Source organism: Oncorhynchus mykiss, chromosome 15 (genome assembly GCF_013265735.2).
Source record: "Oncorhynchus mykiss isolate Arlee chromosome 15, USDA_OmykA_1.1, whole genome shotgun sequence".
Taxonomy (NCBI): domain Eukaryota; kingdom Metazoa; phylum Chordata; class Actinopteri; order Salmoniformes; family Salmonidae; genus Oncorhynchus; species Oncorhynchus mykiss.
The window spans coordinates 78,857,563-78,919,152 of record NC_048579.1 but is presented as its reverse complement, the minus strand read 5'-3'; the positions used below and the strand labels follow the sequence as shown (position 1 = coordinate 78,919,152).

Below are 61,590 nucleotides of genomic sequence, written 5' to 3'. Positions count from 1 at the left end.
CCGTTGACAGTGATGTTCGGGAGAGGAGACAGTCTTCATCCCTCACCAATCCGTTGACAGTGATGTTCGGGAGAGGAGACAGTCTGCATCCCTCACCAATCCGTTGACAGTGATGTTCGGGAGAGGAGACAGTCTGCATCCCTCACCAATCCGTTGACAGTGATGTTCGGGAGAGGAGACAGTCTGCATCCCTCACCAATCCGTTGACAGTGATGTTCGGGAGAGGAGACAGTCTGCATCCCTCACCAATCCGTTGACAGTGATGTTCGGGAGAGGAGACAGCCTGCATCCCTCACCAATCCGTTGACAGTGATGTTCGGGAGAGGAGACAGTCTGCATCCCTCACCAATCCGTTGACAGTGATGTTCGGGAGAGGAGACAGTCTGCATCCCTCACCAATCCGTTGACAGTGATGTTCGGGAGAGGAGACAGTCTGCATCCCTCACCAATCCGTTGACAGTGATGTTCGGGAGAGGAGACAGTCTTCATCCCTCACCAATCCGTTGACAGTGATGTTCGGGAGAGGAGACAGTCTTCATCCCTCACCAATCCGTTGACAGTGATGTTCGGGAGAGGAGACAGTCTGCATCCCTCACCAATCCGTTGACAGTGATGTTCGGGAGAGGAGACAGTCTGCATCCCTCACCAATCCGTTGACAGTGATGTTCGGGAGAGGAGACAGTCTGCATCCCTCACCAATCCGTTGACAGTGATGTTCGGGAGAGGAGACAGTCTGCATCCCTCACCAATCCGTTGACAGTGATGTTCGGGAGAGGAGACAGTCTTCATCCCTCACCAATCCGTTGACAGTGATGTTCGGGAGAGGAGACAGTCTGCATCCCTCACCAATCCGTTGACAGTGATGTTCGGGAGAGGAGACAGTCTGCATCCCTCACCAATCCGTTGACAGTGATGTTCGGGAGAGGAGACAGATGATGACGGTGCTCGTCATCATCACCAGGGTCTTGACCTGACCGCAGTTCGGCGTTGTAACCAACTGCAGTGGGGAAATGCTCACCTTTGATGGCCACTGGCACGCTGGAGACCAGGCAGTATGGCACGCTGGAGACCAGGCAGTATGGCACGCTGGAGACCAGGCAGTATGGCACGCTGGAGACCAGGCAGTATGGCACGCTGGAGACCAGGCAGTATGGCATGATGGAGACCAGGCAGTATGGCATGCTGGAGACCAGGCAGTATGGCACGCTGGAGACCAGGCAGTATGGCACGCTGGAGACCAGGCAGTATGGCATTGTACCGGGCAGTATGGCATGCTGGAGACCAGGCAGTATGGCATGCTGGAGACCAGGCAGTATGGCATGCTGGAGACCAGGCAGTATGGCACACTGGAGACCTGGCAGTATGGCACGCTGGAGACCAGGCAGTATGGCACGCTGGAGACCAGGCAGTATGGCATGATGGAGACCAGGCAGTATGGCATGCTGGAGACCAGGCAGTATGGCACACTGGAGACCAGGCAGTATGGCACGCTGGAGACCAGGCAGTATGGCATGATGGAGACCAGGCAGTATGGCATGCTGGAGACCAGGCAGTATGGCACGATGGAGAGCAGGCAGTATGGCACGCTGGAGACCAGGCAGTATGGCATGCTGGAGACCAGGCAGTATGACACGCTGGAGACCAGGCAGTATGGCACGATGGAGACCAGGCAGTATGGCATGCTGGAGACCAGGCAGTATGGCATGCTGGAGACCAGGCAGTATGGCATGATGGAGACCATGCAGTATGGCATGCTGGAGACCATGCAGTATGGCACACTGGAGACCAGGCAGTATGGCACGCTGGAGACCAGGCAGTATGGCTTGATGGAGACCATGCAGTATGGCATGCTGGAGACCAGGCAGTATGGCATGCTGGAGACCATGCAGTATGGCACGCTGGAGACCAGGCAGTATGGCACGCTGGAGACCAGGCAGTATGGCACGATGGAGACCAGGCAGTATGGCATGCTGGAGACCAGGCAGTATGGCATGCTGGAGACCAGGCAGTATGGCATGATGGAGACCAGGCTGTATGGCATGCTGGAGACCAGGCAGTATGGCATTGTACCGGGCAGTATGGCGTTGTACCGGACAGTATGGCATTGTACCAGGCATTGTAACAGGCAGTATGGCATTGTACCAGGCAGTATGGCATTGTACCAGGCAGTATGGCATTGTACCAGGCAGTATGGCATTGTACCAGGCTGTATGGCATTGTACCAGTCAGTATGGCATTGTACCAGGCAGTATGGCATTGTACCAGGCATTGTACCAGGCATTGTACCAGGCAGGATGGCATTGTACCAGGCAGTATGGCATTGTACCAGGCAGTATGGCATTGTACCAGGCAGTATGGCATTGTACCAGTCAGTATGGCATTGTACCAGGCAGTATGGCATTGTACCAGGCATTGTACCAGGCAGTATGGCATTGTACCAGGCAGTATGGCATTGTACCAGGCAGTATGGCATTGTCCCAGGCATTGTACCAGGCAGTATGGCATTGTACCACGCATTGTACCAGGCAGTATGGCATTGTACCAGTCAGTATTGCATTGTACCAGGCAGTATGGCATTGTACCAGGCATTGTACCAGGCAGTATGGCATTGTACCAGGCAGTATGGCATTGTACCAGGCATTGTACCAGGCATTGTACCAGGCAGTGTGGCATTGTACCAGGGAGTATGGCATTGTGCCAGGCATTGTACCAGGCATTGTACCAGGCATTGTACCAGGCATTGTACCAGTCAGTATGGCGTTGTACCAGGCAGTATGGCGTTGTACCAGGCAGTATGGCATTGTACCAGGCAGTATGGCATTGTGTGGGTGAGCGGTTGGTTGATGTCAACGTTGTGAACAGAGTGCCCCATGATGGTAGTGGGGTTATGGTATGGGGGGCAGGCATAAACTACAGACAACGAACACCATTGCATTTTATCGAAGGCAATTTGACTGCACAGAGATTCCGTGACGAGATCCTGAGGTCCTTTGTCGTGCCATTAATCTGCCTCCATCACCTCAGTGTTTCAGCATGATAATGAACGGCCCCCATGTCACTAGGATCTGTACACACTTCCTGGAAGCTGAATATGTCCCAGGTCTTCCATGGCCTGCACACTCACCAGACATTCTCACCAGAATCCCTCTCGACCAACCAATCAACAACAGACAAGAGTCCATCTTGACCAACCGTTCAGCCACAGGAAGCAAAATCATACCACTTCATACCACTTCATTGTAAGGTATGTTGAAGGAACAAGCACTGAAAGGGTGTTCAGGGAGACGATTCCTTCCTTCCCATTCCACTGATGAATCGGAGTCTGTTATTGTGAGAGTGAACAACAACCAATCGAATCAAACTCTTCTCTTTTTCCCCCCATCTCTGTCTCCTTCAGCTATAGAACTCGAAGTCTCTGCTTCATCGCTCAGGGGAAACTGTGTTCTCGCAGGAAGGTGTAGATCATCAGTTTACCTGCTAGCTAAACAAGCCACAGGTAGACAAACCGCAGGACCAGAGTAGCCTGCTAGGGTAAAACACAGAGCAAATCACAGGCATTATCCTCAGCTCCAGTTGAGCTTTGTGTTACCAAACCAGATAACCAGAGTACTGTCTATATTACCAAACCAGATAACCAGAGTACTGTCTATATTACCAAACCAGATAACCAGAGTACTGTCTATATTACCAAACCAGATAACCAGAGTACTGTCTATATTACCAAACCAGATAACCAGAGTACTGTCTATATTACCAAACCAGATAACCAGAGTACTGTCTATATTACCAAACCAGATAACCAGAGTACTGTCTATATTACCAAACCAGACAGACAGACAGACAGACAGACAGACAGACAGACAGACAGACAGACAGATGATTATCTGACTAAGGCCTCACTCCACTTTGAGGGCTCTTAAAGACCGACTGACTGATCACAACTGTTCTCACAATGGAGGACAGACAGAAGAAAGAAGAAGGCCTCTGAAGGACTAACCATTCAGCAACAGAGTCCCTCTGGACCAACCAATCAACAACAGAGAGAGTCCCTCTCGACCAACAGGAAGCAAAACCATACCACTTCATACCTCTCTTGTAAGGTATGTTGATGTAACAAGCACTGAAAGGGTGTTCAGGGAGAATATTTCTTCCTTCCCATTCTACTGATGAATCGGAGTCTGTTATTGTGAGAGTGAACAACAACCAATCGAATCAAACTCTTCTCTTTTTCCCCATCTCTGTCTCCTTCAGCTATAGAACTCGAGGTCTCTGCTTCATCGCTCAGGGGAAACTGTAGATATGTTCTATGTGCTCTACTTCTAAGCTATTTCACAGCAGTTTAGCTGGCAGCAGGGGGCGGCAGGTAGCCTACTGGTTAGAGTGTTGGACTTGTAACCGAAAGGTTGAATCCCCGAGCCTGACATGGTAATAATCTGTCATTCTGCCCCTGAACGAGGCAGTTAACCTACTGTTCCTAGACCAGTTAACCCACTGTTCCTAGACCAGTTAACCCACTGTTCATAGACCAGTTAACCCACTGTTCCTAGACCAGTTAACCCACTGTTCATAGACCAGTTAACCCACTGTTCCTAGACCAGTTAACCCACTGTTCCTAGACCAGTTAACCCACTGTTCCTAGACCAGTTAACCCACTGTTCCTAGACCAGTTAACCCACTGTTCCTTGGCCACCATTAAAAATAAGAATTTGTTCTTAACTGACTTGTCTAGTTAAAATAAAGGTAAAATAAATAATTAGCACAATGATTCTCTACACTATACTTGCTTTTTTTTGTCACATAAACTGAAATTAGGCAAACTATTCGAGTTATAGCAACCAGGAAATGACAGAGCGATTTATGCACAGCGCAACTTTAAATATATAGAACAATCCACCAAAAGGCCCCACATCAGTCCATCCTGCCTCCATGAGACAACTGTCTTCTCTCTTCATCTGCACTGATTGGAGAAACCTGCAACTCAAAGAAATATGCTCAGTTCTTTCAGATCTGTGCAATAAGGTGCGACGATTTGAAATGAGGAAAGGGAATTTATACCGTACTGGCTACTTTAACCTGCTGTCAATTGGCAGCTTGCATCTATAAGAAGTGACATCGTTCATCAAACCTTTTCATGTCAAATCACACAGATCCAGTCTTTCGTCTATGTCAGACAAGAAGCCATTCCATCTGAAAGCCATTTCACTGAGAGGCCATTCAACACGCATTCACAGGAAGTCATTTCCTCTGTATAATCGTCCTCCTATTGGAATGATACCATCATTCATTTCCTGGTAAAGACTCAATGGTACCCAAAGGGTTCTTCTCAGTAATCATTACTGCTAAAGGGTCGATATCTTAAGAAGACAGATACTGAGATTGTCTTTATATATATATATATATATAGTATGATAGGTGGAGAATCATCATCTTTACATATAGTATGATAGAAATGGGCCCTCATAATGGGCCTCAGGATCTCATCATGTTTTTTTTTGCATTCAAATTGCCATCGATAAAATGTGATTGTGTTTGTTGTCTGTAGCTTATGCCTGCCCCATACCATAACCCCACCTCCACTATGGGGAACTCTGTTCACAATGTTGACATCAGCAAACCGCTCACCAACACAACGCCATGCACTTCAGTTGTGAGGCCGGTTGGACGTACTGCCAAATTCTCTAAAACAATGTTGGAGGCGGCATATGGTAGACAAATGAACATTCAATTCTATCTTTTAACAGCTTTGGTCGAAAATCCATGAAGTTAGCAAGCCAATACCACGCTCCCTCAAAAATTGAGGCATCTGTGGCATTGTGTTGTGTGACAAAACTGCACATTTTAGATCAGCCTTTTAATCGTCACCTTAATTCAGGCTCATCTGACAGTTGTAAATTCTTGGTTATCTGCACGAACCCTGGCTAACAAGTTGAATCAGCAATACGAAATTGGGTTTAATTATTTATTTACTAAATACCTAACTAATCACACAGAATTACACATACACATAATTAAATCATAACTTGATTACAAATTATCTCATGAAGGAAAACATCCCTAGCGGGCGGAACAGAAATGACAGCTTGTTACACAAAGGAAAAGGGGCTGGGTTTGAGTGAAAGAGCGGGAAGACTGAGGAACAAAGGGCGAAGCTGTGCTATCGTAAATACAGTATCTTATACATTCTAAATTACTGCCCATTTGGAAAAGGAAAATGCAATAAATATTTACTCTGAGCTGCGCTTCAGTAGGTTGGTGGTAGATGGAAAGCCGTGTTGCCCAACCAAGTCTTTTGTCATTTGAAGAATGTCTCTGCTGGTAATTGGATACGTTGTAGTAACGTTGTTGTGTGGTAGATGGGATACTCTGTCTGTTCCTTCCTAACCTGCGTTTGCAGCTGCTGTTGCTAACTCAACGGCTAGAAGACATCACTTCTGTGGTGAATAAGAGTTCAAAGTTCATACCATTCGCAACCAAAGCTCACGCTGATGTTGGCTTCGTTCTGTAGTTATTATCTGAACCATTCTGACATCGGACCGTCGTCTGTTGGGGAATAATCAGAATTAGTTGGGTAACGTAGATAAGATGTTTTATATTCATTATATGCTTGTGAGTTACTTCTCATCAGAATGTCTATTTTTGTATAATACTGTTGGCCGGTTGCAGTTATCTGTTCTCTGACATGTGGTCAGTTACTTGGGCCGCAGAGAGGGGAGAGGTCAAGATTGTCTTCATACGTAAACATATCTTTTAAACCAATTATCTCTTGGCTCCACAATGTCTGTGTGCCAGTCACTGTGTCTCTGTGATCTTGTCCAGGAGGGGTACATTTGATATATGCCTGTTGATAGGTTTTGTTTTATGGTCCTGAGAGCGAGATAAGAACATAGTTTAGGAGACAAAGCTGAACGATAATTTATAGCCAATGCTGTTGTGGCTATGTGTGTCTTTGCTATAAAGGATCTCAGTTGCAATGTGTAAGGGACTCTCATAGAATTCATTTATAGACACTGAATTGATCTGAGAGTCACAGGGTTGTGCATGAGCTCATATAATTAAAGATGGACTTTATGATAACTCTGACTTGTGTGTGGTTTGCTCTCATGATTTGGTAAATACAGGAAATTTCCACGACACATCCTCACATCCAGGATGTAATTTATATAGGAAGGGAGAGGAGGGCGTGTTTGAACATTCTTATAGCCCATGTCCCTTCACAGGGGCGGGCCACTGATTGAGCAGAGCCCTAAACTTATGAAAACCCAAATCTCACATTTTAGAAGCTAAAATCACATTTCATCCCATCTCGAATAATTTCATATACAAACATTTAAATTGAACCACAATTCCATGTGAATCCGATAACTCTGATGTGTAGACTTTCCACTGTAGAGTTTATGTCATCTTATCATTGATGAGAATGTCTCAGATGACAACCGAACTGACATCATATTCATTAAGTACCACCGCATATGTTCAATTGGTCGGATTACCAGAATATAGTTCATTTCCCCCACCTTCTGATGTTCCCAGAATCTCTGTGTTAACCAAGGGATTTAGTTGTAGAGAGAGAGGAAAAAGGGGGTAAGAGGTATTTATGACTGTCATAAACCTACCCCCAGGTCAACGTCATGACAGTATGTTAGGTGGAGTATCACCATATTTATATATAGTATGTTATGTGGAGAATCATCATATATATAGTGTGTTATGTGGAGAATCATCATATATATAGTGTGTTATGTGGAGAATCATCATATATATAGTATGTATGTGGGGAATCATCATATTTATATATATATAGTATGTATGTGGAGAATCATCATATATATAGTGTGTTATGTGGAGAATCATCATATTTATATATATAGTATGTTATGTGGAGAATCATCATATATATAGTGTGTTATGTGGAGAATCATCATATATATAGTATGTATGTGGGGAATCATCATATTTATAGTGTGTTATGTGGAGAATCATCATATATATAGTGTGTTATGTGGAGAATCATCATATATATAGTGTGTTATGTGGAGAATCATCATATATATAGTATGTATGTGGGGAATCATCATATTTATATATATATAGTATGTATGTGGAGAATCATCATATATATAGTGTGTTATGTGGAGAATCATCATATTTATATATATAGTGTGTTATGTGGAGAATCATCATATTTCTATATATAGTATGTTATGTGGAGAATCATCATATATATAGTATGTTAGGTGGAGAATCATCATATATATATAGTATGTTATGTGGAGAATCATCATATATATAGTATGTTAGGTGGAGAATCATCATATATATAGTATGTATGTGGGGAATCATCATATTTATATATATATAGTATGTATGTGGAGAATCATCATATATATAGTATGTTATGTGGAGAATCATCATATATATAGTATGTATGTGGGGAATCATCATATTTATAGTATGTTAGGTGGAGAATCATCATATTTATAGTATGTTATGTGGAGAATCATCATATATATAGTATGTTATGTGGAGAATCATCATATTTATATATATATAGTATGTTATGTGGAGAATCATCATATTTATGGTATGTTATGTGGAGAATCATCATACATATAGTATGTTATGTGGAGAATCATCATATTTATATATATAGTATGTTATGTGGAGAATCATCATATTTATAGTATGTTATGTGGAGAATCATCATATATATAGTATGTTATGTGGAGAATCATCATATATATAGTGTGTTATGTGGAGAATCATCATATTTATAGTATGTTAGGTGGAGAATCATCATATATATAGTATGTTATGTGGAGAATCATCATATATATAGTATGTTATGTGGAGAATCATCATATATATAGTATGTATGTGGGGAATCATCATATTTATATATATATAGTATGTATGTGGAGAATCATCATATTTATAGTATGTATGTGGAGAATCATCATATATATAGTGTGTTATGTGGAGAATCATCATATTTATATATATATAGTGTGTTATGTGGAGAAGCATCACGTTTCTATATATAGTATGTTATGTGGAGAATCATCATATATATAGTATGTTAGGTGGAGAATCATCATATATATATAGTATGTTATGTGGAGAATCATCATATATATAGTATGTATGTGGAGAATCATCATATATATAGTGTGTTATGTGGAGAATCATCATATTTATATATATAGTGTGTTATGTGGAGAATCATCATATTTCTATATATAGTATGTTATGTGGAGAATCATCATATATATAGTATGTTATGTGGAGAATCATCATATATATAGTATGTTAGGTGGAGAATCATCATATATATATAGTATGTTATGTGGAGAATCATCATATATATAGTATGTTAGGTGGAGAATCATCATATATATAGTATGTATGTGGGGAATCATCATATTTATATATATATAGTATGTATGTGGAGAATCATCATATATATAGTATGTTATGTGGAGAATCATCATATATATAGTATGTATGTGGGGAATCATCATATTTATAGTATGTTAGGTGGAGAATCATCATATTTATAGTATGTTATGTGGAGAATCATCATATATATAGTATGTTATGTGGAGAATCATCATATTTATATATATATAGTATGTTATGTGGAGAATCATCATATTTATGGTATGTTATGTGGAGAATCATCATACATATAGTATGTTATGTGGAGAATCATCATATTTATATATATAGTATGTTATGTGGAGAATCATCATATTTATAGTATGTTATGTGGAGAATCATCATATATATAGTATGTTATGTGGAGAATCATCATATATATAGTGTGTTATGTGGAGAATCATCATATTTATAGTATGTTAGGTGGAGAATCATCATATATATAGTATGTTATGTGGAGAATCATCATATATATAGTATGTTATGTGGAGAATCATCATATATATAGTATGTATGTGGGGAATCATCATATTTATATATATATAGTATGTATGTGGAGAATCATCATATTTATAGTATGTATGTGGAGAATCATCATATATATAGTGTGTTATGTGGAGAATCATCATATTTATATATATATAGTGTGTTATGTGGAGAAGCATCACGTTTCTATATATAGTATGTTATGTGGAGAATCATCATATATATAGTATGTTAGGTGGAGAATCATCATATATATATAGTATGTTATGTGGAGAATCATCATATATATAGTATGTTATGTGGAGAATCATCATATATATAGTATGTATGTGGGGAATCATCATATATATAGTATGTTAGGTGGAGAATCATCATATTTATAGTATGTTATGTGGAGAATCATCATATATAGTATGTTATGTGGAGAATCATCATATTTATAGTATGTTATGTGGAGAATCATCATATATATAGTATGTTATGTGGAGAATCATCATATTTATATATATAGTATGTTATGTGGAGAATCATCATATTTATAGTATGTTATGTGGAGAATCATCATATATATAGTATGTTATGTGGAGAATCATCATATATATAGTGTGTTATGTGGAGAATCATCATATTTATAGTATGTTAGGTGGAGAATCATCATATATATAGTATGTATGTGGGGAATCATCATATTTATATATATAGTGTGTTATGTGGGGAATCATCATATTTATATATAGTATGTTATGTGGAGAATCATCATATTTATATATAGTATGTTATGTGGAGAATCATCATATTTATATATAGTATGTTAGGTGGAGAATCATCATATTTATATATAGTATGTTAGGTGGAGAAACATCATATATATATATATATATAGTATGTTAGGTGGAGAATCATCATATTTATAGTATGTTAGGTGGAGAATCATCATATTTATATATATAGTGTGTTATGTGGAGAATCATCATATTTATAGTATGTTATGTGGAGAATCATCATATTTATATATATAGTGTGTTATGTGGAGAATCATCATATTTATAGTATGTTATGTGGAGAATCATCATATATATAGTATGTTATGTGGAGAATCATCATATTTATAGTATGTTATGTGGAGAATCATCATATTTATAGTATGTTATGTGGAGAATCATCATATATATAGTATGTTATGTGGAGAATCATCATATTTATATATATAGTATGTTATGTGGAGAATCATCATATTTATAGTATGTTATGTGGAGAATCATCATATATATAGTATGTTAGGTGGAGAATCATCATATATATAGTATGTATGTGGGGAATCATCATATTTATATATATATAGTATGTATGTGGAGAATCATCATATATATAGTATGTTATGTGGAGAATCATCATATATATAGTATGTTAGGTGGAGAATCATCATATATATATAGTATGTTATGTGGAGAATCATCATATATATAGTATGTTATGTGGAGAATCATCATATATATAGTATGTATGTGGGGAATCATCATATTTATAGTATGTTAGGTGGAGAATCATCATATTTATAGTATGTTATGTGGAGAATCATCATATATATAGTATGTTATGTGGAGAATCATCATATTTATGGTATGTTATGTGGAGAATCATCATACATATAGTATGTTATGTGGAGAATCATCATATTTATATATATAGTATGTTATGTGGAGAATCATCATATTTATAGTATGTTATGTGGAGAATCATCATATATATAGTATGTTATGTGGAGAATCATCATATATATAGTGTGTTATGTGGAGAATCATCATATTTATAGTATGTTAGGTGGAGAATCATCATATATATAGTATGTTATGTGGAGAATCATCATATATATAGTATGTTATGTGGAGAATCATCATATATATAGTATGTATGTGGGGAATCATCATATTTATATATATATAGTATGTATGTGGAGAATCATCATATATATAGTGTGTTATGTGGAGAATCATCATATTTATATATAGTATGTTATGTGGAGAATCATCATATTTATATATATATAGTGTGTTATGTGGAGAAGCATCACGTTTCTATATATAGTATGTTATGTGGAGAATCATCATATATATAGTATGTTAGGTGGAGAATCATCATATATATATAGTATGTTATGTGGAGAATCATCATATATATAGTATGTTATGTGGAGAATCATCATATATATAGTATGTATGTGGGGAATCATCATATATATAGTATGTTAGGTGGAGAATCATCATATTTATAGTATGTTATGTGGAGAATCATCATATATAGTATGTTATGTGGAGAATCATCATATTTATAGTATGTTATGTGGAGAATCATCATATATATAGTATGTTATGTGGAGAATCATCATATTTATATATATAGTATGTTATGTGGAGAATCATCATATTTATAGTATGTTATGTGGAGAATCATCATATATATAGTATGTTATGTGGAGAATCATCATATATATAGTGTGTTATGTGGAGAATCATCATATTTATAGTATGTTAGGTGGAGAATCATCATATATATAGTATGTATGTGGGGAATCATCATATTTATATATATAGTGTGTTATGTGGGGAATCATCATATTTATATATAGTATGTTATGTGGAGAATCATCATATTTATATATAGTATGTTATGTGGAGAATCATCATATTTATATATAGTATGTTAGGTGGAGAATCATCATATTTATATATAGTATGTTAGGTGGAGAAACATCATATATATATATATATATAGTATGTTAGGTGGAGAATCATCATATTTATAGTATGTTAGGTGGAGAATCATCATATTTATATATAGTATGTTAGGTGGAGAAACATCATATATATATATATATATAGTATGTTAGGTGGAGCATCATCATATATATAGTATGTTAGGTGGAGAATCATCATATTTATAGTATGTTATGTGGAGAATCATCATATATATAGTATGTTATGTGGAGAATCATCATATTTATAGTATGTTATGTGGAGAATCATCATATATATAGTGTGTTATGTGGAGAATCATCATATTCATAGTATGTTAGGTGGAGAATCATCATATATATAGTATGTATGTGGGGAATCATCATATTTATATATATAGTGTGTTATGTGGGGAATCATCATATTTATATATAGTATGTTATGTGGAGAATCATCATATTTATATATAGTATGTTATGTGGAGAATCATCATATTTATATATAGTATGTTAGGTGGAGAATCATCATATTTATATATAGTATGTTAGGTGGAGAAACATCATATATATATATATATATATAGTATGTTAGGTGGAGCATCATCATATATATATAGTATGTTAGGTGGAGAATCATCATATTTATGTATAGTATGTTATGTGGAGAATCACCATATTTATATATAGAAGGCAAGATGGCTCCGACAGAGCTGGTCGCCTCGCTTCGAGTTCTTAGGAAACTATGCAGTATTTCGTATTTTCGTGTATCATTTCTTGCAATGTTACGCCAGGAAATCTTAAGTCTTATTATATACACTCGGGAAAAACTTTTGGATATAACCAGGAATATGACTTTCCTGAAGCGGATCCTCTGTTCGGACCACCACCCAGGACAATGGATCTAATTCCAGTCAACCCAAAACAACGGAACCGGAGGAAGGGGCAGACGAAGCGACCACCTGGCCAGGCTCCGTAGATGTGCACATCGCCCACCACTCCCGAGTATACTACTCGCCAATGTCCAGTCTCTTGACAACAAGGTAGACGAAATTCGAGCAAGGGTTGCCTTCCAGAGATTGAAACATTCTCTGTTTCACAGAAACATGGCTCTCTCGGAATATGTTGTCGGAATCGGTTCAGTCACCGGGCTTCTCCATGCATCACATCGACAGAGATAAACACCTCTCAGGGAAGAGGAAGGGCGGGTGTGTATGCTTTATGATTTACGGCTCATGGTGTAATCATAACAACATACAGGAACTCAAGTCCTTCTGCTCACCCGATCTATTATTCCTCACAATAAAATGCCGGCCATTTTAACTACCAAGATAATTCTCGTCAGTTATAGTCACAGCTGTGTACGTTCCACCTCAAGTGGACACCAAGACGGCCCTGAAGGAACTTCACTGGACTCTATGTAAACTGGAAACCAAACATCCTGAGGCTGCATTTATTGTTACCTGAGGAGGGTCTTAATACCAAATTTGAGAACAAGGCTCACTAAATTCTACTAGCATATTGATTGCTCTCCGCTCATGCCCAATACCCTCGACCACTGCTACTCTAACTTCTGCGATGCATACCAAGCCCTCCCCTGCCCTCCCTTCGGGAAAAATCCGACCACGACGCCATCTTGCTCCTTCCGTCTTATAGGCAGAAACTCAAACAGGATGTACTAGTGACGAGGACTATTCAACGCTGGGCCGACCAATCCGGAAGCCACGCTTCAAGATTGTTTTGATCAGGCAGACTGGAATATGTTCCGGTCAGCCACAGAGAACAACATAGACCTATACGCTGACTCGGTGAGTGCATTTATAAAGATGTGCATAGGAGATGTTGTTCCCACTGTGACTATTAAAACCTACCCTAACCAGAAACCGTGGATGGATGGCAGCATTTGCGCAAAACTGAAAGCGCGATCCACCGCATTTAACCATGGAAAGTGGTCTGGAAATATGGCCAAATATCAAGTGTAGTTATTCCCTCCGCAAAGCAATCAAACAAGCGAAATGTCAGTACAAGGACAAAGTGGAGTTGCAATTCACTGGCTCAGACACGAGACGTATGTGGCAGGGTCTACAGGAAATCACAGACTACAAGAAGAAATCCAGCCACGTCACGGACACCGACGTCACGCTTCCAGACAAACTAAACACCTTCATTGCCCGCTTTGAGGATAATACAGTGCCACCGTCGCGGCCCGCTAACAAGGACTGCCCAGACCAGCTGGCGGGGGTATTTACTGACATATTCAATCTCTGCCGATCCCAGTCTGTTGTCCCATCTTTAAGATGGCTATCATTGTTCCACTACCCATAAAGGCAAAGATAACTGAACTAAATTACTTCCACCCCGTAGCACTCACTACTGTCATCATGAAGTGCTTTGAGAGGATCCTCATATCACCTCCACCTTACCTGACACCCTAGACCCACTTCAGTTTGCATACCGCCCCAACAGGTCCACAGGTGATGCAATCGCCATCACACTGCACACTGTCCTGTCCCATCTGGACAAGAGGAATACCTACACTACCGTTCAGAGGTTTGGGGTCCTTGTTTTTGAAGAAAATGTCTTTTAATAAACGGTCCATTAAAATAACATACAAATTGATCAGAAGTACAGTGTTGACATTGTTAATGTTGTAAATGACTTTTGTTGCTGGAAACGGCTGATTTTTAATGAAATATCTACATAGGTGTACAGAGGCCCATTATCAGAAACCATCACTCCTGCGTTCCAATGGCACATTGTTTTAGCTAATCCAAGTTTATCATTTTAAAATGTTAATTGATCATTAGAAAACCCTTTTGCAATTATGTGAGCACAGCTGAAAACTGTTGTTCTGATTATAGAAGCAATAAAACTGGCCTTCTTTAGACAAGTTGAGTATCTGGAGCATCAGCATTAGTGGGTTCGATAACAGGCTCAAAATAGCCAGAAACAAAGATATTTCTTCAGAAACTCGTCAGTCTATTCTAGTTCTGAGAAATGAAGGCTATTCCATGTGAGAAATTGCCAAGAAACTGAAGATCTCGTACAATGCTGTGTACTACTCCCTTCACAGAACAGCACAAACTGGCTCTAACCAGAATAGAAAGAGGAGTGGGAGGCCCCGGTGCACAACTGAGCAAGAGGACAAGTACATTAGAGTGTCTATTTTGAGAAACAGATGCCTAACAAGTCCTCAACTGATAGCTTCATTACATAGTCTCAATAGTCTCAATGTCAACAGTGAAGAGGCGACTCCGGGATGCTGGCCTTCTAGGCAGAGTTCCTCTGTCCAGTGTCTGTGTTCTTTTGCCCATCTTAATCTTTTATTTTTATTGGCCAGTCTGAGATATGGCTTTTTCTTTGCAACTCTGCCTAGAAGGACAGCATCCCAGAGTCGCCTCTTCACTGTTGATGTTGAGACTGGTGTTTTGCGGGGACTTTTTAATGGTATGTTAGGCGGAGAATAATTGTATAATTGTAAAATCAATAGGTGGTGTCAGCTACAGTGTTATGTTTTTTGTTAGTTGTTTGTGTTAGTACTGTGAATTAATTCTATGTGTTAGTTCTGTGAGTTAATTCTCTGTGTTATTTCTGTGAGTTAATTCTATGTGTTAGTTCTGTGAGTTTATTCTCTGTGTTAGTTCTGTGAGTTAACTCTATGTTTTAGTTCTGTGAGTTAATTATCTGTGTTGATTCTCTGTGTTAGTTCTGTGAGTTAATTATATGTGTTAGTTCTGTGTTACTGATCTGTGTTAGTTCTGTATTTCAGTTCTCTGTGTTAGCTCTGTGTTAGTCCTCTGTGTGTTAGTTCTCTGTGTGTTAGTCCTCTGTGTGTTAGTCCTCTGTGTGTTAGTCCTCTGTGTGTTAGTTCTGTGTGTTCCTCTCCAGAGACAGTCCAAACAGCAGAATGAGAGAGCTGCTCCTTTCTGCCTCCCTTCCTTACCAGCCTCCTCTAGTCCTGACAACCAGAAATGATCCAATCCTGGAGCGTCACTCTGTCCCCCCTCCTCTCTCCATTCCCCTCCTCACTGCCTCTCACTGGGGGGCTGGAAGGAAACCGTGGCTACCAGGACTCCAGTGGAATGGATTTAGACAGTAGAGTAAACTAGAGAGAAACAGATTACATCACAGGCACACTGGTCCTCTTCTTCCTCTCTCTGTCTGCCTGTCTCTCTCTCTCTTTCTCTTCTTCCTCTCTCTGTCTGCCTGTCTCCCTCTCTCTCTCTCTGTCTGCCGTCTCCCTCTCTCTTCTACCTCTCTATCTTTCTCTCTCAGTCTGCCTGTCTCCCTCTCTCTTATTCCTCTATCTCTGACTGTCTCTGTCTGCCTAACTCCCTCTCTCTATCTTTCTCTTTCTGTCTGCCTGTCTCCCTCTCTCTTCTTCCTCTCTATCTTCCTGTCTCCCTCTCTCTCTCTCTGTCTGCCTGTCTCCCTCTCTCTTCTTCCTCTCTCTCTATCTCTCTCTCTCTCTGTCTACCTGTCCCCCTCTCTCTCTTTCTCTCTCTGTCAATTCAATTCAATTCAAGGGGCTTTATTGGCATGGGAAACATGTGTTAACATTGCCAAAGCAAGTGAGGTAGATAATATACAAAAGTGAAATAAACAATAAAAATGAACAGTAAACATTACACATACAGATGTTTCAAAACAATAAAGACATTACAAATGTCATATTATATAAATATATACACAGTGTTGTAATAATGTACAAATGGTTAAAGTACACAAGGGAAAATAAATAAGCATAAATATGGGTTGTATTTACAATGGTGTTTGTTCTTCACTGGTTGCCCTTTTCTCGTGGCAACAGGTCACAAATCTCTCTCTTTCTGCCGGTCTCCCTCTCTCTTATCCCTCTCTCTCTCTCTCTTTCTCTCTCAGTCAATTCAATTCAATTGTCTTTATCGGCATGACGTACCAATGTCCATATTGCCAAAGTTTATTTTGGATATTTACAATATGAAAATAATAAGAATCTAAATGGTCAACGGGACAACAGTAACAACAATAACCAAGGGGTCAAAATATCCTTATATTGACCAATAACAATAAGCATAGAGGACATGTGCAGGTTGATTGGTCTGTCAGACACTGGGTCTCATCTTATGTCAGGCAGCAATGTAGTGCTCTGCCAACCCACAGCTCTCTATGTCCTCCCCCAACAGGACGGGTAGCCTGTCCTCATCAGAGAGGTCTTCAATGTAGTGCTCTGCCAACCCACAGCTCTCTGCATCCTCCCCCAACAGGACGGGTAGCCTGTCCTCATCAGAGAGGTCTTTGGAACGTGGAATAAGGGTTTCACATTTGGGGAATTGACCCTCTGTAATTGTTTTATATTTTTGACATTTTGTCAGGAAATGCAGCACCGTCTCAGGTTCTGCTGTTGTGCAGTGGTTGCACAGCCTTTCCTCTACAGGGAGCCAGGTTCTGCTGTGGTGCAGTGGTTGCACAGCCTTTCCTCTACAGGGAGCCAGGTTCTGCTGTGGTGCAGTGGTTGCACAGCCTTTCCTCTACGGGGAACCAGGTTCTGCTGTGGTGCAGTGGTTGCACAGCCTTTCCTCTACAGGGAGCCAGGTTCTGCTGTGGTGCAGTGGTTGCACAGCCTTTCCTCTACAGGGAGCCAGGTTCTGCTGTGGTACAGTGGTTGCACAGCCTTTCCTCTACAGGGAGCCAGGTTCTGCTGTGGTGCAGTGGTTGCACAGCCTTTCCTCTACAGGGAGCCAGGTTCTGCTGTGGTGCAGTGGTTGCACAGCCTTTCTTCTACAGGGAGCCAGGTTCTGCTGTGGTGCAGTGGTTGCACAGCCTTTCCTCTACAGGGAGCCAGGTTCTGCTGTGGTGCAGTGGTTGCACAGCCTTTCCTCTACAGGGAGCCAGGTTATGCTGTGGTTGCACAGCGTTTCCTCTACAGGGAGCCAGGTTCTGCTGTGGTGCAGTGGTTGCACAGTCGTTCCTCTACAGGGAGCCAGGTTCTGCTGTGGTTGCTAAGCCTTTCCTCTACAGGGAGCCAAGTTTTCCTGTGTCTACCCTTCTCAATGGCAAGGCTGTGCTCACTGAGCCTGTACTGTGTCACGGTATTTCTAAGGTTTTAATCAGTAACCATGGTCATATAGTTAGCCACAGTGTACTGTTGTGTACTGTTGGTTTAGGGCCAGAAAACACTGCATTTTGCAGTGAACAGGTTAGTGAACTCAGCCCCAGGACCAGCTGGATGAGGGGACTGAGGCTTCAGTGTGTTAGTAGAACAGGTTAGTGAACTCAGCCCCAGGACCAGCTGGATGAGGGGACTGAGGCTTCAGTGTGTTAGTAGAACAGGTTAGTGAACTCAGCCCCAGGACCAGCTGGATGAGGGGACTGAGGCTTCAGTGTGTTAGTAGAACAGGTTAGTGAACTCAGGACCAGCTGGATGAGGGGACTGAGGCTTCAGTGTGTTAGTAGAACAGGTTTGTGAACTCAGCCCCAGGACCAGCTGGATGAGGGGACTGAGGCTTCAGTGTGTTAGTAGAACAGGTTAGTGAACTCAGCCCCAGGACCAGCTGGATGAGGGGACTGAGGCTTCAGTGTGTTAGTAGAACAGGTTAGTGAACTCAGTCCCAGGACCAGCTGGATGAGGGGACTGAGGCTTCAGTGTGTTAGTAGAACAGGTTAGTGAACTCAGCCCCAGGACCAGCTGGATGAGGGGACTGAGGCTTCAGTGTGTTAGTAGAACAGGTTAGTGAACTCAGGACCAGCTGGATGAGGGAACTGAGGCTTCAGTGTGTTAGTAGAACAGGTTAGTGAACTCAGCACCAGGACCAGCTGGATGAGGGGACTGAGGCTTCAGTGTGTTAGTAGAACAGGTTAGTGAACTCAGGACCAGCTGGATGAGGGGACTGAGGCTTCAGTGTGTTAGTAGAACAGGTTAGTGAACTCAGGACCAGCTGGATGAGGGGACTGAGGCTTCAGTGTGTTAGTAGAACAGGTTAGTGAACTCAGGAACATCTGGATGAGGGGACTGAGGCTTTAGTGTGTTAGTAGAACAGGTTAGTGAACTCAGGACCAGCTGGATGAGGGGACTGAGGCTTCAGTGTGTTAGTAGAACAGGTTAGTGAACTCAGCCCCAGGACCAGCTGGATGAGGGGACTGAGGCTTCAGTGTGTTAGTAGAACAGGTTAGTGAACTCAGGACCAGCTGGATGAGGGAACTGAGGCTTCAGTGTGTTAGTAGAACAGGTTAGTGAACGCAGGACCAGCTGGATGAGGGGACTGAGGCTTCAGTGTGTTAGTAGAACAGGTTAGTGAACTCAGCCCCAGGACCAGCTGGATGAGGGGACTGAGGCTTCAGTGTGTTAGTAGAACAGGTTAGTGAACTCAGGACCAGCTGGATGAGGGGACTGAGGCTTCAGTGTGTTAGTAGAACAGGTTAGTGAACTCAGGAACATCTGGATGAGGGGACTGAGGCTTTAGTGTGTTAGTAGAACAGGTTAGTGAACTCAGGACCAGCTGGATGAGGGGACTGAGGCTTCAGTGTGTTAGTAGAACAGGTTAGTGAACTCAGCCCCAGGACCAGCTGGATGAGGGGACTGAGGCTTCAGTGTGTTAGTAGAACAGGTTAGTGAACTCAGGACCAGCTGGATGAGGGGACTGAGGCTTCAGTGTGTTAGTAGAACAGGTTAGTGAACTCAGGAACATCTGGATGAGGGGACTGAGGCTTTAGTGTGTTAGTAGAACAGGTTAGTGAACTCAGGACCAGCTGGATGAGGGGACTGAGGCTTCAGTGTGTTAGTAGAACAGGTTAGTGAACTCAGCCCCAGGACCAGCTGGATGAGGGGACTGAGGCTTCAGTGTGTTAGTAGAACAGGTTAGTGAACTCAGGACCAGCTGGATGAGGGAACTGAGGCTTCAATGTGTTAGTAGAACAGGTTAGTAAACTCAGGACCAGCTGGATGAGGGGACTGAGGCTTCAGTGTGTTAGTAGAACAGGTTAGTGAACTCAGCCACAGGACCAGCTGGATGAGGGGACTGAGGCTTCAGTGTGTTAGTAGAACAGGTTAGTGAACTCAGGACCAGCTGGATGAGGGGACTGAGGCTTCAGTGTGTCAGTAGAACAGGTTAGTGAACTCAGCCCCAGGACCAGCTGGATGAGGGGACTGAGGCTTCAGTGTGTTAGTAGAACAGGTTAGTGAACTCAGGACCAGCTGGATGAGGGGACTGAGGCTTCAGTGTGTTAGTAGAACAGGTTAGTGAACTCAGGACCAGCTGGATGAGGGGACTGAGGCTTCAGTGTGTTAGTAGAACAGGTTAGTGAACTCAGCCCCAGGACCAGCTGGATGAGGGGACTGAGGCTTCAGTGTGTTAGTAGAACAGGTTAGTGAACTCAGGACCAGCTGGATGAGGGGACTCTTTTCTTTGCTCAGCTCTTGGCATTGCAGGGCTTGGTAATGATATGAGAGGGGGTCGCTGTATTTTAGATGTTTCCAAAACTGAATAGCTCTTTTTTGAGTTTTTATTATTAGTGGATTTTGGCCTAATTCTGCCCTGCATGCATTGTTTGTAGTTTTCCTCTGGACATGTAGGAGAATCTTACAGAACTCTGCATGCAGGGTTTCAATGGGGTGTTTGTCCCATTTGAGGAAATCTTGTTTTGCAAGTGGACCCCACACCTCACTGCCATAAAGTGCAATTGGTTCAATGACACATTCAATTAGTTTTAGACACATTTTAATAGGTATTTCAATTAGAATTAGTTTTGTAATGGTGTAGAATGCCCTGCGTGCTTTCTCTCTCAGTTCATTCACTGCCTCATTAAGGTGTCCAGTTGAGCTTATTTTTAAACCTAAGTAATTGTAGTCTCTCTGTTAGTCTGTCTCCCTGTCTCTCATTCCTCTCTCTCTGTCTGCCTGTCTCTCAGACTGTCTCTCTCTGTCTGCCTGTCTCCCTCTCATTCCTCTCTCTCTATCTTTCTCTCTCAGACTGTCTCATTCCTCTCTCTCAGACTGTCTCTCTCATTCCTCTCTCTCTATCTTTCTCTCTCAGACTGTCTCTCTCTCATTCCTCTCGTTCTCTCTCAGATTGTGCCTCTGTCTCTGTCACTCTCTCTCCCCTCTTTCTCCCTCCCTTTCTCTGACACTCTCTCCATCGCCTCAGTGAGAACAGGTTAATTATTTTAGAAGGATAACCTAGATATGCCTGGAGATTCATCAGAAAGCCTTCTGCTAACACAATATCTCTAGAGAAGCTTCTGCTAACACAATATCTCTAGAGAGCCTTCTGCTAACACAATATCTCTAGAGAAGCTTCTGCTAACACAATATCTCTAGAGAAGCTTCTGATAAATCTATTCAGCCAGGTAATCAGTCAGTATAGCTATGGGTCCTTAGATCAACACAGATCTCCCCATTCATTCACTCACCTATTCATTCACTCACTTATTCATTCATTCATTCACTCACTCACTCACTTATTCTTTCATTCACTCACTCACTTATTCATTCATTCACTCACTCAATTATTCATTCGTTCATTAATTCCCTCACTCGCTTATTCATTCGTTCATTCATTCACTCATTCACTTATTCATTCATACACTCACTCAATTATTCATTCGTTCATTAATTCCCTCACTCACTTATTCATTCGTTCATTCATTCACTCACTCACTTATTCATTCATTCGTTCATTCATTCACTCACTCACTTATTCATTCATACACTCACTCACCTATTCATTAATTCCCTCACTCACTTATTCATTCGTTCATTCATTCACTCACTCACTTATTCATTCGTTCATTCATTCACTCACTCACTTATTCATTCGTTCATTAATTCCCTCACTCACTTATTCATTCGTTCATTCATTCACTCACTCACTTATTCATTCATTCGTTCATTCATTCACTCACTCACTTATTCATTCATACACTCACTCACCTATTCATTAATTCCCTCACTCAATTATTCATTCGTTCATTAATTCCCTCACTCACTTATTCATTCATTTGTTCATTCGTTAGTTCATTCCCGATGATCATGTATCAGCGTAAGAGGACAGGCCTAGTCTATCAGACCACTGTCTAATCTCTCCCACGCTAACATACATTGAGTGAAATCGTTTTTTACTTTCCTTGAAATGAATTGATCTGGTCTCTCAGAAGTGTGACCCTCTCCAAAGTGAACCGGCGTAGCGTCTATTGCCACTTAGAGAAGGAGTGTAAACAGAACAGACAAGACGAGAGACGAGGTGCCATCCATCACACTGCACAGATCAGGTTATCAGTATTGAGCACGATGTACGTTTGTCCTCTGGTACAGAGTGGTTTGTTCCTGATGCTTTGATGCTTGTCTAGATGGACTGGTCACAACAGTCAGACATGATGCATGACTAGTGTCTCTCCTCTCCTCCTCGCTCTGTCCTCAACCCTCCCTCTGTCCTCTCCTCCTCTCTCTGTCCTCTCCTCCTCCGCTCCTCCCTCTGTCCTCTCCTCTTCCCTCTCCTCCTCTCTCTGTGCTCTCCTCTTCCTCTCCTCCTCCCTCTGTCCTCTCATCCTCTCTCTGTGCTCTCCTCCTCCTCTCCTCCTCTCTCTGTCCTTTCCTCCTCCCTCTGTCCTCTCCTCCTCCTCTCTCTGTGCTCTCCTCCTCTCTCTGTGCTCTCCTCCTCCTCTCCTCCTCTCTCTGTGCTCTCCTCTTCTCTCACAGTCCTCTCCTCCTCTCTCTGTCTTCTCCTTGTTCACCCTAATAACAATCCACAGGCCAAACATTCATTCAAACAACATTCCTTCGCTCCAATCCTCTTAATTTCAACTGATTGATCTAGCGTCTTCTCAGGTAACAGACTGGTATTAAGACCCTCCTCAGGTAACAGACTGCTAACAGACTGGTATTAAGACCCTCCTCAGGTAACAGACTGGTATTAAGACCCTCCTCAGGTAACAGACTGGTAACAGACTGGTAACAGACTGGTAACAGACTGGTATTAAGACCCTCCTCGGGTAACAGACTGGTATTAAGACCCTCCTCAGGTAACAGACTGGTAACAGACTGGTATTAAGACCCTCTTCAGGTAACAGACTGGTATTAAGACCCTCCTCACGTAACAGACTGGTAACAGACTGGTATTAAGACCCTCCTCATGTAACAGACAGGTAACATACTGGTATTAAGACCCTCCTCAGGTAACAGACTGGTAACAGACTGGTATTAAGACCCTCCTCAGGTAACAGACTGGTAACAGACTGGTATTAAGTCCCTCCTCAGGTAACAGACTGGTATTAAGACCCTCCTCAGGTAACAGACTGGCATTAAGACCCTCCTCAGGTAACAGACTGGTATTAAGACCCTCCTCAGGTAACAGACAGGTATTAAGACCCTCCTCAGGTAACAGACTGGTATTAAGACCCTCCTCAGGTAACAGACTGGTATTAAGACCCTCCTCAGGTAACAGACTGGTAACAGACTGGTAACAGACTGGTATTAAGACCCTCCTCAGGTAACAGACTGGTATTAAGACCCTCCTCAGGTATCAGACTGGTAACAGACTGGTATTAAGACCCTCCTCAGGTAACAGACTGGTAACAGACGGGTATTAAGACCCTCCTCAGGTAACAGACTGGTAACAGACTGGTATTAAGACCCTCCTCAGGTAACAGACTGGTATTCAGACCCTCCTCAGGTAACAGACTGGTAACAGACTGGTATTAAGACCCTCCTCAGGTAACAGACTGGTATTAAGACCCTCCTCAGGTAACAGACTGGTATTAAGACCCTCCTCAGGTAACAGACTGGTATTAAGACCCTCCTCAGGTAACAGACTGGTATTAAGACCCTCCTCAGGTATCAGACTGGTAACAGACTGGTATTAAGACCCTCCTCAGGTAACAGACTGGTAACAGACGGGTATTAAGACCCTCCTCAGGTAACAGACTGGTAACAGACTGGTATTACGACCCTCCTCAGGTAACAGACTGGTATTCAGACCCTCCTCAGGTAACAGACTGGTAACAGACTGGTATTAAGACCCTCCTCAGGTAACAGACTGGTATTAAGACCCTCCTCAGGTAACAGACTGGTAACAGACTGGTATTAAGACCCTCCTCAGGTAACAGACTGGTATTAAGACCCTCCTCAGGTAACAGACTGGTAACAGACTGGTATTAAGACCCTCCTCAGGTAACAGACTGGTAACAGACTGGTATTAAGACCCTCCTCAGGTAACAGACTGGTAAAAGACAGGCATTAAGACCCTCCTCAGGTAACAGACTGGTATTAAGACCCTCCTCAGGTAACAGACTGGTAACAGACTGGTATTAAGACCCTCCTCAGGTAACAGACTGGTAACAGACTGGTATTAAGACCCTCCTCAGGTAACAGACTGGTAACAGACTGGTATTAAGACCCTCCTCAGGTAACAGACAGGTAAAAGACAGGCATTAAGACCCTCCTCAGGTAACAGACTGGTATTAAGACCCTCCTCAGGTAACAGACTGGTAACAGACTTGTATTAAGACCCTCCTCAGGTAACAGACTGGTATTAAGACCCTCCTCAGGTAACAGACAGGTAACAGACTGGTATTAAGACCCTCCTCAGGTAACAGACTGGTAACAGACTGGTATTAAGACCCTCCTCAGGTAACAGACTGGTATTAAGACCCTCCTCAGGTAACAGACTGGTAACATACTTGTATTAAGACCCTCCTCAGGTAACAGACTGGTATTAAGACCCTCCTCAGGTAACAGACAGGTAACAGACTGGTATTAAGACCCTCCTCAGGTAACAGACTGTGATTCAGATCAGTAATGACTAGCCAGATTTCCAGCCTGTTTATCTCTCTCCTAATATCTAGCTACTAGCTATCATTAGCTACTTCTCTCCAGCTGATACTTTAAAGGAGAACAACATGGACAATGTCAGTAAAAACACTTTGATTTTTTAACGTACTACATAGTGACCTCTCAGATCTTTCTCTCTCAGCAGGAAGTAGTGACTAGAACAAGTGATCTTTCTGTCTCAGCAGGAAGTAGTGACTAGAACAAGTGATCTTTCTCTCTCAGCAGGAAGTAGTGACTAGAACAAGTGATCTTTCTCTCTCAGCAGGAAGTAGTGACTAGAACAAGTGATCTTTCTCTCTCAGCAGGAAGTTGTGACCAGAACAACAAGTGATCTTTCTCTCTCAGCAGGAAGTAGTGACCAGAACAACAAGTGATCTTTCTCTCTCAGCAGGAAGTAGTGACCAGAACAACAAGTGATCTTTCTCTCTCAGCAGGAAGTAGTGACCAGAACAACAAGTGATCTTTCTCTCTCAGCAGGAAGTAGTGACCAGAACAACAAGTGATCTTTCTCTCTCAGCAGGAAGTAGTGACCAGAACAACAAGTGATCTTTCTCTCTCAGCAGGAAGTAGTGACCAGAACAACAAGTGATATTTCTCTCTCAGCAGAAAGTAGTGACCAGAACAACAAGTGATCTTTCTCTCTCAGCAGGAAGTAGTGACCAGAACAACAAGTGATCTTTCTCTCTCAGCAGGAAGTAGTGACCAGAACAACAAGTGATCTTTCTCTCTCAGCAGGAAGTAGTGACCAGAACAACAAGTGATCTTTCTCTCTCAGCAGGAAGTAGTGACCAGAACAACAAGTGATCTTTCTCTCTCAGCAGGAAGTAGTGACCAGAACAACAAGTGATCTTTCTCACTCAGCAGGAAGTAGTGACCAGAACAACAAGTGATCTTTCTCTCTCAGCAGGAAGTAGTGACCAGAACAACAAGTGATCTTTCTCACTCAGCAGGAAGTGACCAGAACAACAAGTGATCTTTCTCTCTCAGCAGGAAGTGACCAGAACAACAAGTGATCTTTCTCTCTCAGCAGGAAGTGACCAGAACAACAGGGAGAGAGAGAAAAAAATATCCTCATTGTACATCGTAAAAAACATAAAATAACACAGAGCAGAATGAGGCCGATCCCCGCTAATTATCAAAATCCAGAAAAGAGCCGTTAAATTCTACAACCACCTGAAAGGAAGCGATTCCCAAACCTTCCATACCAAAGCCATCACCTACAGAGAGATGAACCTGGAGAAGAGTCCCCTAAGCAAGCTGGTCCTGGGGCTCTGTTCACAAACACACCCTACAGAGCCCCAGGACAGCAGCACAATTAGACCCAACCAAATCAATGAGTAAACAAAATGAAAATTACTTGACACATTGGAAAGAATTAACAAAAAAACAGAGCAAACTAGAATGCTATTTGGCCCTAAACAGAGAGTACACAGCGGCAGAATACCTGACCACTGTGACTGACCCAAAATTAAGGAAAGCTTTGACTATGTACAGACTCAGTGAGCATAGCCTTGCTATTGAGAAAGGCCGCCGTAGGCAGACATGGCTCTCAAGAGAAGACAGGCTATGTGCTCACTGCCCACAAAATGAGGTGGAAACTGAGCTGCACTTCCTAACCTCCTGCCCAATGTATGCTTATTTATTTAACTAGGCAAGTCAGTTAAGAACAAATTCTTGGCCTTCGGCCTAGGAACAGTGTGCTAACTGCCTAGGAACTGTGGGTTAACTGCCTTGTTCAGGGGCAGAACGGCAGATTTTTTTGCCTTGTCCATCACAGCAGCAATATTTATGACCTGTTGCCACGAGAAAAGGGCAACCAGTGAAGAACAAACACCATTGTAAATACAACCCATATTTATGTTGATTTATTTTCCCTTCTGCACTTTCCCTATTTGCACATCTTTACAACACTGTAAATACACATAATATGACACTTGAAATGTCTTTATTCTTTTGGAACTTCTGTGAGTGTAATGTTTACTGATATTTTTTATAGTTTATTTCACTTTGATTTTTTTTATCTACTTCACTTGCTTTGACAATGTAAACACATGTTTCCCATACCAATAAAGCCCCTTGAAATGAATAGAGAGAGAGAGAGAGAGAGAGAGAGAGCGAGAGAGACCACAGAGTCCCATCTGTCCTCTCCCTAGGGTCCAGCCGTCGTGTCAGACACGAGCCAACCAAGATGAGACGAGAGAGAGAGAGGGACAGGAATAGAATCCTTCCCTTGTTTATTCTACCTTGCCTGCATCCCAAATGGCAACATATGGGCCCTGGTCAAATGTAGTGTACTATAGAGGGAGTAGGGTTCCATTTGGGACTCAGCCCTTATCTGCCAGAGATATTTAATCTGAAAGCCAATCAGGAACCGTGTTATTGGAGGGGAACAGTCCCCACAGGGCCAATTACATGGCCAGTCCCATTTCATTTCATACAGTCAGAGTCTACGATGGCCAAGGCACCGCACAGGACTCACTGCCAGAAGGTGAGAGAGGATGAGGAAGGAGAGGAAGAGAGGAAAGGGATGAGGGCCTGGGAGAAGGGAAGCTGGGAAGGTGAGAGAGGATGGGGAAGGAGGGGAGGAGAGGAAAGGGATGAGGGCCTGGGTAAGGGAAGCTGGGAAGGTGAGAGGGCCTGGGTAAGGGAAGCTGGGAAGGTGAGAGAGGATGGGGAAGGAAGGGAGGAAAGGGAGGATGGCCTGGGTAAGGGAAGCTGGGAAGGTGAGAGAGGATGAGGAAGGAGGGGAGGAGAGGAAAGGGAGGAGGGCCTGGGTAAGGGAAGCTGGGAAGGTGAGAGAGGATGGGGAAGGAGGGGAGGAGAGGAAAGAGAGGGCCTGGGTAAGGGAAGCTGAGAAGGTGAGAGAGGATTGGGAAGGAGGGGAGGAGAGGAAAGAGAGGGCCTGGGTAAGGGAAGCTGGCAAGGTGAGAGAGGATGGGGAAGGAGAGGAAAGGGAGGAGGGCCTGGGTAAGGGAAGCTGGGGAGGTAGTGGTGAGGTGAATGAGGCAGGGACAGAGTGAGAAAGTGTGGATAATGAGGGAGGGACAGAGTGAGAAAGTGTGGATAACGAGGGAGGGACAGAAACGAGTACTAAGAGATAAAAAGAGAAATGTAATATTCCCTTCGTCTGGTTGATCACAGGGATTCTGTGAGGCAGATCATCAGACAGGAGATGCTACAGGGGTCCTCCTAGGGTTGTGTCCCAAACAGGCACCCTATTCTCTATTTAGTGCACTACTTCTGACCAGGGCCCATAATGCACTAGAGAGTGCAGATTGGGACACAGGATTATCCTACTGATAGACTACGATTAATACAATGTGTTCCACTGTCTGAAAAGGAGTGAGAGGACTGGGTGTCCAACACTGCCTTTTCACACACACACACACACAGACAGACAGACAGACAGAGGGAGAGACAGACAGACAGACAGTGTTCTGGGTCTCCTGATTAAAACTGTTGGACGAAGTAGCAGTGTGTGTGTGTGTGTGTGTGTGTGTGTAGCAGTGTGTGTGTGTGTGTAGCAGTGTGTGTGTGTGTGTAGCAGTGTGTGTGTGTGTGTGCGTGTGTGTGTGTAGCAGTGTGTGTGTGTGTGTGTGTGTAGCAGTGTGTGTGTGTGTGTGTGTGTGTGTAGCAGTGTGTGTGCGGCCGGGCGGGCAGTAACCGTCCTACTAAACGACATGAAGAGAGGAGATGCCATGGAGTCAGAGACAAGATAAAACATCCCTGTCATAAACACAGAGAATGGTTAAATATCATATGTTTTTAATTTAAACTTGACATTTAGAGAAAGTGATTATTTTTTGGTTGTCAGGGTTACATGTCTGTCTGTTGTGCTCACTGAACGGGAACAAGAATGTCAAAGATTTTAGGATGATCCGTTTTTAAAAGTCAAGATTTTTATTTTTTTATATTTCACCTTTATTTAACCAGGTAGGCTAGTTGAGAACAAGTTCTCGTTTGCAACTGCGACCTGGCCAAGATAAAGCATAGCAGTGTGAACAGACAACACAGAGTTACACATGGAGTAAACAATAATCAAGTCAATAACACAGTAGAAAAAAAAGAGAGTCTATATACATTGTGTGCAAAAGGCATGAGGTAGGCGAATAATTACAATTTTGCAGATTAACACTGGAGTGATAAATTATTAGATGGTGGTAAAAATGGGTGGGCTATTTACCGATAGACTGTACAGCTGCAGCGATCGGTTAACTGCTCAGATAGCAGATGTTTGAAGTTGGTGAGGGAGATAAAAGTCTCCAACTTCAGCGATTTTTGCAATTCGTTCCAGTCACAGGCAGCAGAGAACTGATGTGTATGTTTGTTGGTTGGATGACAGTATCCATCAATAAGACAGCCCAATAGGAGTAATCTGTGTTTTACCCCCTGGATGGATGACAGTATCCATCAATAAGACAGCCCAATAGGAGTAATCTGTGTTTTACCTGCTGGATGGATGACAGTATCCATCAATAAGACAGCCCAATAGGAGTAATCTGTGTTTTACCCCCTGGGTGGGTGGATGGATGACATTATCCATCAATAAGACAGCCCAATAGGAGTAATCTGTGTTTTACCCCCTGGATGGATGACAGTATCCATCAATAAGACAGCCCAATAGGAGTAATCTGTGTTTTACCCCCTGGATGGATGACAGTATCCATCAATAAGACAGCCCAATAGGAGTAATCTGTGTTTTACCTGCTGGATGGATGACAGTAACCATCAATAAAACAGCCCAATAGGAGTAATCTGTGTTCTACCTGCTGGATGGATGACAGTAACCATCAATAAGACAGCCCAATAGGAGTAGTCTGTGTTTTACCTGCTGGATGGATGACAGTAACCATCAATAAGACAGCCCAATAGGAGTAATCTGTGTTTTACCCCCTGGATGGATGACAGTATCCATCAATAAGACAGCCCAATAGGAGTAATCTGTGTTTTACCCCCTGGATGGATGACAGTATCCATCAATAAGACAGCCCAATAGGAGTAATCTGTGTTTTACCTGCTGGATGGATGACAGTATCCATCAATAAGACAGCCCAATAGGAGTAATCTGTGTTTTACCTGCTGGATGGATGACAGTAACCATAAATAAGACAGCCCAATAGGAGTAATCTGTGTTCTACCTGCTGGATGGATGACAGTAACCATCAATAAGACAGCCCAATAGGAGTAGTCTGTGTTTTACCTGCTGGATGGATGACAGTAACCATCAATAAGACAGCCCAATAGGAGTAATCTGTGTTTTACCCCCTGGATGGATGACAGTATCCATCAATAAGACAGCCCAATAGGAGTAATCTGTGTGTTACCTGCTGGATGGATGACAGTAACCATCATTAAGACAGCCCAATAGGAGTAGTCTGTGTTTTACCTGCTGGATGGATGACAGTAACCATCAATAAAACAGCCCAATAGGAGTAATCTGTGTTTTACCCCCTGGATGGATGACAGTAACCATCAATAAAACAGCCCAATAGGAGTAATCTGTGTTCTACCTGATGGATGGATGACAGTATCCATCAATAAGTAATCTGTGTTCTACCCCCTGGATGGATGACAGTAACCATCAATAAGACAGCCCAATAGGAGTAATCTGTGTTTTACCTGCTGGATGGATGACAGTATCCATCAATAAGACAGCCCAATAGGAGTAATCTGTGTTTTACCCCCTGGGTGGGTGGATGGATGACATTATCCATCAATAAGACAGCCCAATAGGAGTAATCTGTGTTTTACCCCCTGGATGGATGACAGTATCCATCAATAAGACAGCCCAATAGGAGTAATCTGTGTTTTATCCCCTGGATGGATGACAGTATCCATCAATAAGACAGCCCAATAGGAGTAATCTGTGTTTTACCTGCTGGATGGATGACAGTAACCATCAATAAGACAGCCCAATAGGAGTAATCTGTGTTTTACCCCCTGGATGGATGACAGTATCCATCAATAAGACAGCCCAATAGGAGTAATCTGTGTTTTACCCCCTGGATGGATGACAGTATCCATCAATAAGACAGCCCAATAGGAGTAATCTGTGTTTTACCCCCTGGATGGGTGACAGTATCCATCAATAAGACAGCCCAATAGGAGTAATCTGTGTGTTACCTGCTGGATGGATGACAGTAACCATCAATAAGAGCCCAATAGGAGTAATCTGTGTTTTACCCCCTGGATGGATGACAGTAACCATCAATAAGACAGCCCAATAGGAGTAATCTGTGTTTTACCCCCTGGATGGATGACAGTATCCATCAATAAGACAGCTCAATAGGAGTAATCTGTGTTCTACCTGATGGATGGATGACAGTATCCATCAATAAGTAATCTGTGTTCTACCTGCTGGATGGATGAGAGTATCCATCAATAAGACAGCCCAAAAGGAGTAATCTGTGTTCTACCGGCTGGATGGATGACAGTAACCATCAATAAGACAGCCCAATAGGAGTAATCTGTGTTTTACCCCCTGGATGGATGACAGTAACCATCAATAAGACAGCCCAATAGGAGTAATCTGTGTTCTACCTGATGGATGGATGACAGTAACCATCAATAAGACAGCCAAATAGGAGTAATCTGTGTTCTACCTGATGGATGGATGACAGTATCCATCAATAAGTAATCTGTGTTCTACCTGCTGGATGGATGACAGTATCCATCAATAAGACAGCCCAATAGGAGTAATCTGTGTTCTACCTGCTGGATGGATGACAGTATCCATCAATAAGACAGCCCAATAGGAGTAATCTGTGTTTTACCCCCTGGATGGATGGATGACAGTAACCATCAATAAGACAGCCCAATAGGAGTAATCTGTGTTCTACCTGCTGGATGGATGACAGTAACCATCAATAAAACAGCCCAATAGGAGTAATCTGTCTTTTACCCCCTGGGTGGGTGGATGGATGACAGTATCCATCAATAAGACAGCCCAATAGGAGTAATCTGTGTTCTACCTGCTGGATGGATGACAGTATCCATCAATAAAACAGCCCAATAGGAGTAATCTGTGTTTTACCCCCTGGGTGGGTGGATGGAGGACAGTATCCATCAATAAGACAGCCCAATAGGAGTAATCTGTGTTTTACCTGCTGGATGGATGACAGTATCCATCAATAAGACAGCCCAATAGGAGTAATCTGTGTTTTACCCCCTGGATGGATGACAGTAACCATCAATAAGACAGCCCAATAGGAGTAATCTGTGTTTTACCCCCTGGATGGGTGACAGTATCCATCAATAAGACAGCCCAATAGGAGTAATCTGTGTGTTACCTGCTGGATGGATGACAGTAACCATCAATAAGACAGCCCAATAGGAGTAATCTGTGTTTTACCCCCTGGATGGATGACAGTAACCATCAATAAGACAGCCCAATAGGAGTAATCTGTGTTTTACCCCCTGGATGGATGACAGTATCCATCAATAAGACAGCCCAATAGGAGTAATCTGTGTTCTACCTGATGGATGGATGACAGTATCCATCAATAAGTAATCTGTGTTCTACCTGCTGGATGGATGACAGTATCCATCAATAAGACAGCCCAATAGGAGTAATCTGTGTTCTACCGGCTGGATGGATGACAGTAACCATCAATAAGACAGCCCAATAGGAGTAATCTGTGTTTTACCCCCTGGATGGATGACAGTAACCATCAATAAGACAGCCCAATAGGAGTAATCTGTGTTCTACCGGCTGGATGGATGACAGTAACCATCAATAAGACAGCCCAATAGGAGTAATCTGTGTTCTACCTGATGGATGGATGACAGTATCCATCAATAAGTAATCTGTGTTCTACCTGCTGGATGGATGACAGTATCCATCAATAAGACAGCCCAATAGGAGTAATCTGTGTTTTACCCCCTGGGTGGGTGGATGGATGACAGTATCCATCAATAAGACAGCCCAATAGGAGTAATCTGTGTTCTACCTGCTGGATGGATGACAGTATCCATCAATAAGACAGCCCAATAGGAGTAATCTGTGTTTTACCCCCTGGATGGATGACAGTAACCATCAATAAGAGAGCCCAATAGGAGTAATCTGTGTTTTACCCCCTGGGTGGATGGATGGATGACAGTAACCATCAATAAGACAGCCCAATAGGAGTAATCTGTGTGTTACCTGCTGGATGGATGACAGTAACCATCAATAAAACAGCCCAATAGGAGTAATCTGTGTTTTACCCCCTGGGTGGGTGGATGGATGACAGTATCCATCAATAAGACAGCCCAATAGGAGTAATCTGTGTTCTACCTGCTGGATGGATGACAGTATCCATCAATAAAACAGCCCAATAGGAGTAATCTGTGTTTTACCCCCTGGATGGATGGATCACAGTATCCATCAATAAGACAGCCCAATAGGAGTAATCTGTGTTTTACCCCCTGGATGGATGACAGTATCCATCAATAAAACAGCCCAATAGGAGTAATCTGTGTTTTACCCCCTGGATGGATGACAGTATCCATCAATAAAACAGCCCAATAGGAGTAATCTGTGTTTTACCCCCTGGGTGGGTGGATGGATGACAGTATCCATCAATAAAACAGCCCAATAGGAGTAATCTGTGTTTTACCTGCTGGATGGATGACAGTATCCATCAATAAGACAGCCCAATAGGAGTAATCTGTGTTTTACCCCCTGGATGGATGACAGTAACCATCAATAAGAGAGCCCAATAGGAGTAATCTGTGTTCTACCGGCTGGATGGATGACAGTAACCATCAATAAGACAGCCCAATAGGAGTAATCTGTGTTCTACCTGATGGATGGATGACAGTATCCATCAATAAGTAATCTGTGTTCTACCTGCTGGATGGATGACAGTAACCATCAATAAAACAGCCCAATAGGAGTAATCTGTGTTTTACCCCCTGGGTGGGTGGATGGATGACAGTATCCATCAATAAGACAGCCCAATAGGAGTAATCTGTGTTTTACCCCCTGGGTGGGTGGATGGATGACAGTATCCATCAATAAGACAGCCAAATAGGAGTAATCTGTGTTTTACCTGCTGGATGGATGACAGTATCCATCAATAAGACAGCCCAATAGGAGTAATCTGTGTTTTACCCCCTGGATGGATGACAGTAACCATCAATAAGAGAGCCCAATAGGAGTAATCTGTGTTCTACCGGCTGGATGGATGACAGTAACCATCAATAAGACAGCCCAATAGGAGTAATCTGTGTTCTACCTGATGGATGGATGACAGTATCCATCAATAAGTAATCTGTGTTCTACCTGCTGGATGGATGACAGTAACCATCAATAAAACAGCCCAATAGGAGTAATCTGTGTTTTACCCCCTGGATGGTTTGATGACAGTATCCATCAATAAGACAGCCCAATAGGAGTAATCTGTGTTTTACCCCCTGGATGGATGACAGTTTCCATCAATAAGACAGCCCAATAGGAGTAATCTGTGTTTTACCCCCTGGATGGATGACAGTAACCATCAATAAGACAGCCCAATAGGAGTAATCTGTGTTTTACCTGCTGGATGGATGACAGTAACCATCAATAAGACAGCCCAATAGGAGTAATCTGTGTTTTACCTGCTGGATGGATGACAGTAACCATCAATAAGACAGCCCAATAGGAGTTGTCTAGAATGCAATGTCCCGATCAACCTTGAAGATGCAGATCTCCACACCAGCAGTAATGACATTTACGCGGATTTAAGGTTTTATTTAAGATTGGCTCGGAGGCGGTGGAGCGTAGACAATATTAGACAATACCATTATCGTTGATTAAATCGTCTCCGTGGTTACACGGTAATCAATGACAATAAAAGTGTGAAATTGACGTGTCAAAATGGGTGATGACAGACTGTGTTGAGGACTTGGCTCATGGTGGTGATGACAGACTGTGTTGAGGACTTGGCTCATGGTGGTGATGACAGACTGTGTTGAGGACTTGGCTCATGGTGGTGATGACAGACTGTGTTGAGGACTTGGCTCATGGTGGTGATGACAGACTGTGTTGAGGACTTGGCTCATGGTGGTGATGACAGACTGTGTTGAGGACTTGGCTCATGGTGGTGATGACAGACTGTGTTGAGGACTTGGCTCATGGTGGTGATGACAGACTGTGTTGAGGACTTGGCTCATGGTGGTGATGACAGACTGTGTTGAGGACTTGGCTCATGGTGGTGATGACAGACTGTGTTGAGGACTTGGCTCATGGTGGTGATGACAGACCGTGTTGAGGACTTGGCTCATGGTGGTGATGACAGACCGTGTTAAGGACTTGGCTCATGGTGGTGATGACAGACTGTGTTGAGGACTTGGCTCATGGTGGTGATGACAGACTGTGTTGAGGACTTGGCTCATGGTGGTGATGACAGACTGTGTTGAGGACTTGGCTCATGGTGGTGATGACCGACTGTGTTGAGGACTTGGCTCATGCTGGTGATGACAGACTGTGTTGAGGACTTGGCTCATGGTGGTGATGACAGACTGTGTTGAGGACTTGGCTCATGGTGGTGATGACAGACCGTGTTGAGGACTTGGCTCATGGTGGTGATGACAGACTGTGTTGAGGACTTGGCTCATGGTGGTGATGACAGACTGTGTTGAGGACTTGGCTCATGGTGGTGATGACAGACTGTGTTGAGGACTTGGCTCATGGTGGTGATGACAGACTGTGTTGAGGACTTGGCTCATGGTGGTGATGACAGACTGTGTTGAGGACTTGGCTCATGGTGGTGATGACAGACTGTGTTGAGGACTTGGCTCATGGTGGTGATGACAGACCGTGTTGAGGACTTGGCTCATGGTGGTGATGACAGACCGTGTTGAGGACTTGGCTCATGGTGGTGATGACAGACTGTGTTGAGGACTTGGCTCATGGTGGTGATGACAGACTGTGTTGAGGACTTGGCTCATGGTGGTGATGACAGACTGTGTTGAGGACTTGGCTCATGGTGGTGATGACCGACTGTGTTGAGGACTTGGCTCATGGTGGTGATGACAGACTGTGTTGAGGACTTGGCTCATGGTGGTGATGACAGACTGTGTTGAGGACTTGGCTCATGGTGGTGATGACAGACCGTGTTGAGGACTTGGCTCATGGTGGTGATGACAGACTGTGTTGAGGACTTGGCTCATGGTGGTGATGACAGACTGTGTTGAGGACTTGGCTCATGGTGGTGATGACAGACTGTGTTGAGGACTTGGCTCACGGTGGTGATGACAGACTGTGTTGAGGACTTGGCTCATGGTGGTGATGACAGACTGTGTTGAGGACTTGGCTCATGGTGGTGATGACAGACTGTGTTGAGGACTTGGCTCATGGTGGTGATGACAGACTGTGTTGAGGACTTGGCTCATGGTGGTGATGACAGACTGTGTTGAGGACTTGGCTCATGGTGGTGATGACAGACTGTGTTGAGGACTTGGCTCATGGTGGTGATGACAGACTGTGTTGAGGACTTGGCCCATGGTGGTTTATCATTCATTCTGGTGGTTGTTGAGACACTGACAGCTTGCTATAGGCTGAGTCATAAATGGTGGTTTATCATTCATCCTGGTGGTTGTATCCTGGTGGCTGTTGAGAGACTGACAGCTTGCTTTAGGGTTGAGTCCCAAATGGCACCCTATTCCCTACATAGTGCACTTATTTCCCTATGGGTCCTGGTCAAAAGTAGTGCACTATATTTGGACATAGTGTAGGGTGCTATTTGGGCCACAACCATAGTGTTAGTGTTGAGTTGATTCACTGGGACGTGGTCATCTTTAGAGAGGACTGCATCGGGATACACACACGCATGTGCGCACACACACACACACACACACACAAAGGCAACACTCGTCTCTCTCTGAGCAGCATGTAGTCATGACGACAGCAGGAAGATCGGTAGTGTGTCGGCGGTGGTTTCTGCTGAGGACAAGGAAATTAAAAATACACCCCCTGCTGTGTGTGTGTGTGTGTGTGTCCATAACCAGTCTACAAACTGGAGACAAACTCAACATCCCTCTCTTCTTCTCTCCACCTCCCCTACTCTCTCTCTTCCTTTCTCACCATCTCTCTGTCAATCATTCAGTTCATTCCCATTCCAAGCCCTCCTCTGGTGACTCAAAGCCCTGATTGTGAGCTGAGAGAGAGAGAGAGAGAGAGAGAGACTTGCACTCCTTTTGGAAAATCTTCCCTGTTACCCTTCTCTCTCTGCTCAATGAGTCTCTCCACTCCTGTCTGTCTGCCTGCCTGTGTTGTCTGCCTGTCTGTGTTGTCTGCCTGCCTGCCTGTCTGCCTCTGTTCTGCTCTGTTTTCATGTTGAATTCACATTAGCTGACAACTCAACCAAATTGAAATCAAAACTAGATACTGAAATGACATCTGTGCCCAGTGGGTGGGGAGCGCATTAATAAAATACAAAAAGGAATTTTTAATACCTCAGTTTATGTTATTCAAGCATGCCAGTCTTGTTGGGAAGTCTAAATAAAGTTCAACAGAACTATATAGTCATCTTATGAACCAAACTGTACTGTGTGAAATACAGTGAGAGAAAAGGAGAGAGAATGTCCTCATTCCACTCTGATATGTTGTTAAATTGGATGTCTCTAGTGATATCTCTAGTGGGGTTTATAGCAGGGTGTAATGGTAAATCTCTGATATGTTGGGGTTTATAGCAGGGTGTAATGGTAAATCTCTGATATGTTGTTAGTTAAATGTCTCTAGTGGGGTTTATAGCAGGTTGTAATGGTAAATCTCTGATATGTTGGGGTTTATAGCAGGGTGTAATGGTACATCTCTGATATGTTGGGGTTTATAGCAGGTTGTAATGGTAAATCTCTGATATGTTGTTAGTTAGATGTCTCTAGTGGGGTTTATAGCAGGTTGTAATGGTAAATCTCTGATATGTTGGGGTTTATAGCAGGGTGTAATGGTAAATCTCTGATATGTTGGGGTTTATAGCCTGTTGTAATGGTAAATCTCTGATATGTTGGGGTTTATAGCAGGGTGTAATGGTAAATCTCTGATATGTTGGGGTTTATAGCAGGGTGTAATGGTAAATCTCTGATATGTTGGGGTTTATAGCAGGGTGTAATGGTAAATCTCTGATATGTTGGGGTTTATAGCAGGTTGTAATGGTAAATCTCTGATATGTTGGGGTTTATAGCAGGGTGTAATGGTACATCTCTGATATTTTGGGGTTTATAGCAGGTTGTAATGGTAAATCTCTGATATGTTGTTAGTTAGATGTCTCTAGTGGGGTTTATAGCAGGTTGTAATGGTAAATCTCTGATATGTTAGTTAGATGTCTCTAGTGGGGTTTATAGCAGGGTGTAATGGTAAATCTCTGATATGTTGGGGTTTATAGCAGGGTGTAATGGTAAATCTCTGATATGTTGGGGTTTATAGCAGGGTGTAATGGTAAATCTCTGATATGTTGGGGTTTATAGCAGGTTGTAATGGTAAATCTCTGATATGTTGGGGTTTATAGCAGGGTATAATGGTAAATCTCTGATATGTTGGGGTTTATAGCAGGTTATAATGGTAAATCTCTGATATGTTGGGGTTTATAGCAGGGTGTAATGGTAAATCTCTGATATGTTGAGGTTTATAGCAGGTTGTAATGGTAAATCTCTGATATGTTGGGGTTTATAGCAGGTTGTAATGGTAAATCTCTGATATGTTGGGGTTTATAGCAGGGTATAATGGTAAATCTCTGATATGTTGGGGTTTATAGCAGGTTATAATGGTAAATCTCTGATATGTTGGGGTTTATAGCAGGGTGTAATGGTAAATCTCTGATATGTTGAGGTTTATAGCAGGTTGTAATGGTAAATCTCTGATATGTTGGGGTTTATAGCAGGGTGTAATGGTAAATGGAAGGTGGTGGCCTGTGTCTGGTGAGGAAGGAAACAGACAAACAGACCCAGATGGGGGGGTCAGCGTCATCTCATTACTCTGATGGCTTCACATTATTCCAGTGTCACATTCATCCTGACAAATCAACCAGGGATTCATTGGCCTTGAACTCACAAACCATCTTCATCTATCAACACTGGGGCCTGAGAGAGGAAGTAAAGAAACACACACACACACACATACACACTAGGGAATACAAGTACACACACACACACACACACACTAGGGAATACAAGTACACACACACACACACACACACACACACTAGGGAATACAAGTACAAACACACACTAACACACACACACACACTAACTAACACACACACACACACACTAGGGAATACAAGTACACACACACACTAACTAACACCCACTACACACATACACAGACACACAGTGGCATTTAATTTCCAGAAGTTTAACAGAAAAGCCACATCTCAGTGTTCTTCTCAGCACACACCCACACAACGAACACATAGCCAACACATCACCTTGCTGTTGTCTCCAGTACAAGCAGAGTTTCAGTGCTTCCATCTCAGCCCTGTCTCCCCTCAGCCCTTTCTCCCCTCCGCCTCGTCTCCCCTCAGCCCAGCCCTGTCTCCCCTCAGCCCTGTCTCCCTTCAGCCCTGTCTCCCCTCAGCCTTGCCTCCCCTCAGCCCTGCCTCCCCTCAGCCCTGTCTCCCCTCAGCCCTGCCCCCCCTCAGCCCTGCCTCCCCTCAGCCCAGCCCTGCCTCCCCTCAGCCCTGTCTCCCTTCAGCACTGTCTCCCCTCAGCCCTGTCTCCCCTCAGCCCTGCCCTGCCTCCCCTCAGCTCTGTCTCCCTTCAGCCCTGTCTCCCCTCAGCCTTGCCTCCCCTCAGCCCTGTCTCCCTTCAGCCTTGCCTCCCCTCAGCCCTGTCTCCCTTCAGCCTTGCCTCCCCTCAGCCCTGTCTCCCCTCAGCCCTGCCTCCCCTCAGCCCTGCCTGCCAGGAGTCTCTCTGTATCTTACATCCCTGTATCTGTGTTCCCAGAGATTTCATTGTCTTCGGTGTGAAGCAGCTCCAGCTGGGAGGAGGAATCGATCTGTGAAGGCATCAATCAAATCACTTCACACATGCATACAGAAATTATAACGATATGACTCATCTTCTCTGTCTAGATATGGTGTGTATGGTATCTTCTCTGTCTAGATATGGTGTGTATGGTATCTTCTCTGCCTAGATATAGGTGCCTTTTGGGATGGGCACTAAGAAGATAGAACGGGTATAGACAGGTAGATACAGGACATGAGGACAGTTCACCATCTTGTTCCCTCAGGGCCCAGGGTGTTTTCAGATCCTATTTATGTTTGTGTTTTTTATCCAATCAGTAAATCTGGCTGCCGTAATGGCGATCCCAACACCATGGTTACAAGATTGATTCCATTCAAGCCCCAGTCCATCCTGGCCCGAGCGTTTATAGACCTCTGGGCGACTCGGAGCTTTGTTGTCACACAGTGGCATCATCTTTGAAAACACAAAAAAGAAAATCCCCACAGACGACCGCTCCATGATGTATTGATTCGACAGTCTCTTCCTGATCAATGTCGTGGCCGTTTGTCGGTCGCAGCCAAACATATTGAAAAGCTTCTAATCAGAGAGTCCTGAATATCATTTGATGTCCTGGCAGAGGATTATTGGTAGTATCAACAATACCATGGCACTCTGTTTCGTTACAACCCAGCAATGTCACCTTGTCATTGTTAGCTGGAAATAAAAACCCAACAAAATCTTCTAGAAGTTCTCTGGCGGTGAGATATACCTTCGCCCTCTGGTGTTTGAGACATATAAGAACCCTATATATACCCTAACCCTAACCCTATCCTACTGGGTGGCAGAGTGGCACAGCGGTCTAAGTTCTCTGGCGGTGAGATATACCTTCGCCCTCTGGTGTTTGAGACATTTAAGAACCCTATATATACCCTAACCCTATCCTACTGGGTGGCCGAGTGGCGCAGAGGTCTAAGTTATCTGGCGGTGAGATATACCTTCGCCCTCTGGTGTTTGAGACATATAAGAACCCTATATATACCCTGACATCTTACGCTCTGAACAGGCCTCCCCAATGGCTCCCTATTCACTATATAGGGAATAGGGCTCTGGTCTAAAGTAGTGCACTACCTCTATGGGTCCATGTCTAAAGTAGTGCACTACCCCTATGGGCCCTGGTCTATAGTAGTGCACTAGCCCTATGGGTCCTGGTCTATAGTAGTGCACTAGCTCTATGGGCCCTGGTCTAAAGTAGTGCACTACCCCTATGGGCCCTGGTCTAAAGTAGTGCACTAGCCCTATGGGTCCTACTCTAAAGTAGTGCACTACAGTATGGGCCCTGGTCTAAAGTAGTGCACTACAGTATGGGCCCTGGTCTAAAGTAGTGCACTATATAGCGAACTACCCCCTATGAGCCCTAGTCTAAAGTAGTGCTCTATATAGAGAATAGGGTGTGAACTGATATTGGTGCTAGTGTGCGTTTTTTATTTATGTTTTTACTTTTTAAAATGTATTTAACAAATCAGTAAAGGACAAACACTTATTTACAATGACGTCCTACTCCCTGCCGAACCCTGCTCCGCCCCATGGGACTCCCAATCACAGCCGGGTGTGATACAGCCTGGAATCAAACCAGGGACTGTAGTGACGCGTCTTGCACTGAGATACACAGTGCCTTAGACCGCTGTGCCACTCTGCCACCCAGTAGGATAGGGTTAGGGTATATATAGGGTTAGGGTATATATAGGGTTCTTATATGTCTCAAACACCAGAGGGCGAAGGTATATCTCACCGCCAGCGAACTTCTAGAAGATTTTGTTGGGTTCTTATTTCCAGCTAACAATGACAAGGTGACATTGCTGGGTTGTAACGAAACAGAGTGTCATGGTATTGTTGATAACATCAGAGAACATATCACGGCTCCAAAAGAGATCAGATCAGGGGGTGTGTGTGTGTGTTTGTGTGTGTGTATGTGTTTGAGTATGTGTGTGTGTGTGTTTGAGTATGTGTGTGTGTGTGTGTGTGTGTGTTTGTGTGCGTGTGTGTGTTTGAGTATGCGTGTGTGTGTGTGTGTGTTTGAGTATGTGTGTGTGTGTGTGTGTGTGTATATGTGTGTGTGTGTGTGTGTGTGTGTGTGTTTGAGTGTTTCACATGCAAGCATGCGTGTGTGTGTAATAGGTGTGGTGTGAAGTAAAAACAAAAATAGAGTCTCTCCCTTCCCTTGTCAACTCGTAATACATCAGGTGTGAAATGAACACAAAAAAACAGATGAGTTTTTCTCTCCAATCAATAAGCGCTCCGGGATTCTCTCAGTCTCACGTCTCTTTGCGTTGTCATGGTCACAGCTGACTGTTCATTATGGGTTGTTTTATCAGTGGGCCGCTTGTCTGGGTTCTAAAATTCGACAGTGTTATGGTGGTAAATGTCTGTCTTACTCTACATGTACTGCTAAAGTAGACCCTGTCCATAATGGTGTCCTCCAATCAGTGGGCCCTGTCCATAACGGTGTTCTCCAATCAGTGGGCCCTGTCCATAACGGTGTTCTCCAATCAGTGGGCCCTGTCCATAACGGTGTTCTCCAATCAGTGGGCCCTGTCCATAACGGTGCCCTCCAATCAGTGGGCCCTGTCCGTAACGGTGTCCTCCAATCAGTGGGCCCTGTCCATAACGGTGTCCTCCAATCAGTGGGCCCTGTCCATAACGGTGTTCTCCAATCAGTGGGCCCTGTCCATAACGGTGTCCTCCAATCAGTGGGCCCTGTCCATAACGGTGTCCTCCAATCAGTGGGCCCTGTCCATAACGGTGTCCTCCAATCAATGGGCCCTGTCCATAACGGTGTCCTCCAATCAATGGGCCCTGTCCATAACGGTGTCCTCCAATCAGTGGGCCCTGTCCATAACGGTGTCCTCCAATCAGTGGGCCCTGTCCATAACGGTGTCCTCCAATCAGTGGGCCCTGTCCATAACAGTGTCCTCCAATCAGTGGGCCCTGTCCATAACAGTGTCCTCCAATTAGTGGGCCCTGTCCATAACGGTGTCCTCCAATCAGTGAGCCCTGTCCATAACGGTGTCCTCCAATCAGTGGGCCCTGTCCGAAACGATGTCCTCCTGCATTTTCATATGTTTGCTAGATCCAGTGAAGGCAATGACCATACTGTAGGAGTCGGTAAGACAATGACCATACTGTAGGAGTTGGTAAGACAATGACCATACTGTAGGAGTTGGTAAGACAATGACCATACTGTAGGAGTTGGTAAGACAATGACCATACTGTAGGAGTCGGTAAGACAATGACCATACTGTAGGAGTCGGTAAGACAATGACCATACTGTAGGAGTTGGTAAGACAATGACCATACTGTAGGAGTTGGTAAGACAATGACCATACTGTAGGAGTTGGTAAGACAATGACCATACTGTAGGAGTTGGTAAGACAATGACCATACTGTAGGAGTTGGTAAGACAATGACCATATTGTAGGAGTCGGTAAGACAATGACCATACTGTAGGAGTCGGTAAGACAATGACCATACTGTAGGAGTTGGTAAGACAATGACCATACTGTAGGAGTCGGTAAGACAATGACCATACTGTAGGAGTCGGTAAGACAATGACCATACTGTAGGAGTTGGTAAGACAATGACCATACTGTAGGAGTTGGTAAGACAATGACCATACTGTAGGAGTCGGTAAGACAATGACCATACTGTAGGAGTCGGTAAGACAATGACCATACTGTAGGAGTTGGTAAGGCAATGACCATACTGTAGGAGCTGGTAAGACAATGACCATCTCATTTTTTCCCATCTCTCTCTCTCTGTCTATCCTTTCCCCTCTCCTCTTCTCTCCATCTCTCTATCCTTTCTCCTCTCTCTCTCTATCCTATCTCCTCTCTTTCTCTCTCCATCCTTCCTCTTCTCTCTCTCTATCCTATCTCCTCTCTTTCTTTCTCTCTCCTCTCTTTCTCTCTCTCTCTATCCTTTCTCTTCTCTCTCTCTATCCTATCTCCTCTCTCTCTCTCTCTCTCTCTCTCCTTTCTCCTCTTCCACACTTCTCTGCCTTTTTCCACACAAAGGAGAGTCAGTTATCTTTCATTGAGTGAATGGTTTCAATAATGGTTTCAATAATGTGTAGTTATCTGAAATTGGCCCCATGTCAGTCATTCGCTAAAGGCTCTCCTGTAGAGTCCTGATTGAATCATTCAGTTCCTTTGTCCCAGAGTGGCTTCTTCCTTCACTGCCATCTCCTATAGAAGGAAGCTGTGTTATCAGACTGCTGGAATGGGCTGATAAACTGAAGGCATCACCCTTTACCAACCGGGTGCTCTATTTCATCAAGGTAATTTGTCTCTCTGGCCTCCTCTGAGATCTCCTCTGAGACCCTTCTCCTGTATCTGTGCTGGGTGAACCACGGAGAACCATATTGGATTCAATCATAACTATATAAGCTTTAGGGAACTCTGCGTCATACTGCAAGGGCATGTAGAGGACGATCAGAGGTTTAAACTGACTAGAAGTGTACCGCACACACGTACGCGCAAACACCCTAGTCTAGACTCTGTAATATAAATCACTCCCTAGTCTACTCTGTAATATAAATCACTCCCTAGTCTAGACTCTGTAATATAAATCACTCCCTAGTCTAGACTCTGTAATATAAATCACTCCCTAGTCTAGACTGTAATATAAATCACTCCACTCACTCTGTCCCTCATCCCTACCTGTCCCTCATCCCTACCTGTCCCTCATCCCTACCTGTCCCTCATCCCTACCTGTCCCTCATCTCTACCTGTCTCTCATCCCTACCTGTTCCTCATCTCTACCTGTCTCTCATCCCTACCTGTCCCTCATCCCTACCTGTCCCTCATCTCTACCTGTCTCTCATCCCTACCTGTCCCTCATCCCTACCTGTCCCTCATCCCTACCTGTCCCTCATCTCTACCTGTCTCTCATCCCTACCTGTCCCTCATCCCTACCTGTCCCTCATCCCTACCTGTCCCTCATCCCTCCTTCATCACTTGTTTCTTTGGTTCTATTTTGATACATGTTCAGTCAACAGCTTATGCTAATATATACTAATCTATCCAATCAGTGAGCCATCTGGTATGCAGTGTGTGTGTCTGTGTGCAGCCTCCTTAACGATCCAGCCCAGTGAACGCATCATATGATATGTTTGACTAATTGAACAAACTAAAAGGATTTTGGTGTGGGGTGGGGGGGTCAGATTAGCTGCTACAGTAGGTCTGATGACTGAAGTGTCCAGAGACTGTAGACCCAGTAGTCAGGACTCCAGTAACAGATCACTGAAGTGTCCAGAGACTGTAGACCCAGTAGTCAGGACTCCAGTAACAGATCACTGAAGTGTCCAGAGACTGTAGACCCAGTAGTCAGGACTCCAGTAACAGATCATTGACGTGTCCAGAGACTGTAGACCCAGTAGTCAGGACTCCAGTAGGGGTGGCCCAGTGCTCCCAGACCATCGAGCTGTAGGGGTGGCCCAGTGCTCCCAGACCATCAGGCTGTAGGGGTGGCCCAGTGTTCCCAGACCATCGGGCCGTAGTGGTGGCCCAGTGCTCCCAGACCATCGGGCTGTAGGGGTGGCCCAGTGCTTCCAGACCATCGGGCTGTAGGGGTGGCCCAGTGTTCCCAGACCATGGGCCGTAGGGGTGGCCCAGTGCTTCCAGACCATCGGGCTGTAGGGATGGCCCTGTGTTCCCAGACCATCGGGCTGAAGGGGTGGCCCAGTGTTCCCAGACCATCGGGCTGTAGGGGTGGCCCAGTGTTCCCAGATCATCGGGCCGTAGGGGTGGCCCAGTGTTCCCAGACCATCGGGCTGTAGGGGTGGCCCAGTGTTCCCAGACCATCGGGCCGTAGTGGTGGCCCAGTGTTCCCAGACCATCGGGCTGTAGGGGTGGCCCAGTGTTCCCAGACCATCGGGCTGTAGGGGTGACCCAGTGTTCCCAGACCATCGGGCTGTAGGGGTGGCCCAGTGTTCCCAGACCATCGGGCTGTAGGGGTGGCCCAGTGTTCCCAGACCATCGGGCTGTAGGGGTGGCCCAGTGCTTCATCTATTCTAAGTGAAGAGTTTCTCTTTTCATAAAAGAGATGGGAAGACTGCTAAAAACCTTGTATTTTGATATAAAATTAGATGGTAGGCACATTACATCACCAACAGGATGTGGACACCTGCTCGTCGAACATCTCATTCCAAGATCATGGGCATTAATATGGAGTTGGTTCCCCCTTTGCTGCAATAACAGCCTACACTCTTCTGGGAAGGCTTTCCACTAGATGTTGGAACATTGCTGCTATAACAGCCTCCACTTTTCTGGGAAGGCTTTCCACTAGATGTTGTAACATTGCTGCTATAACAGCCTCCACTCTTCTGGGAAGGCTTTCCACTAGATGTTGGAACATTGCTGCTATAACAGCCTCCACTCTTCTGGGAAGGCTTTCCACTAGATGTTGGAACATTGCTGCAGGGACTTGCTTCCATTCAGCCACAAGAGCATTAGTGAGGTCGGCACTGGTGTTGGACGATTAGGCCTGGCTCGCAGTCTGCGTTCCAATTCATCCCAAAGGTGTTCGATGGGGTTGAGGTCAGGGTTATTTCAGGGTTATTTCACACCGATCTCGACAAACCATTTCTGTATGCACGTGGGGCATTGTCATGCTGAAACAGGAAAGGGCCTTCCCCAAACTGTTGCCACAAAGTTGGAAGAACAGAATCGTCTAGAATGTCATTATTATATGCTGTAGCGTTAAGATTTCCCTTCATTGGAACTAAGGGGTCCGAACCACGAACCAACAGACCAAGACCATTATTCCTCCTCATTTTTTTTTTTTACAGTTGTCACTATGCATTGGGGCAGGTAGCGTTCTCCTGGCATCCGTCAAACCCTGATTTGTCCGCCAGACTGCCAGATGGTGAAGTGTGACTCATCACTCCAGAGAAGGCGTTTCAACTGCTCCAGAGTCCCTTGGCAGCGAGCTTTACAACCACTGCAGACGGCACTTGGCATTGCGCATGGTGATCTTAGGCTTGTGTGCGGCTGCTCGGCCATAGATGCCCATTTCATGAAGCTCCCAACGAACAATACCGGTGCAGACGTTGCTTCCAGAGTCAGTTTGGAACTCGTTAGCGAGTGTTGCAACCGAGGACAGACAAGTTTTATGCGCTACGGTCTTCAGCACTTGCCGGTAGAGCAGGCCAACACCATCAGGTGTCCATGTACCAGCTGGAGCAGTAGAGCAGGCCAACACCATCAGGTGTCCATGTTACAGCTGGAGCAGTAGAGCAGGCCAACACCATCAGGTGTCCATGTTACAGCTGGAGCAGTGGAGCAGGCCAACACCATCAGGTGTCCATGTTACAGCTGGAGCAGTAGAGCAGGCCAACACCATCAGGTGTCCATGTTACAGTTGGAGCAGTGGAGCAGGCCAACACCATCAGGTGTCCATGTTACAGCTGGAGCAGTAGAGCAGGCCAACACCATCAGGTGTCCATGTACCAGCTGGAGCAGTAGAGCAGGCCAACACCATCAGGTGTCCATGTACCAGCTGGAGCAGTAGAGCAGGCCAACACCATCAGGTGTCCATGTTACAGCTGGAGCAGTGGAGCAGGCCAACACCATCAGGTGTCCATGTTACAGCTGGAGCAGTGGAGCAGGCCAACACCATCAGGTGTCCATGTTACAGCTGGAGCAGTGGAGCAGGCCAACACCATCAGGTGTCCATGTTACAGCTGGAGCAGTGGAGCAGGCCAACACCATCAGGTGTCCATGTTACAGCTGGAGCAGTGGAGCAGGCCAACACCATCAGGTGTCCATGTTACAGCTGGAGCAGTGGAGCAGGCCAACACCATCAGGTGTCCCTGTTACAGCTGAAGCAGTGGAGCAGGCCAACACCATCAGGTGTCCATGTTACAGCTGGAGCAGTGGAGCAGGCCAACACCATCAGGTGTCCATGTTACAGCAGGAGCAGGCCAACACCATCAGGTGTCCATGATACAGCTGGAGCAGTGGAGCAGGCCAACACCATCAGGTGTCCATGTTACAGCTGGAGCAGTAGAGCAGGCCAACACCATCAGGTGTCCATGTTACAGCTGGAGCAGTGGAGCAGGCCAACACCATCAGGTGTCCATGTTACAGCTGGAGCAGTGGAGCAGGCCAACACCATCAGGTGTCCCTGTTACAGCTGAAGCAGTGGAGCAGGCCAACACCATCAGGTGTCCATGTTACAGCTGGAGCAGTGGAGCAAGCCAACACCATCAGGTGTCGATGTTACAGCTGGAGCAGGCCAACACCATCAGGTGTCCATGATACAGCTGGAGCAGTGGAGCAGGCCAACACCATCAGGTGTCCATGTTACAGCTGGAGCAGTGGAGCAGGCCAACACCATCAGGTGTCCATGATACAGCTGGAGCAGTGGAGCAAGCCAACACCATCAGGTGTCCATGATACAGCTGGAGCAGTAGAGCAGGCCAACAACATCAGGTGTCCATGTTACAGCTGGAGCAGTGGAGCAGGCCATCACCATCAGGCGTCCATGTTACAGCTGGAGCAGTGGAGCAGGCCAACACCATCAGGTGTCCATGTTACAGCTGGAGCAGTAGAGCAGGCCAACACCATCAGGTGTCCATGTACCAGCTGGAGCAGTGGACCAGGCCAACACCATCAGGTGTCCATGTACCAGCTGGAGCAGTGGAGAAGGCCAACACCATCAGGTGTCCATGTTACAGCTGGAGCAGTAGAGCAGGCCAACACCATCAGGTGTCCATGTTACAGCTGGAGCAGTAGAGCAGGCCAACACCATCAGGTGTCCATGTACCAGCTGGAGCAGTGGACCAGGCCAACACCATCAGGTGTCCATGTTACAGCTGGAGCAGTAGCATAAGGCTAACCGCCTTGGGAACCCCACGAGAGAATATATCATTTTAAAGCCAGACTGCTTCACTCTTTTGGCCAGAGCTGCCCTTCATCGGTAATATATACCTCAAGCAGTGCTCTCTGGGAAGGCAGAAATAAGCCATGTCCATTTTCTTGTAAAAGTGTGGTGAAAGTTTGAATTGGAACTGAAGTGGAGTCAGTAGGGCGGCTGGTACACTCTAAACTGGAGGGGTCCATCACCGTGGATGTGCAGAGGGAGGTTGGGTTAGAGTGCAGGACATTGGGGCTAAAGCCTTTGAACGAATAAACATACTGTCAATCCTATGAACAGAAAAATATTCACCGTTGGTAACATGAGTGTTGAAGGGCAAACGTGACAATTCAACATGACATACATGATTGCGTGAATAACATCACCATGGTAACATGAGTGTTGAAGGGCAAAAAAAAAAAAATACATTTAAATGAGAATTCCACTTAGAACGAGTCTTGAGAACGTGACAATTTAACATAACATAACTTTTTTTTGTTGGGTACTACATGATTCCATATGTGTTACTTCATAGTTTTGATGTCTTCACTATTATTCTACCATGTAGAAAATAGTCCAAATAAAGAAAAACCCTTGAATGAGTAGGTGTGTCCAAACTTTTGACTGGTACTGTACATACATTCACACATACACAGTATCTCTTGGCTAGATGTCAGGAAGGATACAGTAGGTCACCTTCACACCATAACCAGCTACTCAAAGGGCCCTGAGATGAAAGACTGACACTGTCTAATGCATGAAATCAAACAGCGGGGCTTCCCCTCCTTCACCCCACCATTCCTCTCCTCCTTCAAGCAATCAACCAAGTGTCACCCCTTCCGAAGCAAAAAAAAAAGTCTGAATATGAATTTAATTATCACACACTTCATAAAACTGTCTAGTCGTGTCTCTCCCTCAACAAAGAGACAGGCCTCTTTTTAAAAGCAAGACATTATGCCCTGAGCATTATGTAATAGGAACTAGGCAACTAAAGGAGAGGGCCCACTAAGGCACAAACATCAGTTCGACGTTGAGTTTTAATTTACGTTTGGTTTAGTTGTCAACTAACAAGAATGCAAGGTGAAATTAACAACAACAAAAAATCACCATGTCATGTGATTTAGGTTAAACGTTGGGTGAAAAATAAAATTATTACGTTGAAGCGTTTTTTAAAAATTCAATCAGTTTTCTATGTTGATTCACCATCTTCACAATGAATTTTTTGTTGTGAAATTACATGGAAACAAAAGTTGATTCAAACAGTTTTTGTCTAGTAGGGGCTGTACCACCTTCTAGAGAGCATTCCTTGGGAGGGTGGGGTCTAGTTCGTCTTTCTCTGGGAGGGTGGGGTCTAGTTCATCTCTCTGGGAGGGTGGAGGGAGGTCTGGTTCATTTCTCTGGGAGGGTGGAGGGAGGTCTGGTTCATCTCTCTCTGGGAGGGTGAAGGGAGGTCTGGTTCATGTCTCTGGGAGGGTGGAGGGAGGTCTGGTTCATGTCTCTCTGGGAGGGTGGAGGGAGGTCTGGTTCATGTCTCTGGGAGGGTGGAGGGAGGTCTGGTTCATGTCTCTGGGAGGGTGGAGGGAGGTCTGGTTCATGTCTCTGGGAGGGTGGGGGAGGTCTGGTTCATGTCTCTCTGGGAGGGTGGGGGAGGTCTGGTTCATGTCTCTCTGGGAGGGTGGGGGAGGTCTGGTTCATGTCTCTGAGAAGGTGGAGGGAGGTCTGGTTCATGTCTCTGGGAGGTTGGAGGGAGGTCTGGTTCATGTCTCTCTGGGAGGATGGAGGGAGGTCTGGTTCATGTCTCTGGGAGGTTGGAGGGAGGTCTGGTTCATGTCTCTCTGGGAGGATGGAGGGAGGTCTGGTTCATGTCTCTGGGAGGGTGGAGGGAGGTCTGGTTCATGTCTCTCTGGGAGGGTGGAGGGAGGTCTGGTTCATGTCTCTGGGAGGTTGTGGTCTGGTTCATGTCTCTGGGAGGGTGGAGGGAGGTCTGGTTCATCTCTCTGGGAGGGTGGAGGGAGGTCTGGTTCATCTCTCAGGGAGGGTGGGGGGGGGGGTCAACTTTCCTGACAGTTCTTGACTACGGTGGCACCATTTACCAGATCGCAGCAGCCACTAATCTTAAATCTTTGGATGCCGTCCTCCATTGGTTTTATCACAGGTGACAGTTTTAATACTCATCACTACATCCTGTATCTGGTCCTCATTAAAGTCCAGTAGATCACTTCCTACTCATCACTACATCCTGTATCTGGTCCTCATTAAAGTCCAGTAGATCACTTCCTACTCATCACTACATCCTGTATCTGGTCCTCATTAAAGTCCAGTAGATCACTTCCTACTCATCACTACATCCTGTATCTGGTCCTCATTAAAGTCCCGTAGATCATTTCCTACTCATCACTACATCCTGTATCTGGTCCTCATTAAAGTCCAGTAGATCACTTCCTACTCAACACTACATCCTGTATCTGGTCCTCATTAAAGTCCCGTAGATCACTTCCTACTAATCACTACATCCTGTATCTGGTCCTCATTAAAGTCCCGTAGATCACTTCCTACTCATCACTACATCCTGTATCTAAAGGTTGTCTGGTCCTCATTAAAATCCAGTAGATCACTTCCTACTCATCACTACATCCTGTATCTAAAGGTTGTCTGGTCCTCATTAAAATCCAGTAGATCACTTCCTACTCATCACTACATCCTGTATCTGGTCCTCATTAAAGTCCAGTAGATCACTTCCTACTCATCACTACATCCTGTATCTGGTCCTCATTAAAGTCCAGTAGATCACTTCCTACTCATCACTACATCCTGTATCTGGTCCTCATTAAAGTCCCGTAGATCATTTCCTACTCATCACTACATCCTGTATCTGGTCCTCATTAAAGTCCAGTAGATCACTTCCTACTCATCACTACATCCTGTATCTGGTCCTCATTAAAGTCCCGTAGATCACTTCCTACTAATCACTACATCCTGTATCTGGTCCTCATTAAAATCCAGTAGATCACTTCCTACTCATCACTATATCCTGTATCTAAAGGTTGTCTGATCCTCATTAAAGTCCAGTAGATCACCTCCTACTCATCACTATATCCTGTATCTGGTCCTCATTAAAATCCAGTAGATCACTTCCTACTCATCACTACATCCTGTATCTGGTCCTCATTAAAATCCAGTAGATCACTTCCTACTCATCACTACATCCTGTATCTGGTCCTCATTAAAGTCCCGTAGATCACTTCATTATTTCCTTTCTGTTTACAAAGCTCTACTATACAAGCTTCTGACTTACCTAACTTGTTAAAGTATAAAAACATGAGATACCAAATACTTGTTATTGTGTCTTGTAGTTTTTGTGACGCCCTGATATTTCACCTGTCTTTGTGATTGTCTCCACCCACCTCCAGGTTTCCTGTCTCTCTGTGCCAGTGTATTTATCCCTGTGTTTCCTGTCTCTCTGTACCAGTGTATTTATCCCTGTGTTTCCTGTCTCTCTGTGCCAGTGTATTTATCCCTGTGTTTCCTGTCTCTCTGTGCCAGTTCGACCTGTTTTCCCCGTTAGTTCAGTGTATTTATCCCTGTGTTTCCTGTCTCTCTGTGCCAGTGTATTTATCCCTATGTTTCCTGTCTCTCTGTGCCAGTGTATTTATCCCTGTGTTTCCTGTCTCTCTGTGCCAGTGTATTTATCCCTGTGTTTCCTGTCTCTCTGTGCCAGTGTATTTATCCCTGTGTTTCCTGTCTCTCTGTGCTAGTGTATTTATCCCTGTGTTTCCTGTCTCTCTGTACCAGTGTATTTATCCTTGTGTTTCCTGTCTCTCTGTGCAAGTGTATTTATCCCTATGTTTCCTGTCTCTCTGTGCCAGTGTATTTATCCCTGTGTTTCCTGTCTCTCTGTTCCAGTGTATTTATCCATGTGTTTCCTGTCTCTCTGTGCCAGTGTATTTATCCCTGTGTTTCCTGTCTCTCTGTACCAGTGTATTTATCCCTGTGTTTCCTGTCTCTCTGTGCCAGTGTATTTATCCCTGTGTTTCCTGTCTCTCTGTTCCAGTGTATTTATCCATGTGTTTCCTGTCTCTCTGTGCCAGTGTATTTATCCCTGTGTTTCCTGTCTCTCTGTGCCAGTGTATTTATCCCTATGTTTCCTGTCTCTCTGTGCCAGTGTATTTATCCCTGTTTCCTGTCTCTCTGTGCCAGTGTATTTATCCCTGTGTTTCCTGTCTCTCTGTACCAGTTCCTCTTTTCTTGCCAAGTCAACCAGCGTTTCTCCTAGCTCCTATTTTTTCCCAGTCTGTTTTTTTCCTAGCCCTCCTGGTTTTGACCCTTGCCTGTTGTGACGCCGAATCCGCCTGCCTGACCACTCTACCTGTCCTGACCTCGAGCCTGCCTATCCACTGGTACTGTTTGGACTCTGACCTGGTTGATGAACTCTCGCCTGTCCCCGACCTGCCTTTTGCCTAATCCCTTTTGGTATAATAAATATTGGAGCTCAACCATCTGCCTCCTGAGTTTGCATTTGGGTCTCGCCTTGTGCCCTTGTAGTTTCACCTTGTTGTTACATCCTCATGGCACCATTGGAAATGAGACTCTGGTCTCAACTGGTCTCCTCTAATTAAATCAGTTAATAAAAACAAGAGAGTTGAGATAGACTCAGTTTTCACTTCTTTTTTTAAATCGAGTCACTTTGTCCCGCAGAGGGCTGTCTGCGACACCCTCAGGTGTCAATCTAAAGAGAAGGACGAGAGGGAGGGAGAGCGTAGAACAATTAACTGACATATCAATCTGAAACTTATTTTAGAGAGACGCTTCTTCTCTCCCGGTGGTATAGTTGAGGTGGAACACACTCACGATCCCGCGCACCACCTCACCTCGTCTCACCTCACCTCATCTCGTCTCACCTCACCTCGTCTCATCTCGCCTCACCTCGTCTCACCTCCCCTCGTCTCCCCTCGTCTCACCTCGTCTCACCACACCTCACCTCGTCTCACCACACCTCACCTCGGCTCACCTCACCTCGACTCACCTCACCTCGACTCACCTCGTCTCACCTCACATCACCTCGTCTCACCTCACCTCGTCGCACCTCACCTCGTCTCACCTCAGCGCGTCTCACCTCACCTCGTCTCACCTCAGCGCGTCTCACCTCACCTCATCTCGTCTCACCTCACCTCACCTCGTCTCACCTCACATTCCTTACCTAAGAGTAGAGGGATGACAGAAATGTAATTTCTCTCTCTCGTGTATCTCTGTGGAGAAACATATGAAGCTGTTGAGGTATGACTGCAGGATGAAAGGATGGCATTAACTGGGTTCACTCTGAGGATCCACTCAGATAATGAACTCAAACAGACTCCCAGATGTTTTGCATGGAATAATCTGCACTTATTTTGCCCCGCAGAACGTTGCATTCATTCATTCTGATTAAAACACTATGAGACATCTCTAGTAATGGGAAGAAAAAAAAAGTTTATACCCAAAACGCACTTCAGCCCAGTTTAAACACGAAAAGGAGAATCAGTTGAAGTATCCTGGGGTTAAGGAATGTTCTCTGGACATCTCTAGTAATCTCTAGTTCATGGCAAGTGGGAAACAGGGGGAGAAACTGTCACGTCAACTTCACGTCATGTCACCTTGTCGTAACATACCAGCCCCCTCTACTGGTCACATGTAGACATGACAACCAGTTCACAGGGTTCCCAGCTGAGGGTCTCCTATTATTATAGTGGGCAGCTTTGTTTAGGGACTTTAACCACACGAAGACCATTACTTGTGAAACGACTGAGGAATGAGAATAGGCAGCTGAATCCAGGAAGAATCATAAGTGTTTGTGTCAGTTTGGAAACGACATTGATTTACTGAGGACGTGAGGACTTCTAGGAATGTGACGTTGTACCAACCTGTCACTTAAGTTGACAGTAGCTCCCTGTGTTCCTATTCATCATTATAGCTACATCTGTTCTTCAGACATTAGGAGTCTGTGACAGTCAACTCCTTCTATCTCTCAACCAAACACACTGACAGGGAGAGGGGCCACTGTGGCTGCAAACACGTTCTGCCGTACCAGACACAGAGACTGGCCTGTCATACCAGACTCTGATACACAGAGACTGGCCTGTCATACCAGACACAGAGACTGGCCTGTCATACCAGACACAGAGACTGGCCTGTCATACCAGACACAGAGACTGGCCTGTCATACCATACACAGATACTGGCCTGTCATACCATACACAGAGACTGGCCTGTCATACCAGACACAGAGACTGGCCTGTCATACCAGACACAGAGACTGGCCTGTCATACCAGACACAGAGACTGGCCTGTCATACCAGACTCTGATACACAGAGACTGGCCTGTCATACCAGACACAGAGACTGGCCTGTCATACCAGACACAGAGACTGTCCTGTCATACCAGACACTTCCCTGTCATACCAGACACAGAGACTGGCCTGTCATACCAGACACAGAGACTGCCCTGTCATACCAGACTCTGATACACAGAGACTGGCCTGTCATACCATGCACAGAGACTGGCCTGTCATACCAGACTCTGATACACAGAGACTGGCCTGTCATACCAGACACAGAGACTGCCCTGTCATACCATACACAGAGACTGGCCTGTCATACCAGAGACAGAGACTGCCCTGTCATACCAGACTCTGATACACAGAGACTGGCCTGTCATACCAGACACAGAGACTGGCCTGTCATACCATACACAGAGACTGGCCTGTCATACCATACACAGAGACTGGCCTGTCATACCAGACACAGAGACTGGCCTGTCATACCAGACACAGAGACTGGCCTGTCATACCAGACACAGAGACTGCCCTGTCATACCAGACTCTGATACACAGAGACCGGCCTGTCATACCAGACACAGAGACTGGCCTGTCATACCATACACAGAGACTGGCCTGTCATACCAGACTCTGATACACAGAGACTGGCCTGTCATACGAGACACAGAGACTGGCCTGTCATACCATACACAGAGACTGGCCTGTCATACCAGACTCTGATACACAGAGACCGGCCTGTCATACCAGACTCTGATACACAGAGACTGGCCTGTCATACCAGACACAGAGACTGGCCTGTCATACCATACACAGAGACTGGCCTGTCATACCAGACTCTGATACACAGAGACTGGCCTGTCATACCAGACACAGAGACTGGCCTGTCATACCATACACAGAGACTGGCCTGTCATACCAGACACAGAGACTGGCCTGTCATACCAGATACAGAGACTGGCCTGTCATACCAGACACAGAGACTGGCCTGTCATACCAGACACAGAGACTGGCCTGTCATACCAGACACAGAGACTGGCCTGTCATACCAGACACAGAGACTGGCCTGTCATACCAGACACAGATACTGGCCTGTCATACCATACTCTGATACACACCCGCTGATTACATTTGTGGCATAGTGCCTTCTAGAATGGCTGTGTACTCTTCCTAACCTGCTGATTACGGCGAGTGCTTGAACCCCTGATTGAGTTTAGGCTTCACACAACCCCCCCCCCTCTCGGCTGTCCTCCTCCGTTTTGATCTCTCTCTCCGTTGATAATGAATGAAGAACGGCGGTTTATTTCATCTGAGCCACCGCATTTAGATACAGTTTCCCAGATAGAAATGCAATATATAGATCTGCACTCGATTCTCTATTCTACACGGCAAAGGCTGTCGCAGGTGATGTATTTCTATGCAACCACCCCACATGACCCGACACGGCCTACCACGCCTGTCCCGCTGTCACATGACCCGACCCGGCCCACCACGCCTGTCCCGCTGTCACATGACCCGACCCGGCCTACCACGCCTGTCCCGCTGTCACATGACCCGACCCGACCTACCACACCTGTCCCGCTGTCACAGAGAGAGGGGGGGGAGGTCTTTCGTCCCGCTGTCACAGAGAGGGGGGGGGGGGTCTTTCTCATGGCTACCCATGTATTTCTATACAACCACCCCACATGACCCGACCCAGCCTACTACGCCTGTCCCGCTGTCACAGAAAGAGAGGGGGGGGGGGGGTCTTTCTCATGGCTACCCATGTATTTCTATACAACCACCCCACATGACCCGACCCAGCCTACCACGCCTGTCCCGCTGTCACAGAAAGAGAGGGGGGGGGTCTTTCTCATGGCTACCCATGTATTTCTATACAACCATTTCTATACAACCACCCCACATGACCCGACCCGGCCTACCACGCCTGTCTCGTGATTTGCGTAAATGTAATATACTAACTATTACTCTTGATAAAAGTATGAAATGGTATTAGGTTTGGTGAAGAGCACATTATGACTTGTTTTCGACTCAAAACTCAAAGTTTAGGACTTGAGACTTGACTTGAGACTTGACTTGAGACTTGAGACTTAACTCGGACTTGCCTGTCTTGACTTGGGACTTGACTTGGGACTTGAGTGATAAGACTTGAGACTTACTTGTGACTTGTTAAACAATGACTTGGTCCTACCTCTGTGATTAACTGTTCAGCAATGGCTTGTGGGTAGAAGCTGTTCAGGTGCCTTTTGGTCACAGACTTGGCACTCCGGTACCGCTTGCCTAGATGGACCTGGAGGACTGAAGAGTGAGTGGTTCTGTTCTCTCTATCTCTCTGTATGGTTCTGAACCCCCTCTGTTCTGTTCTCTATCTATCTGTATGGTTCTGAACCCCCTCTGTTCTGTTCTCTATCTATCTGTATGGTTCTGAACCCCCTCTGTTCTGTTCTCTCTATCTCTCTGTATGGTTCTGAACCCCCTCTGTTCTGTTCTCTCTATCTCTCTGTATGGTTCTGAACCCCCTCTGTTCTGTTCTCTATCTATCTGTATGGTTCTGAACCCCCTATGTTATGTTCTCTCTATCTATCTGCATGGTTCTGAACCCCCTCTGTTCTCTCTATCTGTATTGTTCTGAACCCCCTCTGTTCTCTCTATCTGTATGGTTCTGAACCCCCTCTGTTCTGTTCTCTATCTATCTGTATGATTCTGAACCCCCTCTGTTCTGTTCTCTATCTATCTATATGGTTCTCAGCCCCCTCTGTTCTCTCTATCTGTATAGTTCTGAACCCCCTCTGTTCTGTTCTCTATCTATCTGTATGGTTCTGAACCCCCTCTGTTCTGTTCTCTATCTATCTGTAAGGTTCTGAACCCCCTCTGTTCTGTTCTCTATCTATCTGTATGGTTCTGAACCTCCTCTGTTCTGTTCTCTATATATCTATATGGTTCTGAACCCCCTCTGTTCTCTCTATCTGTATGGTTCTGAACCCCCTCTGTTCTGTTCTCTATCTATATGTATGGTTCTGAACCCCCTCTGTTCTGTTCTCTATCTATCTGTATGGTTCTGAACCCCCTCTGTTCTCTCTATCTATCTGTATGGTTCTGAACCTCCTCTGTTCTGTTCTCTCTATCTATCTGTATGGTTCTGAACCCCCTCGGTTCTGTTCTCTATCTATCTGTATGGTTCTGAACCCCCTCTGTTCTCTCTATCTGTATGGTTCCGAACCCCCTCTGTTCTGTTCTCTATCTATCTGTATGGTTCTGAACCTCCTCTGTTCTGTTCTCTATCTATCTGTATGGTTCTGAACCTCCTCTGTTCTGTTCTCTATCTATCTGTATGGTTCTGAACCCCCTCTGTTCTGTTCTCTATCTATCTGTATGGTTCTGAACCCCCTCGGTTCTGTTCTCTATCTATCTGTATGGTTCTGAACCTCCTCTGTTCTGTTCTCTATCTATCTGTATGGTTCTGAACCTCCTCTGTTCTGTTCTCTATCTATCTGTATGGTTCTGAACCCCCTCTGTTCTGTTCTCTATCTATCTGTATGGTTCTGAACCCCCTCGGTTCTGTTCTCTATCTATCTGTATGGTTCTGAACCCCCTCTGTTCTCTCTATCTGTATGGTTCTGAACCCCCTCTGTTCTCTCTATCTGTATGATTCTGAACCCCCTCTGTTCTCTCTATCTGTATGGTTCTGAACCCCCTCTGTTCTGTTCTCTCTATCTATCTGTAGGAGAGGTTATGGGAAGTAATTCATATCAGTCTCCAGGGTAACTGAGGGGTTTAGGAAAGTTCAACAGATTGATTATGTGCATAATGTAATGTAGCATAGCGGATGAGGGTCCAGGGAGAGAGAGAGAGAGAGAGAGAGAGAGAGAGAGAGAGAGAGAGAGAGAGAGAGAGAGAGAGAGAGAGAGAGAGAGAGAGAGAGACAGACAGACAGACAGACAGACAGACAGAGGAGAAAAGGATGAAGGGCAGCAGACAGACAGACACCCTGAGACTACTACTAATGGAGACACCCTGAGACTACTACTAATGGAGACACCCTGAGACTACTACTAATGGAACTAAAGACACCCTGAGACTACTACTAATGGAGACACCCTGAGACTACTACTAATGGAACTAAAGACACCCTGAGACTACTACTAATAGAACTAAAGACACCCTGAGACTACTACTAATGGAACTAAATACACCCTGAGACTACTACTAATGGAACTAAAGACACCCTGAGACTACTACTAATGGAACTAAAGACACCCTGAGACTACTACTAATGGAACTAAAGACACCCTGAGACTACTACTAATGGAGATACCCTGAGACTACTACTAATGGAGACACCCTGAGACTACTACTAATGGAACTAAATACACCCTGAGACTACTACTAATGGAGATACCCTGAGACTACTACTAATGGAGACACCCTGAGACTACTACTAATGGAACTAAATACACCCTGAGACTACTACTAATGGAACTAAAGACACCCTGAGACTACTACTAATGGAACTAAAGACACCTTGAGACTACTACTAATGGAACTAAATACACCCTGAGACTACTACTAATGGAACTAAAGACACCCTGAGACTACTACTAATGGAGACACCCTGAGACTACTACTAATGGAGACACCCTGAGACTACTACTAATGGAACTAAAGACACCCTGAGACTACTACTAATGGAACAAAAGACACCCTGAAACTACTACTAATGGAGACACCCTGAGACTACTACTAATGGAGACACCCTGAGACTACTACTAATGGAACTAAAGACACCCTGAGACTACTACTAATGGAGACACACTGAGACTACTACTAATGGAACAAAAGACACCCTGAGACTACTACTAATGGAGACACCCTGAGACTACTACTAATGGAACTAAAGACACCCTGAGACTACTACTAATAGAACTAAAGACACCCTGAGACTACTACTAATGGAGACACCCTGAGACTACTACTAATGGAACTAAATCAACCCTGAGACTACTACTAATGGAACTAAAGACACCCTGAGACTACTACTAATGGAACTAAAGACACCCTGAGACTACTACTAATGGAACTAAAGACACCTTGAGACTACTACTAATGGAACTAAAGACACCCTGAGACTACTACTAATGGAACTAAAGACACCCTGAGACTACTACTAATGGAACTAAAGACACCCTGAGACTACTACTAATGGAACTAAAGACACCTTAAGACTACTACTAATGGAACTAAAGACACCCTGAGACTACTACTAATGGAACTAAAGACACCCTGAGACTACTACTAATGGAGACACCCTGAGACTACTACTAATGGAGACACCCTGAGACTACTACTAATGGAACTAAAGACACCCTGAGACTACTACTAATGGAGACACCCTGAGACTACTACTAATGGAACTAAAGACATCCTGAGACTACTACTAATGGAACAAAATACACCCTGAGACTACTACTAATAGAAATAAAGACACCCTGAGACTACTACTAATGGAACTAAAGACACCCTGAGACTACTACTACTAGAACTAAAGACACCCTGAGACTACTACTAATGGAGACACCTTGAGACTACTACTACTAGAACTAAAGACACCCTGAGACTACTACTAATGGAACTAAAGACACCCTGAGACTACTACTAATGGAACTAAAGACACCCTGAGACTACTACTACTAGAACTAAAGACATCCTGAGACTACTACTAATGGAGACACCTTGAGACTACTACTAATGGAACTAAATACACCCTGAGACTACTACTAATAGAACTAAAGACACCCTGAGACTACTACTAATGGAGACACACTGAGACTACTACTAATGGAACTAAATACACCCTGAGACTACTACTAATGGAACTAAAGACACCCTGAGACTACTACTAATGGAGACACACTGAGACTACTACTAATGGAACTAAAGACACCCTGAGACTACTACTAATGGAACTAAAGACACCCTGAGACTACTACTAATGGAACTAAAGACACCCTGAGACT

At 44.6% G+C, this 61,590-nt stretch overlaps 1 protein-coding gene across 1 annotated transcript; it reads left to right on the top strand.

Moving 5' to 3' along the window:
* Nucleotides 1-1,019: 1,019 nt before the first annotated feature.
* LOC118938905 (ice nucleation protein-like) lies at nucleotides 1,020-40,413 on the top strand. Its single transcript, XM_036945566.1, has 3 exons — nucleotides 1,020-1,241; nucleotides 1,286-2,148; nucleotides 39,935-40,413. The coding sequence occupies exons 1-3, from the start codon at nucleotides 1,024-1,026 to the stop codon at nucleotides 40,411-40,413; spliced, it is 1,560 nt and encodes a 519-aa protein (XP_036801461.1). The 5' UTR covers nucleotides 1,020-1,023.
* Nucleotides 40,414-61,590: the final 21,177 nt, after the last annotated feature.

Bases quoted from the DNA above. Each gene is read 5' to 3' on its own strand.
- LOC118938905 (XM_036945566.1), top strand. From the start codon at position 1,024: ATGGCCACTGGCACGCTGGAGACCAGGCAGTATGGCACGCTGGAGACC. The intron at 1,242-1,285 runs GCAGTATGGCAT...GCTGGAGACCAG, and splicing joins TATGGCACGCTGGAGACCAG to GCAGTATGGCATGCTGGAGA. The intron at 2,149-39,934 runs GTATGGCATTGT...GTCTCCCCTCAG, and splicing joins GTATGGCATTGTACCAGGCA to CCCAGCCCTGTCTCCCCTCA.